This window comes from Eulemur rufifrons, chromosome 24 (genome assembly GCF_041146395.1).
Source record: "Eulemur rufifrons isolate Redbay chromosome 24, OSU_ERuf_1, whole genome shotgun sequence".
Taxonomy (NCBI): Eukaryota; Metazoa; Chordata; class Mammalia; order Primates; family Lemuridae; genus Eulemur; species Eulemur rufifrons.
The window spans coordinates 10,738,700-10,809,562 of NC_091006.1; the positions used below are offsets into that span (position 1 = coordinate 10,738,700).

The window sequence follows — 70,863 nt, forward strand, 5'->3', positions numbered from 1 at the left end:
TAAAATTTGTGTGTTGGTGGGCCGGTTACCTATGAGTTTAATTGCAAGGTCCCAAATGGGCATTTCAAAATGGTGTCTAAAGTGATGTTGGGTCTTATGGGGTGAAGATGTAGGCCAAGGTCAGCTTGTTGCTCTTTACCTTTAGAGCAAAAGGGAGCCACTGAAGGGTTTAAGCAGGGGAGGGACATAATGGGAACCGAGTTTTAGGAAGGTTCTCTGGCTGCTGTTGATGGAATGGGGACACTGGGTCTGTCCCCCCAACTCACACTGTCACTGTTTGGTCAGGGAGCAAACTGTTGAGAACTCCCTGATGGCAAAGGCCATGTCCTGCTTCCAGAAAGGGCTTGATAAATGCTCACTGGGTGAATGCATTTGTCCATGAGGATAGGCTCATGGTTGTGAGGTGACAAAAGGAGGAATTTGTAAACGTCCCTGGAAGGATCTCCTTGTGATGTGACTTCTCAGCTTTCCGTAATTTCCTTGTGCATTAGTGATTTGGATAATAACTTGTTTGATGTCTGCCTTCCCTGCTGATCTGTGAGCCCCCAGAGGTCAGGGCCAGGGCTGTCTTGGTCACTGATGTGTCCCCAGCATTGCCCAGCATAGGGGTGGGCACAGAGTAGGGGACGTTAGCAGAACGAGTGAATGGAGAGGAGTAAGTTGACTCTCAAATGTGAAATCTCCTTGTTCTAAATGCCCACAAGCCAATAACACATCTCTCACATGGGTGATTTCTGTGTCTTGAATGCTTACGATGTCCTTCACTGCTCAGCTCTAATGTCTCCTCCTCCAGGAAGCCCTCCCTGACTCCCAGGCTGGGCCAGCTGACTTCTCTGTGATTCTATCCCAGCCTTGCTCACTCTGACTCATCACTGACTCAGGACAGGTCTGTTTCATGTGAGCCTGTGAGGGCAGGGCCTGGGCTGTTCTCACAAGGCCCTTTGTGTGCCTCGTGTCATTTGTCCCTCCCTGCTTCCTCGAGTTAAGTACAGTCGGTCCTCTGTCTCCTCGGGTTCCACATCCACAGATTCAAGCAACCACGGATTGAAGGTGTAGTTAGGCCTAGGATGGTTGTGTCTGTACTGGACATACATAGACTTTTCTTTTTCTTGTCATCATTCCCTAAATAATACAGTATAGCAGCTATTTACATAGCATTGACACTGTATTCGGTATCACGAGTAATCGAGAGGTGACTTAAAGTTTATAGGAGGATGTGCATAGGTTATATGCAAATACTACACCATTTTTAAAATTTATTTTATTTTTTAGAGATAGTCTCTCTCTGTCACCCAGGCTGGAGTGCAGTGGCATGTAATCATAGCTCACTGCAGCCTCAAACTCCTGTGCTCAAGCCATCCTCCTGCCTCAGCCTCCTGAGTCTTGGGACTACAGGTGCATGCCACCAAGCCTGGCTAACATTTTGTTTTTAGAGAAGGGGGTCTCGCTATGCTGCCCAGGCTAGTCTAGAACTGGCCTCAAGAGATCCTACTTTAGCCTCTGGAGTAGCTGGGATTATAGGCACAAGCCACTGTGCCCCGCTAAGAGTCCCATTTTACAGATGACCAAAGGGACACTCAGAGAGGTTCAGGGCCTTGTCCAGTGACATGGACAGGAAGCGGGAGTCTGGAGCTCAAACCCAGGGCTGTCTGACCCAGACTCAGGACATCCTCCCACCCCCTGTGAGCCAAGAGCCTGCCTAAGTGGTCAACAGAAAACAGCAGCGTGTGGGAGGACTTGCTAGATATAGGGACAAACTGAGGTGGGAAACCAGGGAGGAAGTGGGTATCTGAGTCACATAGCTTTTCACGGAGGGAACAGATGACACCTATTGGCCCACGAGGACATACTTGGAGGCAGAAGATGGTGGTGGTAAGTGCTTTCTACGAAGTCACAGATGTGACCTCAGCGTGGGCAGTGTGCACCCCCGGTGCGCAGCAGGGCCTGGGCCTGGTGACCTAGTGGCTGCAGCTGTGGCGCCTGCGGGATGTCTGAGAGTGATGTAAGGGACAGGCGGGGTTTCCAGGTTCCATGACTCCTCTTAATTGCACCTACTGTTTGGAGAATCCCAGATTCTGTCCCTTGTGAGTCTGTTTTTTCTCTTTATCATTTATTTTTACCCCTAATTGTTTTCTTCTAAGACTCTTGTTATTTGGGCCATGGGGCTCTTCCTCCCCCCTCAGCCTCTAGTGGATGAGTCAGTTGCAGGACACTCCTCTTCCAATGAGCCCCCTTTCTGGGCTGTGGTTGCTGCTATAGGAAAGGCGAGGAAGATACTGACAAGAAATTCATCAGCCCTGGTGTTTACTCCACCATAACTTCCACCCCCACCCCAAGGCAGGGACCCGGGTCTGCTAAAGAGATTCCAAGGTGCCCTATTTACTTGTGAGTTTCCCTCTCGGACCAATGGCAGCCAGAAAACAGCTCGTGGTGGGGTCCAGAGAGGGGTGGGGAGGGGTATGGGTTAGAAACCCTTGGAAGATGGGGGAGAGACCTGTAGACAGGCAATGATGACTTCCAGAGAGACAGAGGGATCCATTCGTGCAGACGCCAAGACTGGGGAGATGAAGACCAGGGGAGAGAGAGACCCCCAGGGCCAGCAAGGTCATGGTCATTGCCCTTGTGGTGTCCATTTGCGTGCTCGCCTATGCAATCTCATTACATTTTCATGACAACCTTGTCAAGTATCTTGTAATAGCCCCAGTTTACAGAGCAGGAAACTGAGGCCCAGAGAGGTGACATCTCTCACTGATGTGCAGTTGGCCTGGACTCAAACCCAGGTCTGCAGAGAGAACAGGGACAAGCTTACATTCATAGCTACCTAAGGAGACAGAGGCTGCGGGAGAGAGAAAACAAGAATATGGTGACATGTGGTATGGAGCTTGGGGGTGTGGCCACTGCAGCCACAGGGCTTGGTTCAAATCCTTGCTCTGCCACTTCCAGCTGTGTGGCTTTGAGCATGTGAGGTCACCTCTCTGGGCCTCTCTTCCCCCTATTTCACAAAAAGGGAGATCATTTCAGACCCTCCTTTTGAGGACGTTTTGATGACTCTTTTGAGGATGACAGCTGATAATACAGGTGGAGCTATTTAAGAATAGGTACACAGCGAGCATCGGCCATTATTTTTAATTTTATTCCTTGGAGATTTCCTGAAAAGCGCTAGGCAGAGAGATGGCAACTGTGGGGCACACAGAGATGGAAAAAAATTTGCTCATTTGTTCAACAAGTATTTCCCGAACGCCTGGGGTGCCTGGCTCTGTTCTAGGTGCTGAAAACACAGAGACGAACAAAACATACAAAAATCCCCACCCTCGTGGAGCTGACATTTTAGACATATAGCAAATAAGATGGACAGGTGAAGTGCAGTATGTCACATTGGGTTACATGCTATCAAGAAAAAATAAAGGGGGATAGGGAGATAGAGTGGTCTGGAGAGGCCTTTTGGAAGAGGTCACATTTGAGAAGAATCTGAAAGGATGTGCACAAGAGGGAGGCTTGTAGGGATGTGGGGAACAGCAACCCAGACAGAGGGAACAGCCAGTGCAAAGACCCTGAGGTCAGAATGTGACTGGTGTGTTCAGGGAACATTGAGGAGGCCAGAGAGGCTCTGGTGGATTGAGAGGGTGAATGGGAGGAGGTGAGAGACATTGCAGGACCCTGTGGGCCACTGGAAGGGATTTGGGCTGTGCTGTGAGTAAGTGGGAGCCATAGCGGGCTTTGAGCAGAGGAGGGGAATGATTTGACACAAGATCTGACAAGGTCCCTCTGTCTGCCATGTGGGGGAACAGAGAGTGGGAGCTGAGGGCAGAAGCTGGGAGCCCAAAGAGGTCAATGCAAGAGGTGATGGTGGCTCAGCCAGGGAGGCACAGATAGGACGTGTCGAGAAGTGGCTGGATGTTGACTGTTCCAGAGCAGCAGGATGAGATTTCTAAAATATCTGTCAGATCATGTCACTCCTCTTCTTAAAACTTGCTCTGATTCTCTGATTTCTCTGACCTCAGAATAAATCCCAAACCTTTACCATAGCCTGCAGTTCCCTAGGGAATGTCTGTCCCCCACCCTATTTCCCTGTGATCTCGGATCTCATCTGTCACTCCCCCCACACCCAACTGCTCACTCATCTCCAGCCATCCAAGTGTCCTTTCTGACCTTCAGATGTGCCTCAGGGCCTTTGCACTTGCTGTCTCCTTTCCCTGAACTTCTCTTCTCTCCTTGTTTTTTTTTTTAATTTTATTGTGTATACTTGAGGTTTACCACATGATGTTATGGGATACATATAGATAGTAAAATGGTTACCATAGTGAAGCAGATTAACATTATCATCCCACAAAGTTATTTTTTTGTGACAAGAGCCGCTAAAATCTACTTATTTAATGAAAATCCCTAATACAATTTTTATTAACTTTAGTTAATTGTAATGTTGTACATTGGATCTCCAGATTTGTTCATCCTACACATCTGCTACTCTGTATCCTCTGCACTACGTCTCCCCATCTTCTCCCCTCCCTTGGTAACCACTGTGTCACTCTCTATTTCTGTGTATTTGACCACTTTTAAAAAACACACTCCACATATAACTGAGATCATGCAGCATTTTTCTTCTGTGTCTTATTTCACTTAGCATAATGTCCTTCAGGTCCACCCATGGTGTGGCAGATGGCAGGATCTCCTGTTTTATAAAGGCTGAATAATATTCCATTGTGTGTGTGGACACATACCCCCCCCCCCAGTTTCTTTATCCGTTTGTCCACTGATGGACAGCTTGGTTGTTTCCATATCTTGGCTATTGTGAATGATGCTGCAATGAACATAGGAGTGTGGATATCTTTATGAGATGGTGATTTCATCTCCTTTGGGTAGATATCCAGAGTGGGGTTGCTGGGTCCTATGGTAGTTCTATTTGGGTTTTTTTTTTTTTTTTTTGAGACAGAGTCTCACTCTGTTGTTGCCTGGGCTAGGGTGCCATGGCATCAGCCTAGCTCACAGCAACCTCAAACTCCTGGGCTCAAGCGATCCTCCTGCCTCAGCCTCTTGAGTAGCTGGGACTACAGGCATGTGCCACCATGCCCGGCTAATTTTTTCTATTATTAGTTGTTTGGCTAATTTATTTCTATTTATAGTAGAGACAGGGTCTTGCTCTTGCTCAGGCTGGTCTCAAACTCCTGAGCTCAAACGATCCACCCTCCTCGGCCTCCCAGAGTGCTAGGATTACAGGCGTGAGCCACCGCGCCCGGACAGCATTAATTCTTGGGACGTTCATCCAACTTGCTGTACCTACCAACACTTCATCCCTTCTTATTGCTGAGTAGTAGTCCATGCCAGGCACACAGTTTGTTTAACCAGTCACCTGTTGACCTGTTGAAAGACATCTGGTTTGTTTTCAGTGTCTTGGCTATTTGAATAAAGCTGCTGTGAATATTCACGTGTCACCTTTTCTCCCTCCCCTCCCCCCTCCCCTCTCCCCTCCCCTCTCCTCTTCTTTCTTTTCTTTTCTGTTAGAGGGTCTTACTATATTGCCCAACCTGGTTTCGAACTCTTGGGCTCAAGTGATCCTCCCATCTCGGCCTCCTGAGTAGCTGGGACTACAGGTGTGCACCGCCGTGCCCCACTCATGTACCACTTCTGTGTGTATATTTTTGTTTCTCTGGGAAGGTGCCTGAATGCAATTGCTGAATCGTATGATAATTGCCTGTTTAGCGTTATAAGAAACTGTCAAATTGTTTTCTCCTCAGTGCTTCTGACATTAAAAAAAACTATCCGGCATCCTCGTTGTGTTCAGTGGGGGTCATTGTTCAGAATAACTCAGCCTGCCGTTACTCGAAGCCTGAAATGCTGAATGACACTTTCCAATTGCCCAAATATATCCTATTTGAGAAGATGCCCAGGCCTTAACTTCTGTAGGTTAAAAGCTTCTCCTAGGCATCCAGCCGAGGTTTTCATTCACATTTCCCAGGTTATCTGAGGTGACAGCGTTTCTCATGTTAATTAGTCATTTGAACTCTGCAGTGTGACCTCTTGGCTACTTTTTTTGGTTAGTCATTTGAAGAGTCTAGCGTGGCTTCTAGGTTACTTCCAGGAATGCCTGAGGGAAGCTTTTCAGAAAGTCAGCAACGGTGATAAAGAGAAAAACCAGAGGAAGAGCTGGGAGGGGATCCGCAGGTTGAAAGGGGAGTGGTTCCCAGGAAGCAATTCCCCATCCTTGCCACCAGCCTAACTTAGGGGTCTCCCTATTTAATGACACAGGTAAATATGACATCCAGAGAGCTTCCTGACCCTAGCGTCCCGGCTTGGGAGCTCCTGTTTGCCCCTTAAGATTGTGAACAAAACTTATGTGAAAAGGAATTTGGAGGAAAGACACTTTATTCCAGTGACCAGTGTGTTCCAGAGAACAAAGAGAGGGTTCTGGTTTTTGTTTGTTTTGAGACAGGGTCTCTCTCCGTCCCCTGGAGAGTGGTGTCATCAGAACTCACTGCAACCTCAAACTCCCGGCCTCAAGGAATCCTTCCTGCACTAAGAGTGCTACGATTAGAGTTGAGCCACCAAACCACCTGTGCTACCCCCATGTTCCACTTTTATAGCAAAAGTTTCCCTCCCCAGGTTCCCAATCAGGTCCATTTATGGAAATGAAGGCTTGGAATTTGCTTAGTTCTGATTGGTTGATGTAGCTGAGTTCTGATTGGTCAATACAGGTGAGTCCTGATTGGTTGATTCAGCTCTGAACGTCCCCCAAGTTAAAACAGAAGTGAGTGTTTTCAGGAAACTCAGAGAGGACTTGAGTGTGACCTCTAGTCAGCAAACGGTTGCTTGACTCTATTTTAAATTTAAATTTAGGCTCACTTAGACGCCCTGGATCCATCTCGAAGGATTGACTCTCTCAGGTTCACATTTGTTCACAGGTTTCATTTTTGCCTTTTTCTGTGCTGGATGCTGAGCTGTAGAGATTGCATCAACAGGGTCCGGCTTGCTGTGGGCTTCAGCCAGTGCCCCCTTGCCCCCCACAACTCCTGGAGGTCAAGGGATTGGTGTATTTTATTTTATTTTTTGAGACAGAGTTTTGGTCTTATGCCTGAGCTAGAGTGCCATGCCATCAGCCTCAAACTCCTGGGCTCAAGCGATCCCTGTGCCTCAGCCTCCCCAGTAGCTGGGACTACAGGCATGTGTCACCATGCCCAGCTAATTTTTTCTATATATTTTTAGTTGTCCAGCTAATTTCTTTCTATTTTTTAGTAGAGATGGGGTCTCGCTCTTGCTCAGGCTGGTCTCGAACTCCTGAGCTCAAAGGATCCACCTGCCTGGGCCTCCCAGAATGCTGGGATTACAGGCGTGAGCCACCTCGCCTGGTCCCCAGTTCTAGTCTTAACTCTACCTTTGGCCTAACCTGACTCTGACCTTAGCTATATCCCTAACTGGATCTCTGTTATAAACCTAACTCTCTGACTTTGTCCTTAACCCCAACACTGCCCCTAGCTTTAACCCTGTGGCCGATTCTTTACCCATGATTCCAATCTTGAGCTAATTCTATCTCTAATGACCCTGACCCTGATGCTGCCCTTGACAGTAAGTCTGATGATAATAACCTAGTTATACTCCAAGCCTAAACTTTAATTCTGGCCCTGATCATAGATTCACCCTGACCTTGATCCCCCCCAGCTATAATTCCAATTCAGTCCTGAGTCCAAACCTAGCCTTGATTTTAGCCATAATGCTAGCCTTGGTTTTGATTCTGGCTATAACCAGAGTCTTAACTCTATGCCTAATCTTTGCCGTGATCTCACAATTGACCCTAACCTTAACCATGACCAAAACCCAAACACCAAGGCTAGTTGTCATCTTTACCGGAATCTTAACCCTGTCCTCAACCCAGTGCCAAAGTCTGTATCAATACTGATTGCTACTGATCCTTAACTTTAGCCCTAGGCTTATTTTTAATTTCTAATCCTAATTGGAACCAAAATCCAGTGTTAAGAGTTCCATCTTTGATTGTCCTCCTCTCACTCCCCACATCCAGTCTGCCAGTGAACTGTCAGCGCCACCTTCAAACTCTATCAGAATCTGGTCTTTCCACTCTCTCCACAGCCCCCTCTCTGGTCCAGCCACTATCATCTTCTGCCTGGAACGCTGCCTTCACCATCTCACTGGGCTCACCCTGTCCCCTACAGACCATTCCCCACACCGTGGTCAGAGGAATCCTGTTACAACTTGAGTCAGCTCATGTCCCTCTGCTCAGAATCTTCCCACGGCTTCTGCCTCGGAGTACAGTTCAAAGTCCTGCGTTGGCCCCCAGGTCCTAAATAATCTGGCCCCCTTTGTCCCCTCTCTGACCTCATTTTCCCTCACCTCCTCTTTGTCCTTCTGCTCCAACCTCTTTTGCCTCCTTGATGTCGCACACATGCTTTGGGCACATCCTACCTCAGGGTCTTCGTACTTGCTGTTCCCTCTACCTAGACTGCTCTTTCCCCAGAGCCACGTTATCACGCCCACCCTTTCTTCAGGGCTTTACTCACATGTCACATTTTCAGTGAAGCCTTTCCTGTCCACTTTATTGAAAATTGCAATGCCCCTCTCTTCCAGCACTCTCTATTTCCCTTCTCTGCCGCATTTTCCTTCATAACATGTATTTTCATCTAGTGTACTATATACCTGATTCATTTATTTTTTTTTATGGTTTATTTCCCGCAGGAGAGTGTAAGCTCTCCGGGATCGGGAAATTCGTTGTCTCTTTTATTCCCTGATGCTCCCTCAGCGTCTAGAATAGTGCCTGGCACATAGTAAGTGCCTAATAAATATTTTTGAACGACTAGGTACTTCCTGAGAAGGATGCACCTCCAAACCCAAACCATAATCCACCCCTGCAGCCACTCCGGCTCTAGCCAGGAACTCACCAGGCTCTCCTGTGTATGTTGCCTACCTGCAGGTGCGGGATCTTCCCAACCTGGCTGTGAAAGGCCAAGGCTTGGTCCTCTTCCTGGCTTGGCTGCGGAACCAGGGGCACCCACACCTTCCCCCTCCCTCCTCTCCTCCCCTGTGGCTCTGAGCCTCCCGTTCAGCTGAGAATGGGATGAGGGTCGAGAGGGAGACTCACCTCAATAGTGGAGCTGGAACTGAGGATGGGTAAAGGTGAGGCAGGGGACTATGAGGGCTGGCGTTGGGCATACAGCCAGTGACCAAGAAAAAGGACAGAGAAGGCCATAGAGAGGGAAGAACTGAAATAAAATTGGAGAGTGAAAAAGAGGTTAAAAAAAAAAAAAAGCAACCAAGGAGACAGACACACAGACACACAGAGAGAGAAAGACCAAAAGTGAGCAATGAAATAGGGATGGTCAGAGGGAGAGAGCGTGCAACAGTGGGGAGGACGCGGGACCCCTCAAGATCTGTTCCACTCTCCTAGAGCACCTTCCTGTGCCTGTAGAAGCTGGAAGGCTAAAAACTACATTTCCCAGAATGCCTTGTAGCCAGGGTTCTGGACAGAGGCTAGGTCCCACCAATCAGATGTCTCCGCGGGAAGCTTGAATTTCTAACCAAAGTAAGCGGGGAGAGAGGCAGCCCCGAGACGGCCCACCTGCCCGTGCTGTCCCCACGGCGGCGCGGTGCGGTCGTGGAGCCGGCGGCCGCCTTCCTGATCGCGCAGGGGGAGCAGCAGTTCTTTCTGGGAGCTGGATGTGGGAGTGCCCTGGATGCTTAACCTAGGGACTGTTTCTTCTGAGAGGCTCTGTGTCCCTTAATAAGTCCCTTTCGGCTCACACTGTCCTGAGCGGATTCCGTTCGCTGCCATTGGGCGATGGTGGGTGCACAGACAGGGAGAAAGAAATGCAGACATGGGCCGAGACAGGGAAAATGATTCAGGGAGGCACGCAGAGACCCCATCCCCAGGAGAGACAAAACCTTGCAGAGATACAATGGGATGGACGTGCAGGGAAAAATCAAGTGATGCGTGGAGGAAGACGTGGTAAGGCAGACACCCAGAGAAACACAGAAGGCAAACCGAGGCAGAGAGGAGTGAGAGGCAAGGGCAGGGGCCAGAAACTGACACAGAAACCTCAGAATGCTGGCATGGGGGTGTTGGTAGAGAGGACCCTTTAGAGACTATAAACTTCTCCGGAAAGCATAGCAGTTGAAGTTAGGAGAATGCAGGGGACTTTGGAGAAGTCCCTGATTTGCCAAAGTCACCATGATGGAGCATTCTTGCGGCATAATGTCTCTTTTTCCCAGTGCCTACTGCCAGCCCCAAGCTTCAGCAGCTCTGACTGAGGAGGGGGTAGTGTCCCCCCATGCACTTCCTACTGTCCATTCACTTGCCCCTCAGGCCTTGCCGCCCCCCAACCAGCCCCCCCTTGATGACTCAGGAGGGGTGAGAACAGTGACTGCTCAACCCCTCTTGATGTCTGAGGCAGATTCCAGGGGCAGCGGAAGATTGAGGAAGAGGAGTGAGGGGGACAGAGGGATTGCCAAGAGGGCAAAAGAGGGGGACCTTAGGGACAGAGAGAGAGGAGAGGGTGAGGCAGAGAGGGGAGACCGAGGGACATGGAGAAAGGAGGAGCAGAGAGAGGGGGAGACGGCGGCTGGGGGAGAGAGAGGGACAGAGAGGAGCTTTGGAAGGGCAGAGTCGGGGCTGTGAGCCAGGCTTGCCTGAGTTAGGGCTCCAGATGGTGGCCTCGATGTCCTGGCTCGTCTGACCGGTTCTCCCGGCTATATTGTCGCCCTCAGATTTCTTTTTGTTCTCCCCAGTCTAGGGTTCCAGATAAAGTACAGGACACCCAGTGGCATTTGAGTTTTAGATAAGCAACGACTATTGCATGGGACATGCTTATTTATACTTTAAAAACATTCCTTTTTTAATCTGAAATTCACATTTTACTGGGCATACAATATTTTAATTTGCTAAATCTTGGCAACCTTGTCTCCATCACTTTCCTGTTTCTGCCTCTTTTCCATTTCCTGTTTGTGCTTGTTTTTCCCTCTTTTCTGGTCCATTTCTTTTTTTTTTTTTTTTTTGAGACAAGAGTCTCACTCTGTTGCCCTGGTTAGAGTGCAGAGGTGCTCACTGCAGCCTCCAGCTCCCGGGCTCAAGCGATCCTCCAGCCTCAGCCTCCAGAGGAGCTGGGACTACAGGCACACACCAGGATGCCCAGCTAATATTTCTATTTTTTTGTAGAGATCTCGCTGTTGCTCAGGCTGGTCTCGAACTCCTGAGCTCAAGCGATCCTCCCGCCTTGGCCTCCCAGAGTGCTAGGATTACAGGCGTGAGCCACTGCGCCCGCCCGGCCTGGTGCATCTCTTCCTTCCCAATTCTCCTCCCTCTCTTAATGACCTGGCTCCAATGTGCAGAGAGACTCTGGGACCCCCAGGTCCCCACCTCCCTTCTTCCCCCTTCCTCGTGCTGTTTCTAGGTTTTTTTCTCTCTTCCAGGCAACTTCTCTGTCTCCTTTCTTCATCTCTTTTCTCACGGAGGCCCGCACCCTTGCAAGGCTCTTCACATCCCACCCCCTGCCCAAGGGCAAGGTTTGGGGGCTTCCAGGGAGCCACCAATCTCCCACTACTCACCTTCATCCTGACCTCATCTCCTTTGCTTTCCATCTCCTGGGCCAGAGAGGTCATGAAAGTTTCCCAAAGTCACACAGCGGAACAGAAACTAACTCCACCCTCACCCCCAAATCCCTTACAGGTCCCCAGTTTACCAGTGGAAAATTCCTCCACTCTTTGTGAAAATGGCCTGGCTTGTCCATATTTCTGAGTCCCGGGCAATACACAGGCCGGGACCGGTGCTCCCTGTGGTTCACAGGATGTTAGACTTCGGAGCACCTGCTGTGTACTGAGAGTGGGGGATATGGCTTGGGGACTGTAAATATGAGAACAGTGACTTGGCGTGGTTGTCACCATATCCCTAGGCCCCAGAACACAGCAGGTGCTCAATAGATGTCTGTCGAATGAGGGAATAAATGAATAAACACACCCCACGCAGTTGGGGACTCATCTCCATGTTGGCCCTTCTCTTCATCCCCCTGCTGTCTCTTTGTCACTTTCTCCTGGCTTCAGTCCCTTTTCTCCTCCCATGTCCCTCTCTTTGTTTCTGTCCTCCTTTAGGGTCGTGTCATTGTTCTGTTCAGCTGGCCGGGTCTCTGGTGACCACCATGTGCTGAGCATTCCCTCTATAGCAGGTACTGATGGGGCGATTTGAATATTCCAGAAGTTTTGTAGGGTGTTTTCCAGATGTGGAGACGGAGACCCTGAGAGAGGAAGCCAGGTGCCCTGGGTCACACCAGAATCAGAGCGTCTGGCCCCACCCCACCCAGCTTTTGTCTCTTCCTCTGGACCATCCTCTCTTCTACTTGGTTTCTACTCCATCCACCCAGCCGCATCTCTGACACTTCCAAGTTATGAGGCCATTAGTTTTAAACATTTACTCAGGGGCTGCCAACTCGAACATGCCCAGGGGCAGGCACGGACCACCAGTGAGCACTGCAGGGTGGGAAGGGGCTGAGGCTGCCTGGCCGGGGTGAGGGTCGGTGGCTGCCTCATGCCAGCCCATTGTGGCCAGGAGGCAACTGCAACCAAAGATGTCACACGGCACTTCTCAAGAGGGTCTCAAAACCCCTGTTTTCAGAAGTCTCCCAATGTTTAAATACCGGTGACAAATTCACACAAAACACTGTTTGGTTCAGATGAAATTCTATGTGTTAGACTCATCTGCTGGCCTATGGTGTGCCACCTCTGAATTGTTTTTAGTCACATGTGGAAGGCTCTGGGCCAAGAAGAATTTCCAGATTCCAGTAGCATGTGTGCTCCATAAACCAGAGATACCTGGGTCTATTTTTTTTCATTGCTTTTATCTTTAGCACCTAGAATAGAGCCTTACACAGAGTAGGTGCTCAATACTCTTTTTTTTTTAAAAGTGAATAGTGTATTGAATCTAAGCATAAACCATGAGATGGAGAAATACCATTTTTAAAAACTCCCCATTTTACAGATGGGGAGATGGAGGCTCAGAAAGGCAAAGTCTCAGGGTAACATAGCAGCTCCGGGATCTAAACCCGGGTCTCACCTGACTCAAAAACCTTAACTCTGGGCCATCCCGACTCTACCTGGGGTTGCGAATTTGCAGTGCTGCGTGAGGCTGTGTCCAGGAGCCTGTCTGTGGGACTGCGCCTCCACATGTGTGTGGTGGTGGTCGTGGTGGTTCTCTTGGTTGGACACTGAGGCCCTGGGAGGGAAACCTGGAGCACTTGCTCCCCTCTGCCATGTTTCCTGTGGGTGCTCACCCAATCCAGAGAGAACAGTCCACCTCTGCCCTCCTCCCCGATCCAGGACCATCCTCGGGGTCCCCCCACCCTCCTCCCCTAAGTCCCCAGAACCCTGGGGGAAAAGGAGAAAGAATTTAGGATGAGGGTGGAGGTGCAGGGAGGAGGGAGAGGGAAGGGGATGGGTTAAGAAGGAGTGTGTGATGTCAAGCAAAAAAGACAACATTAGACACAGATGCTGAGATGGCGTTTATCGCGGCAAAAAAAGGTGAAGTCGCCGAGGGAGAAGGGGTGGGGGAAGGGGGTGTGGTGGGGGCTGGAGTGGGGGCCATGGAAGCTAATACATGGTGCACTAGGTCACACAACGGACACTGGGGGTGGGTGAGTGGGTGGGGTGGGCACGGCCCAGGCATGGCAATGGGGGGAGGGGGGAGGAGACGGCAGTGGCCCCAGCCAGGAGCTTCTGGAGGTGGTGGGAGGTGGGCGGCGTCTCTGGTCGCAGAGGATGGAAGGAATCAGTTAGAGGGGGTTGAATGGAGGCACTGGAGGCATGGCCACATTCCAAGACATGGAATGCTGGAGTGTCCTAGGACAGGCAGGAGCCAGCCTGGGGCTTGGGTCTTTTAATCTAAGAAATAGGGAGAACCAAGGTACCTTAGAGGGCCTCCAAGTCTCCCCATTTTCCAAGAGAAACAAGCCTGGGGAGAGGCCAGCTTAAGGTCCTAAGGACTTAGCAATCAGTTCTCCACAGACAGCCCTACAGCCTCCCCCACACCCTTTCTTCTCCTACCCTGCCTGTCTCCAGCAGAGAAGGGGGGAGGAGGGATTCTAATTCCTTTGACTTCACCATTATCTCACTGAGGCTCCTCAGGGAACCTGGAGGATTAACCCATTTCACAGATGGGGATAACTGAGGCATTCTGTCAGACTACACCTTACCACGCCTCTCCCACCTCCCTGCCAGGGGATCTATGCACCCTGTCCCTCTAGGAGTAATACTGATATCTTGAAATCCTTAGCACTGGGGGCAGGTGAGGGGACACACTTTGGGACTCTCCCAAAGCGAACCAGGGTGTGGGCCATGCCTCCAGTGGCCTGAGATGCCAACACAAAGAAAAAAAAAATGACTCCCCACGTCCCCTGGCTCAAATCCAGTAGAAAAGTGACTATTTACAATGAAGGCGTGGGGAGTGTGTGGGGGGCACAGGAAAGAGTGGGGCCAGAGTGGGCGGCTCCACTTGAGGGAGGCCACGCCCCTGGACCCGCCTTTTAAAGGGACCAAGCCAAACAGCATAGATATTTATAGAGGATCTCTACCCCCAGGGCTGGGCAGCCCCTATGGGGGAGGTAGGGGGGTGGGGCATGGGATGGGGTGCGGGTAGGGAGGCATGGGCGGTGGGAGGAGATGGAGGAAAGGCAGCAACTGCCCCTAGCCTCCCCCCTCCCCCCTGCCGGACACACAGTTTTCCGTGGGATGAACACAGAAAGGGTTAATCAAAAAGAGTTCGATGAGCGAGTCTGACGGTCGAGTGGGGCGGGCTGGAGCAATGAGGCCGCAGGTCCTGGTGGCCGGTGGTGATGGAGTCACTTAGAAGATGAGAGGTTGGTGGTTTTGGGGGGGGTAGGGTGGGTAAGAGGGGTGGGGGAGGGGGGTTAGGCAGTCCCCCCCAATTATCTCTGGGAGACAAGAGTGTCCTGGACTGGCTGAGAAGGGATTGAAAACCAGCAACCTTCACCACCACTACCCCCAACAGATTCTTTTCCCATTTCCCACCCTGCCACCCAGCAGTCCCCAACACAACTGGACCGGCGAGGGGGAGGGAGCACCGAGACGGACCATACACACCAGCAGCGGCGCCAAGGACAGAAGCCCCCTCCCCCATGGCCTCCAGACCGCTGACTGCGGTGGAATCGGATCGTGATAGCAGGCCTGGGTGTTGCGACTCCAGTAAACCAGTGTCTCCAGCCTGCCGTGCCCCAACTTGGGCATCACGGCCCCATTCGCACCACGGCGACATCCAGTTTTCAGGCTTTCACGACAGCCAGCCTCGGTTCTGGATGGCCGGGCACGTGCGTGGCAAACAGTGAAGGCCCACCTGGCTGCCAGGACAGGTGTGCACCCAGTCAGCAGCCTGGACACCCAGATTGCCATCCTCATCGCCACCCTCGTTAATATTTTTGCCACATCTCAGTCTATCACAACCTCTAATCCTGGTCTTGAAACAGCAATGATCAACACAGGGGACTCCTTCTCATTTTCCAAATGGGTGGCCACCAACCAAAAACAAAGTAAGGAGGAGGGTGTGGGACGGAGGAATAGGCAGGAGAAACAGAACAGGGGATATTGAGGGGTTTGGTGGTCAAGAGGAGAGAAGAAATACCACTGGGAGATAAGTGGTACCGTATTGTTCCAAGCGTAGGTCCCCAACCATCTACAAGTCAGCTCTTACAAAGCTCCGTTTGGGAAGCCCAGAATTCCCACGCATAAGTCCAGGGCAGGCGTTAGGGCAGATATAAAGATGGCAAACTTGTTGCCTTCTGATCCCCGCCCCTCCTAATTATTGCAGTGAAGCCGCCTGGCCCATGTTCAGATGGCTGGGACAGGGCAGAAAAAGGTGGCTGGGCAGACTGGCTCAGAGCCCCCTGGGATGGGGGATGAAGGAGGTGAATTTGGCACATTGAACCCCTTCTTCTCATAAGTGCTTTTGAGGTCCTCTCGCATCCAGTTAGTACTACCCCTTGGCCCAGCAGTGGGGGGGTTGAGCTCGTCTCCCCCTCACCAATTTCCATAGATTTGCCTGAAAGAAAGCAAGTGGGGTTCTTTCCGGCTGGTGGAATTTGGGGGAGTTCCAAAAGGGTAGGAGTTAGCTGAAAAGGAGAGGTTTTTTTTTTTCTGTCTTTTTTTTTTTTCTTACAAAGATTCTAAGAAAAACTCAGGGCTGGAGGGTTGAGGAAGGGGGACCCAATTTAGCTCAGTGTCCACAGACTTTTTTCAATGCCTCTAGCGGCCTCCTCAAGGAGAGATGGTCCCGGTTCCTCCCCTCTGTCCAAGGTCCTCTCTCCCCAGAGCGGCTCAGTTCCAAGGAAGTTTGGCACTTTTTTTTTTAAATGGGGAAATTGGGGAGAGAGCGTTGAGAGAGCTGAGGAGAGGAGGAAGACAGACATAGACAAAGATTGAGACAGGACAGGTAACAGCGGGCACCACGGAGAAAAAAAATAGAAAGCCATTGGGAACCAGAAAAAGTGGAAAACACATGGGGAAGGTATGGAAGCTGGAGGGCAAATGGGAAGGAACAGGGAGACAACTGAATGCAGCAAACACTTATTAAGCACCTACTGGGTGCTGAAAAGCAGGGTGCAAGGAGGCCACTCAGAGTCTCTGAGATCTGACTGGCTAACAGGGAGAGAGGGGGAAAAAAAAAAAGAGGCGATGGGTTTTTCAATAAACCCCATCCCTGGCCTCACATCTATGTCCCTTCTGGACAAACTGCAGCACAAAAGATTGAGGTCAGATTGCAGAAGGGACTTCCAAGGTATGTCGAAGGTGATGGAGTGAGTTTCCCAGGGGTAAATGGGGAAAGGTGTGTGACTCTTCACTCACCAACATGGTGAGTGAACTTTTTCAGATAGCCCTGGCTGGCGGGGTAGGGGGTCCCCGAGAAATGCGAATAGGGAAGGGTTGTCACACAGACACCCCAAGGGAACACTTTTCAGGAGGCCCAGCCTCCAGAGAGGTGTCTGTGTGAGAGGAGTCCTGGACCCGGCTGATTGGGACCCAGACTCCAGGAAGGCGCCTACAGAAAGCTGGACAGCGCTGCAAGCCGAGGATGCAAATGATATGTAAATGACATCTCTCATACCCCGCCTCCCCGCTCCCAGACCTTACCGCACCTCTCCCTGGCTCCTTCCCCGCCTCATGGGGGCCTGGGGGGTGGCAGGGGGGATATTCCAGCTAGATACTGTAATACCCACTTGCAGGCAGAGGTACTGGGAAATACTGTAAGATCTTTTGAGAGGTGGAGGGGAGCAAGGCTCACACAGCCGCTCCCACCTCCAACCCCCAGAGCCCCCAACTGTGGAAGATATGTACAAAGTTACATCAAGAATTGTTTTGGCACTCAAATCTCCATCTGGGTTCAGTCTGGAGATTAGGGGTGGGGGCAGCAGCGATGGGAGGTGGGGAATGGGAGAGGGGAAAATGGGGCCTGCCCCGCACCCTGGAGGTGGCGATGGCATGGAAAAAGTCACCCCAGTGCCCAAGCTACAGGCTCCCACTGGGTGGAAGGGCCGGGGTGGGAAATTCAGTGCAAGGTACCTCGAAGGCTATTGCTTTCTAGGGATTTTCACATTTTGATTTGGGGGTGTCTCTCTAGCAAGGGGTAGGGGTCTCCTAGGCTTTAGGGGTAGGAATTGTCTCTGTGGCTTTTCTTCCCTCCTTATTTAGGAGAGAGACAAGGGGACTGGATTCCCCAAAGCCACGGAGAAGAGAAGGGTCTGGAAGACCTAGGAGGGGGGCAAGTGGGGGAGAGGGTGGGCATGGGGTGCCCCTCCCCCAGAGATGCTGATGATGGAACCAGGGCACCGGGGGCCCTGCTTTGGGTTGGAGAGAGGAGAGGTGGTCTCCAACGGGGAGGGGGCGATGGATGGGGCAGAGGTGCGTCTCAGCTATCCTAGTCTACAGGGTTGTCAGGCCCTGAATCTCAGTCTGTCATCAGGTCCTTACAGTTAACCACAGTCACAGTGCTCAGGGAGCCACTCCCAAACCAACTCTCAGGGCTGCCTGACTTGTCAGACTTCATCAGAACATTCTAGTTCTTCAGAGCCCACAGTGAGTGCACCAAACCATTCTGATCCATCAGACACCACCGAAGTATGCCAGCTTGCCGGATGCCACCAAGCCAATCTAATCTATCAGAGCACACGAAGCATTCCAGCCCAAGGGACCCAACCATGGCTCACTGAACTCTACACCGGGCCACACTGGCCTGACAGAGCCACCACACATCTGGCTCACTGATTCAATGGAACAAAGCCACGCAGACACAGGCATGCACACAAAAGGTAGGGGTGGGTATGAGGGGGGTCTTAACTTAAACAGTATTTTTCACTAACTCCGTTTTTGCCCCCTCCCTGCCAGGGCAAGTGCACAGCCTCGGTGTGTTTGGATGGAGATGACCCTGCCAGCACTGGGTTCTTCCCCGTAGAGTCCTCCACATTGGATCCAAGTCCTGACCTTTATCCTTTTCCTGGGAAGACCCCCACCAAAGAGGGGAGGGGGTGGAGAAGGAGGGTCAAGGGGCTGGGCATGTCCAATACAGGAAGTACATGCTTCATCCTAATGACATCACAGGAAGTGACTTCGAGGCACCTCAGGAAGTACGTGTCCCCATGATATCACCAAAGTGACCTTCAAGGAAAGGCTCACTGAGACATCATAGGAAGTACCTGTTTGTCTTATAATCACAGGAAGTCACTTCTGGGGAACCGCTTCCTGTGACATCATAAGGAGTGCCCAGAAGCACCCCAGAAAGTCTTGACTCAGTGATATCACAGCAGGGACCCTCATTCCCATTACTCTAGGAAAAGCCACAGGCGATGCCACAGCAAGTTGCTCCAATCTCTCACAAGAGTCTTGCCCATGGGACTGGCCCAATCCCAGAGCTGGCCTCACTCCCAGCAGAACCAGCCCTGCCCCCATACAACCTGACAACAAAAGAGCAAAACTTCCCACCTAGGAGGGACAAGGCCGGTGGGGGGAGAGTAGCTGAGAAAATCTGGGCACTGTGGGGTCCCTGCTCGCAATGCCCCATTTCAGCTCAGACTCCTCTGCTGACCTCTACTCCCACCGCTTCCCTTGGATCTCGAACTGAAAGCAGAGAGGTGGGGTGTTGTGTTTTGGGGAGGCCCCTCTTTCCGGGTGACCCTGAGGCTCCCTCCCCTCCTCCCATATGGAAATAAAAACTTATAAAGGGGGGAAAAAATCCTTACCCAAAAAAAAAAAGGAGGGAAAGAAAGAGAAAATAACGCTTTGTTTTCTATTAAAATCAACAAAATGCAATATATACAGATATCACACAGACCCGGGCCCTGGGAGAGGAGGGTCAGGCCCAGCCAAGCACAGGGAGGGAGGAAGGAGGGGTCGGTTCAGGGCTGGGGAGGGGGCTTCTGAGCCCCGTCCCCAACCATCACTCAATCCTGCCTATGACTACCAAGAGGGGAGGGTGCAGTCAGGCCTACCCCAGCCCCATCCCAAGAGCAGCAGGACTACACCAAGCTGAGGTCAGGAGTTGGGGGCAGGAGGAGGAGGAGGAGGAGGAGGAGGAGGAGGAGGAGGAGGGAGGAGGAAGAGGGAGAGGGGTGGGAGCACACACCACAGGCCTCATCCCACTTTCTGGGGGTTTGAGGCCCTCACTCCCTGCTCGTAGGTGACCCGCTGGCTGATGAGGTATTGAGCGGCTTGCGTGGCCGCGGGGCTGCCCGTGATGGTGACCCGCCGGTTCCGCGTGCCTGGCAGGAACTCGCCCTTCTTGGAGATCTGGATGCGGGCGCCTGTCAGCTCCTGGTACTCCACCAACGTCTTGCCCCCCTTGCCCAGGATGGCTCCCACCAGGTTCTCAGGCACCGCAATCTCCACCAGCTCCTTGGCACTCTCAGCTGCCAACTTCTCCGCCGTCAAGAAGCCCCCAGCCGCCCCCGCCGCGGCTGCAGCGGCCACCAGAGGGCCACCCCCTCCGCCAGCCCCGCCCCCGGCCCCTGCCCCGAGGTAGCCGTTGGCGGCTGCAGCCAATGCAAAGGAGCCCAGGGCTCCGGGTGGCGGCGGTGGCGGCGGGGCGGCCCCTCCGGCTGGCCCGGCCCCCGCGTCCCCCGCGTAGGAGGCCAGGAGGTTGGCCGCGGCGGCGGCGGCAGGGTTGGCCCCGGCGGCCACGGCGGCCAGGACGCCGGAGGCTGCGGCCGAGTTGAGGCCCAGGCCCAGGGAGTTGGTGTTGTAGCCGTAACTGGCCAGCGTGTTAAGCGCCGTGCTGATGGCCAGCAGGTCGGTGCCCGAGAAGGCAGGCAGGGCGGCGGGGAAGGCTCCCACGCCCGCCAACCCGGCGGGGCCCAGCAGGCCCGAGGCGGCGGCGGCCGAGGCGGCGGCCGCGGCGGGCAGCACGTCGGCTGGGCTGGCGTACGGCGAGCCGGTGGGGTTGGAGTTGGCCACGGGGCCAGCCACGTTGGCGTAGCTGATGTTGAGGCAGCTGCTGCTCTGGGGGTCTTCCTGTACCTTCTGCACGATGGCGCTCACGGCCTTGTGCACCTGCTCGGGCTCCCCGCTGACCGTCACCACGCGCTCCTGCAGGTTGATGCCCTCTGGCTTCTGGGACAGCTGCACCCACGCGCCTGACTGTTCCATCACGGCTTTCACCGTTGCGCCCCCCTTGCCGATGATCAAGCCCGCTGTGCTGTTGGGCACGATCAGCTTGGCCTGCGTGGGGAGCGAGAGGGAGGGTCTTTAGGGTGGTTGGAGACCGCGCAGGCCCAAGTCATTCCCCGCCCCTCCTCTCCAGCGTCCTATATCGAGCCCAGCATGCCCCCTTGGTATGCGCCTGCGTGGTCCCATTGGTTGTTAAAAATATTGAAATATTTCCTCAATGGAAAATGAATAGCCACTGTTCCAGGTCCCCTCAGGAGCTCCTCAGCCCCCTCTCCCATGTCCCTGGGACTGCCAGTACCTCCCCTGCAGCCAGCACCTAAAGGCTTAATGGCTGATCAGTGGGGGCCGCCAGGATCCTGCTCCAAGCTTGCACTGGTGCCCATGCACACCTGCCAGCACTAGATGCTCTGACTTCAGCCCCAGAAAAGGCTTCATGAATCTCACTTTACAGATACGCTGCTTGGGGCCTAAGAGGTGAAGGGACTTGCCCCAAGGTCCCTCCCAGAGTGAAGGAGCTGAAATCTAGGCTCCAACCTGATCCATTACGCTCCCCACTCTATGACATTGTCTTTTTTTTTTTTTTTTTTAATTGAGAAAGGGTCTCGCTTTGTCACCTGGGCCAGAGTGCAGTGGCATCATCAAAGCTCACAGCAACCTGAAACTCCTGGGCTCAAGCGATCCTCCTGTCTCAGCCTCCAGAGTAGCTGGGACCACGGGGACGAGCCACGACACCCAGTTGATTTTTCTATTTTTAGTAGAGACCAGGTCTTGCTATGTTGTCTAGGCTGGTCTCGAACTCCTGAGCTCAAGTGATCCTCCCGCCTCGGCCTCCCAGAGTGCTAGGATCACAGGCATGAGCCACCGCACCCGGCCTGTCTCCTCCTTTAACCTCTTTGTCGTTATGGGCTACATTGTGTCCCCCTCAAATTCGTGTGTTGAAATCCTAACCCCCAGCACCTCAGAATATGACTGTATTTGGAGACAGGGTCTTTAAAGAGGTAATAAGGTAAAGTGAGGTCATTAGTGTTGGCTCTGATTTACTATGACTGGTGTCCTTATAAGAAGAGGAGATGAGGTCACAGACACACACAGAGAGAAGACCACGTGAAGACACAGAGAGAAGATGGCTGCCTACAAGCCAAGGAGAGACGTCTTCAGAAGAAAGCAGTCCTAAGCTGGACACAGTGGCGCGCCTGTAGTCCCAGCTACTCAAGAGGCTGAAGTGGGAGGGTCACTTGAGCCCAGGATTTTAAGGCTGCAGTGTGATATGGTCGTGTCTGTGAATAGCCACTACACTCCAGCCTAGGCAACATAGTGAGACCCCATAGCTAAAAAAAAGAAGGAAAAAGGAAAGAAAAGAAAAAGGAAGGAAGGAAGGAAGGAAAGAAAAGAAAAGAAAAAAAGACACCTTGATCTTGGATTTCTGGCCTGCAAATTGCAAGAAAATAAATATCTATTGTTTGTTGTGGCAGCCCTAGCAGCCTAATTCAGTTGTCTTATCTGCAAAATGAGGATAATAAGAAGCCTATGTCTGAGAAGGCAGGGAGTTAGAAGAGACCTCTCCAGGATGAGGAAATTGGTCATTTGAATGTGGCGGTCCCCTTCTCGGTTGCAATCTCCCACCTGTCTAAGCATCCGCAAGTCTGATCCATCTTAATTCCAGTGGAGAGATTTCAAAACCAATCCTTTCGCATCTCCAAGAGCATTTCTGCACATAAATCCCTCCTCAAAAATCCTTCCCACATCCCCTTGGACCTGTAGATTCTACGCTCTGGAGCTTGAACCTCTGCCTCTCCTATCCATCCTTTCCATGTTTGGGAAATTTGTGGGGGTGGTTTTGGTTGTTGTAAGGACTGGGGGCAGATGTGGACATTCAGTGGGCAGGGCCATGGGTGTCTGCGTGCCACAACTGTGTTCCTTACAAAGAAGAACTGTCCCAACTCCTATATGACTTTCGAATGTCCCACTGGACATTCATGCTGATGAAAAGCCTATTTATAAGTCTCTGAGCCCAGAACCCAACCCTGTGATACATGTAAGTACCAAGGTTTTATTTATTTATTTTTTTTGGAGGGGGGGATGATTTCAAGAGCTACTGAAATTTCCAGGAATGCAGCTACCAGTAAATCAAGAGAAGATTGTACTTCATTTTGTTTTGAAATTTACCAAGAGTTCTGCACCATTTTAGAAAACCTGGCACCAGTAGTAACACCATTCACATCACTTAAGTCTCCAGTACTACACTCTGGATCACTTTGCATTCGTAGCTGTCTCACTTAGGTACGTTCAGGTGTGAGCAGCTGACTAATTCATTATTTCTTCTACTGTGGTTCGGGCTGAATATTTACATATTGAAATTCATCTTTTTCTAACAAATCACCTTCCTTTTATTTCTCCTTTATTTAAAAAAGTCTCATGGGATAAAGAAAATATGGTATATCCATACATGGAATATTATTTGGCAATAAATTTAAACGAACAAAGTATCGATACATTCTACAGCATGCATGACGCTAGAGAATATTATGCTAAGTGAAAGAAGCCAACCACAAAAGTCTACATATGATTCCATTTACATGAATGTCCAGAATATGCAAATCCACAGAGGAAAACAATAGATTAGTGGTTGCCAGGGGATGGAAGGAAGGGGATTGGGGGTGACTGCTAACAGGTATGGGGGTTCTTTGGGGGATGATGGAAATATTCTGGAATCAGATGGTGGTGATGGTTGACCACATCTTGTATGGTTCCATTGATATGAATGTCTAGAATAGGAAAATTAATATAGAAAGCAGATTTGTGATGGCTTAGGGCCAGGGAGGGGGTGAGCTGGGGTGGGAGACTGAGGGGTGATAGCTAAATGGATCAAGATGTATTTTGGAGATAATGCAAATGTCCTAAAATTGATGGTGGTGATGGGTGCATTGAGCCATTGAGCTGTATATTTTAAATGGGCCAATTGTATGTATGTGAATTATATCTCAATAAAACTGTTAAAAAGTCTTATGGATATAGGTATGTTTGTGTGTGTATATATATATATATATATATATGATATGAATGGGATTTTTCAGAATTAAGTGGTCATGGCAAAATATTTGTAGGGGAAAAGGGGCATTGGTGTGGCAGGGCTGGGAGGGGCCGCTCTCCATGCTGTGTTCTTTGTTGGTCTCCCTGACTTCAACTCTTCCCTCCCTACCCCTTGCTCACTCCACTGCTGACACACTGGACTCCTTGCTGTTCCTCCAACTTGCCAAAGTGGGTCCAGACCCAAGGCCTTTGCACCCTCACCCGGAGCACTCTTTCCCAGTAGAGGAGGCTCATGTTCCCCCACCGAGCCCCACCTCCATGCAGAGGCCCTCCCTGACCACACAAATACACAGCCTGTTTACTGGCCTATTTTATGTCCCCGGCACGGATACCTCTAGATTCACATCCAACTGCTAACCTCACATCAACATCCTATGACACCAAATGGACACCTAAAACTTGAAGTCCAAAACAGCCTTCTCAAATATGTTTCCGTATCCTTCTAGTACTCAGACCCAAGAATTAGGAGTCTTCTTTTTCCCTCACGCTCAAAATCTAATCAGAAATTCTGTTGGCTCTGTCTTCAAAATATATCCTAGATCATTCTAGAGTAAAAGAGACTAATTGAGGTATAACAACCAACTGCAATGCATGAATGTTGACTGAATCTTGGATAGAAAAATCTTCTATAGCTACAAAAGATATTTTAAGGCAATTCGAATATGGACTTTTTATTAAATAATATGTAGAAGACTTGCGAGATATATATGTTAAGGAATATAGGGGTATCCTGACAGTCACAGTTGAATAACAATAATAAAAAAGTATGTAGGGGTAAAAGAGCCATGAGGTCTATGATTTATTTTGAAATGGATCATCAAAATAAAACAAGACAAAAACTGTGTGTGTGTGTGTGTGTGTGTGTGTTGTGTGTGTGTGTTTGTGTGTAAGGAGATAAAGCAAATGTTAACAACTGATGAATCTAAGTGCAGTGTATAGAGACTATTTAAGCATTTTCAAAATAAAAAGGAGAAAAAAAACCTATGCTCCAACATTCCTTTCCCTTCTTCTCTGCCTTATTTTTTCTTCGTAGTACTTTTTACTATGAAATCCTATATATTTTACTTATTTACTTGTTTATTTTCTATTTCTCTGTGAAAGAATTTAAAATCCATGTGGGTAGGGCTTTTGTCTGTATCGTTCCTACTGGGTTCTCAGTGTCTAGAGAAGTGCCTGGTACACAGTAGGTGCTCAGCAAAGGGTGGGTAAGCAAATGGCTGAATGAAAGAATGAGGGATGACATGCCCGCGGGACAAAGCAGGAATGGGACTGGCTGGAGGCAGCAGGTGTATCTCACCTGGAGAAGGGTGTGTGTGGTAGAGCGCTGTGCATTTGGGTAGCCAAACTCAGCCAAATTCAGCCTGATCAGAGTTTTCTAGATTAATTGTAAATGCTGATTTGTAAAATGCGAAGGATCCTAGTTTTAAATGTTGGCAACCTCTTCACAATGTCTAAGAACCACTGTGTGGTATAAACAATGCAATGTGCTAGCCAGACTACCCATTTGCAGTCTGTGCATAGAAATCCCTGAAAAGCTGCCTTGGACTCTGGAGTCACCTGCTTAGGTTTAAATCCTGACTCCACCACTGATGCTGGGCAGGGGACCTAGCCTCTTTGAGACTCAGTTTTCTCATCTGTAAAATGGGGATAGTCACACCTTCTCCACAGGATTCTTAGGAGGCTTAATTGAGATCAAGCACGCTTGAAATCCAGGTTTGGTCACAAGTAGCTGGAACTGAGTGTGACTGCCCATCAGTTGACTCGCAGCTCCCACCACTGGCAAGTTACACCTCAGTCCCCTCAGTCATATTTCTGCTTGACCCCTGCAGGCATGTCATTGTCCATTCATTTAAACAAGCAACATGTGCTGAGCACCTACTATGTGCCAAATATAGAGTACCATGTAAGTATGCAATTAATATGTGCCCACTGAGGGGCTAAAACAAGAAATTATTGTCATTGTTGCCTGTAATCTTAGCACTCTGGGAGGCCAAGGCGGGAGGATCGCTCGAGGTCAGGAGTTCGAGACCAGCCTGAGCAAGAGTGAGACCCCATCTCTACTAAAAATAGAAAGAAATTATATGGACTACTAAAAATATACATAGAAAAAATTAGCCGGGCATGGTGGTGCATGCCTGTAGTCCCAGCTACTCGGAGGCTGAGGCAGGAGGATTGCTTAAGCCCAGGAATTTGAGGTTGCTGTGAGCTAGGATGATGCCATGGCACTCTAGCCTGGGCAACAGAGCAAGACTCTGTCTCCAAAAAAATAAAAAAATAAAAATAAAAAAAGAAAAAGAAATTATTGTCATTGTTATCCCCACGGACAGACATGGACTTAAATCCCACATCTGTGGTGCAGCTATTTTGGAAAACAGTCTGGAAGTTCTTCAAAAAGTGGAACATAGATCTATCGTATGTTCCAGCCATTCCACCCTGGGTATCTATCCAAGAGAACTGAAAACATATGTCCACACAAAAACTTGTACATGAATGTTCATAGCAGCATTATTCATAATAGCTAAAAAGTAGAAAGAACCCAAATGTCCATTGACTGGTGAACAGACAAACATAATGTGGTATATCCATACAATGAAATATTATTTGGCCATAAAAAGGAATAAAGTTTGCACACATGTTACATGGATAAACTTTGGAAGCATCATGTTAAACGAAAAAAGCCAGACACAAAAGGCCACATACTATAGGATTCCATTTATATAAAACATCAAGAATAGGCAAACTCACAGAGACCAAAAGCAGGTTAGTGGCTGGCAGGGGGGCAGGGGGAATGAGGAGTGACTGCTAATGTACACAGAGTTCCTTTCTGGCATGATGAAAATGTTCTGGATTTAGATGGTAATTGATGCATAACTCTGTGACTATACAAAAAAAAAAAAAATCCTGAATCCTATACTTCTAAACAGTGAGGTTTACAGTATGGGAATTATGTCTCAACACAACTGTTATTTATAGAAAGAATCACCAGGAAAAACAAACAGCCTGACAAGTCAAGGGAATGGAACAGCATGTACACAACCAGACCTAGGAGTAAAGAAATACCTAGTCTGTGATACAGAATTTCAGAATAGTGAGGGAAGGATGGATCAGCCAAAAAAGTCTGAGGTTTGAAGACAAGTGGCTAATCATATGGGAAAAATTAAATTAGGTTAAAAAATTCCCACCTCTGCCACCTCCTAGCTGGTGGCCTAGGAAAGTCCCTTTACTTCTCAGAGCCTCTTTTTCCACATCTGTTAAGATGGGTGTATCATTCCTGAGCCATACAGTTTGGGCAAGGATTCAGTGAGACACTGGTGACCTCTTCCACAGTAATCACTCAGCCAATGTTAGCTGTGATCAGAACTACTGCTGGCAGCAGGGTTTCTGTTTTCACAACAGAGCAAGTTCCAAATCTTAGTTTGCTGTTTAGTAACTGTGTGACCTTAGGCAAATGCCTTTACCTCTCTGTCCCTCAGTTTCCTCATCTCCAGTATTAGCATAACCACATCTACCCTATATAATTATTGGGAAGATTCAATGACTGATGTGACTGCTCAGTGCCTGGCACATAGGAAGCCCGAAGAAAATGGCAGTAGCTTTCAAAATGCATCCAGAACTGCAGAAGCACAACATCCTAAGAGAGATCCTCAGGTGCAGCCCCATAGAATCTTGGAGTCCCAGAATATTAGAACGGTAGAATCTTAGATAAGATATGCCTAGAATCTTGGAATCACAGAGCCATAGAATTTTAGAAGTTTTAGAGCCAGAAAGACCTCAGAGACCATCCTCCCCAGTGATTTGCAAGCCCATGGAAATTTTCAAATACTACTACTACTGACAACAACAACAACAAAAACAGCAGCAGCAGCAACAGCTAACACAGGGCTTATCATTTTCCAGGTACTTTTCTGGACAGTTTCCAATAGTAACTTATTTAGGCTTCACAATAACCCTATATGATGGGTGCCACTATGATCACATTTTCTAGATTGGGAAAAGGAGGCCCAGAGAAAGAACTTGCGCAAGGTCACACACATAGTGAGTAGTAGAGTCAGGATCTGATCCCAGGCCAGAGTCCATGCTCAGATTCCCAGTCGTTACCCGAAATTCTGACTCAGTGGTTCTGAAGAGGGACCCAGGCATCTGCACTTTAGGCTACTCAGATGACTCCTGCCAGGGCTCAGAGCCACAGGTCTAGGTCAGAGGTGGCAAACTGGTGATCCTCAGGCCACACCCAGCCTACACCCTTATTTTCTTTGACCTTCATAGTGTTTTAAAAACAGAGCCAACTGGCCGGGCGCGGTGGCTCACGCCTGTAATCCTAGCACTCTGGGAGGCCGAGGTGGGCGGATCGTTTGAGCTCAGGAGTTCGAGACCAGCCTGAGCAAGAGCGAGACCCCATCTCTACTAAAAATACAAAGAAATTATATGGACAGCTAAAAATATATATAGAAAAAATTAGCCGGGCATGGTGGCGCATGCCTGTAGTCCCAGCTACTCGGGAGGCTGAGACAGTAGGATCACTTGAGCTCAGGAGTTTGAGGTTGCTGTGAGCTAGGCTGACGCCACGGCACTCACTCTAGCCTGGGCAACAGAGTGAGACTCTGTCTCAAAAAAAAAAAAAAACAGAGCCAACCTTTTAAATCAGTTGATTTAAAAAATGTATGGCTTCTTTTGAAAAACCGGGAAGAGGTGGCAACACTATGTCTATGCTCCCAAAGGACAACTGGGTGGAATTGAGTAGCAGCTGCCTCCTTTACGGATGGCATGTTGTCTCCGGAGGGCCACAGTCCTCAACTCTTTATGTTCCCTTTCTGAATCCTGGAGTCATTTTAATTTGTTATCCCTGGTTTGGCCCAGGGATTTCAGAGTAGTGAGGGAAGGATGGATTAGCCAAAAAAAAGTTTGAGGTTTGAAGACAAGTGGTTAATTGTATCAGAAACATTAAATTAGATTTTAAAAAATTCCCACCTCTGCCACCTCCTAGTTCGCGGCCTAGGAAAGTCTCTTTACTTCTCAGAGTCTCTTTTTCCACATCTGTAAGATGGGTGTATCATTCCTCAGCCATACAGTTTGGGCAAGTATTGGCCAAACAATACTTTACAGTGTCACATTGTAAAGAAAGAGAAACTGAGGCCTACAGAAAAGAAGGGGCCCTGAGTAACACAGCAAATCTAAGGCACAAAAGCAAGTAGAGCTGTCTCCTGACTAAAAAATCCCATAAGGACAATAACAGCAGCTAACATTTTTTGAGAACTTTCTATGCATTATGCACACAAGCTAAGTGATTTTCAAACATCAATGAACACTGACCATCACCCTTAAGTAGGCACTATAATGAATCTCATTTGACAGATGAGTAAAATAAGGCGTGGAGAAAGCAAATCACTCGCCCAAGGTCACACAGGTAGGAAGTAAGCACAGAGTGTTCATCTCAACATCTGACCCCAGAGCCTAGGCCTTCAGCCATTAGAGCTCTGAGTAATAAGGCAGAAGATAAATCTTGGTTTTATAACCTTTCGGTTGCACTGTCTCGGAGTTCCTGCGGATTAGAAGGAGGCGGTGGAAGGCTCAGGCACAGATGGTGCTGACCCCATTTCCCCTGCAACGTTCATAAACTCCTGATGAACCCTGAGTCCCCTGTGGCCACAACCAAGGCGGAGCGAAGAGGCTGCCCTCGCTTCTCTGTAAACTGTGGCTAAGCTGTGTTCTGCTGGTGGGAAGGAATTCGCGAGAGGCCTGGCGGGGCGCGAAGAGCTGAGTCGCTTCAGCACCAAGGACAGCAGCCACGCTCCACGCCCCAAGCCCGCGCGGTCTTTTTTGGGGAGCGATCCACTCTCCACCCGGCAGCGCTCCTCCAGGGCTCTTAGCCCACCACTTCCCCACGAACTTGGAGGAACTCAGACCCACGGTCTGCCCCATCTCAAGGCAACGACAGGATCCAAGAATTCCAGATTCCTTTTACCGAGGCCCTCCGTCCTGTCTTCGCCTCTAGGCAGACGTTAAGGAGCCCTCGCAAGTGGCCAACCCGCCAGCCCAGGTTTTCTCGCCCCTTTGGTATCGAGTACGCATGTATATGGGAGTGGGGGAGCGGAGGAAAAACGGGGTGCACGCGCAGCCAGTCCCGCGTTCCCACCCCTTTTACTCCCTCCCAGGTCCCGACCACGCCGCCGGGGGTTTTGCTGCAAGCCCACCTGCCCAGTGCACACCATCGTCATGGCAACCGGAAAGGCTCGGGAAGCGATTGGTCCACTCCTTGCCACGCCCCTACGCCACCGCTTCCCCGTAACTGAGGCAACGGAGGAGCGCCGCCCTCCCCCTCCCCTCCCTTCCTAGGGAGGGCTGTGTAGGAGAGAGACACACCCCCTCTCCGCTAATGAAACATCATCTCTACCCCCCATACGGTAATCACCGGGGGAGGCAGAATGAGCCTCCATTTCTAAACTATTCTGGATGTGGCTGGGTTGTCACTGAGGTCACTTCCTGTCAGAACAGGAAGTGGGAGGCAGGTTACTCAGGAGACAATGGGATGAAGTGGAAGGGAGAAGAAGATGCAGAGGATCCCAGGAAGGACGCTTAAGTGGAGTGTCAGGCCACATTCGCCCAGACCTTCACTCCCTTTCTGAATCAAGCCCACTCCAAAGGGTCTGGAGTCCTTTCTATACTACGAGGGCTGACTCCCTAGTGACAATACTGACCACTACCATGTGGTATTTGACTGATAAACTTTTTATGAGCTCTGTCCCACTGAACCTCCACAGTAATGCACTGATGTCGGAGTGTCCTTTTATGAACATCACCAGCTTTACAGCAACCCAGTCTCTGCCCCTGCTGACCTGCTTGGCTCTGTCGGGGTTCATCGTGGTTTGGGGTTGAAGGATGTTGACCACCTCAGGCTTGGTCATCGCTTGTGGGATTTCTCGGACCTTCTCGGCAATAAAGCTGTGCACAGCATTCAAGGCCTCTGCTGTGCCCTGTACTAGGCATACCCGCTCTGTGGTTCCTGTTGAGCAATGGAGAGAGAGGGCACACTCATCAGAGAGGAATGGGGACATTCCTGAGAGACAGGTCTCATTTAATGGAAGGGGAAAACTGATGTCCAAAGAGTGGACCTGGCTGACCTGGGCCACACGGTGAGCCTGGGCAATCTCGCATGGGCTCTCAGGCCATAATGGGTAGCTGGGAGAATGGAATTCTTGTTTTATAATCTGCACTCTCTTAAAACAACCTCTGGCGATGGAAGAATGATGCTTAAGTGCTTTGTGATGCCCACAGCAGCCCTGGCCAGGAGAGACAGGGCTCAGCTGCCTCTTCCCAGTTCTTGTGGGCTCCCGGGTTGCTTTGGCAACCATTCACTCACACACCCCCCGCTTCTAGAAGCGGAGAGCTCAGGCCTGCGACGGTTGCCACAGTAACTGGAACCCCCTTATCGGTCTAGCTGGCCGGGTCCTCGGCCCACCCCCAGGGGGACGAGGGATGAGGCCCCGTTGCCATGGCAACCCCTGAAAGCCTGCAGCGTCGGCCTCTGGGCTTTTGGAGAGGATGGGGAAGGGCTGGGGGATGGGGGAGGCAGAAACGAGGCCTGAGTGCCTGCCTGGACCCACCACATGGAGGGCTGAGGGGTGGGGGAGGGCAGGGGTGTGGATAGGGGAAAGCAGAGTGGGTCAAAGACAACTCACGGAGGAGTGGGGACCGAGGGACTGGGAACGAAGGGTGGGGTGGGTGTCTTTGCTGTACATTCTCCAGATATTGACTGCAGATCTGACCTGGGCATCCTTCTCACTTCTGTATGTGTGTGCCGGGGGGGCGGGGAAGAGAGAAACCGGGTAGTGTTGGGATATACGTGTGTGAGACTCTGGGTGACACTGTGACCAGTGTGTGTATTTGTGAGGCTGTTTGGATGAGTGGGCTCTGTGTGTGTGTGTGTGTACTGGGGCAGGACTGGCTAGATTATCTTCATCTGCGTTTGTGTGTATAAGAGAAAGAGCACAAAGACTGTGATGTAAACAGACTGCGTGACCTAGTGATTCCGGCAAAGATATCTGTGTGTGCCCTTGCGTGTGGCGAAGACTTCGGTGTCGCTGTGACGATCGAGGTTATGTGTACTATTTGCGAGACTGAGCCGAGGGTGCGTGAGAGTTTGAGAGAAGGAAACAAAGAATCTCAGGAAGTGGCACGGAGGCTGTGCGATCAAAGTCTACCACTCTGAGACTGTGGCAGTGTGTCTGCATGTGTGTAAGTGAAGGACACAGGTCTCTGCGTGTTCCTAAGACTGTGTGGTATGTATACATATTGACAGGAGACAGGCAAGACCCTATGACTGGTGTCTGAGCGTGAGAAGGAGAGGGAGAAAAAGACAGGCAGACTCAGGTGACAGTATGTAAGACTGGATGACTGATGTGTTTGTGTGTGTGTGTCTGTGTGTGTGTGTGGATAGTGAGACAAAGAAGACTCGACCATGGCTGGTTTGTGTGAGAATGTCTGTACCTGGGTTAGCCTGGGCGTGTGTGATGTGTGGAGTGTGAGTATGTTTCTCTCCCTGGGTGGGACTCTGTCCCTGGGAACATGAAAGACTTGAGTGTGTGCCAGGCTCAGTGTGACTGTGTGTTTGGGACACCCGGGGGTGAGTGTCAGTGTCCTGTGAGCATTTCAGCTCGCTGGAGCGACGGCCCTGACCCTTTGCTTGCCATCGCTCAGCCTGGGATGCCAGCCTCGCCATGTGTCTGGGTGTCCCTGTCTGTGGGTCACTTGTGTAGTGGACGTCCCTCACTCTTACTACCCCCCAGCCCAGAACAATGGCTTGGTCTGAGCCAAGGGTGAGTCAGCGTACAGGCTGCCTCCGTCTGGGTGTAAATAGGAAAGGGTGTGGGTCGGGGTGGGGGAGGGGGAAGCCCCTGGGAGAGCCTGGGTGGGTGGTCAGGTTCTCTGTCTCTGGCGGGCTCTGTCTCTGAGGGCTCCGTCCAGCTCAGGAAGTCTTTGACCTCCCGCCCCCTTGCAATTCTTAACCCGGGGTCTGCAGGGGCTTTTCGGGGGACTCAGCTAAACCCTGAAAAAGTGTCCAATAATAACTGATGCTTATATAACACTAAGTGCCAGGCACCATTCTGAGCACTTTTTATATTTTTGTTCACTTAATATATGAGGTAGGCAATATTATTATCCCTGATTTCCTGCTAAGGACAGTGAGACACAGAGAGGGCTGGGGATTTGTTCAAGTTCACTTATTACAGACAGTAGTACATGATCAAGGCTTTGATGTCAGCTATCTAACTTCAGACTCTGCATTTTTTTTATATATATAATTTTAGAAATGGGATCTTGCTATGCTGCCCAAGCTGGCCTTGAACTCCTAGGCTCAAGCGATCCTCTTGCCTCAGCCTCCTGAGTAGCTGGGACGACAGGTGCGTACTACCGCACCTGGCTCAGTCTGTGCTCTTAACTGCTATACCACCTTGTGCTGAATTTGGGGCACGTGGGGTTGAATAGCTCTATGTGTATGTGTTGGAGGGAGTCACAACATGGCTGCAATTTTGTTTCTGTATTTTTGATATTAAAAAAGAATATGAATGTATTAAGTAGTCACTTAAGAGTTTGCACTTTGGTACAAGTATGTTATAAATCTCTAATTTTTTTTTCAAAGCGTGTGTGCCTGTGCTTGTCTTCTGGAGGGAGGGTCCAGAGCTTCACACAGAAGCTCAAAATCAGGAGTTTTAGAATCACCAGGGTGATCCGGGCTGGTGCACAGGAGCCTGTGTGGCCTTGGGCAGGGACCTGCCTTTTTCGGGGTCTCAGTTTCTCCATGTGTGACCCGGAAGGAGTGAATCTAGGACATTGGGACCATCCCCAAGGAGGAGATGCCCTTTGTGTGTTCTTCCCCTCCCTGGGGTTAAGGGCCAGATGCTTTTTTATTTCAGGTGGTAGACACACAAGTGCAGTGTGTCTGTGTTGTCTGTGTGTGGTCTTCCCGCCCGACTTATTAGCATTATACACGTCTGTGTGTTTGTGTGTGAACCTACTAGGCCCAGAGGACCCTTTCATTTCTCCCCTGTCATTTCTCACCTGTTCTCTCTGCTTCAGCCACATTGAACAAACTACTCTACGGCCCTTGACAATGTGGTTTTGTCTTCCTGGCGTACCTGCCCTGTTCTGTACCTAGCTCATTCTTACTTGTTCTGGGCTTCTCCTCCAGGAAGCACTTCCTGACCTCTCTAGGCTGGGTCATGTGCCCCCTCCGGGCTCCCACCATCCTCTGGACTTCCCTGTCCCAGCCCTGACTGTTCTGGGTCGTCACTGGTGTGGGCTTTGTCTCCCTGACTGGGCTGTGAGACCCAAGGGAGCACGGCTGGGACATTTCAGTCACTGCCACACACCCGTCTCCGTCCAGCACAGGGCTGGCATAGAGGAGGCACTCAGAGAATCTGTGTTGAATAAATGAACGAAACGGTGTCACCGAGGAGCAGAGGGAAATGTTCTTTGTCTCTTGCAGTGGCATCTCCATTTCTTGTGTTCCTGCGGGTCCTAGGAAGTCCTAGGGACAGGAATAGGATGCGGGGGGCTGTGTCCTGCATCTCTGAGCCAGGAGCTGCTCCTTCTGTGTGACCTGGAAGGTCTGTGTCAGGAGTCGGGGGGCTGGCTGCCTGTCTAGGGGCTGCGGAGAGACACTAGCTCATGTTGTTTATCTGAGCAGTGTTTGACTAGGAGAACCAACGACTGTGCCACCTTCTGGGTTTCTCAGCTGCCTGGCCTGTGAGGTGTGTCATTGAGTTGGGAGGGGATGACATGTCTCCTGGCACAGAATGTGATCCAGTGGCAAGGAACCAAGTGTCCTCGAATGAATGTCCCAAACAGAGATCTCATCCATATCTTGTGGGCTAGAGGGGTGCGGGGAAAACTGGGCCAGGGTGGAAGAGAAAAGGAGGAGGAGGTGCGCCTGGTTCACTAGATTTTTCTCTAAACCCCCTGGCAAAGCTGCTTAGTGGGATGGGATGCCAGGGTTGGAGGGGGCAGGGGAGAGAGAGAGAGAAAGAGGGGAGAGAGAGAGAGAGAAATGAATGTGTCCTGACCCTGGGCTCTAGCTCTGGTGTTTGACCTAAAAAAATCAAGAGGATTAAGGATGAACTAGAACCAGTGCTGGACCAAAGATACGATTCAAGCGGCCTTCCCTGGATCCCTAGATGTCGAAGCTCAGGCCTTGTTCTTGGGAGGGAGATAAGGAGGGTGAGAGATATTGAGGGGGTACAGAGAGAGTGGAGGGGCCTTGGAAATTTTATGGCTGGAGGAGAGAGATGGAGCCAGAGGAGGGGCGGGAAAGGGGCTGGATTTGGAGGGAGGAAAACAAAAAAACAGGAGGGAGCTGAGATTTAGGAGAAAGAGAGATGCACTCAAGGAGAGCCAGGCAAGCAGAAGCAGAAAGCATTGGGGGGCAACACGGCAGAGAGGACCCCACGGAGGGGCCACTGCACACTGGCTGAATGGGTGGGTGATTGAATTGAGTTCAGAGAGGGAGAGAAAGAAAAAGGTGAGACTATGAGAGGTGGAGGGAAAGGTAAGATAGGGAGAGAGGGCAAGACAGAAAGGGAGGGAAAGTAGAGGGGAGGGAGAGGGAAGCAGACAGAGGACAGACAGACAACAGGGAAAGAGATGAAGGCATCCAAACAGAACCAGAGAGATAGAGGGAGAGAGAGGGGCAGGAGGGGAGAGAGGGAGGCCAAGGGGAATGGAGACTGAGGGTACAAGAGACAGTAAAGTCAGAAACAGAAGGAGAGAGAGAGACACACATAAAGAATGACACCAAGACAGAGAAAACCAGTGAGACTGAGCAAGATGGGGTGACGGAAATCCAAAAAGAAAAGGGGGGCATGTGTGTGTAACATGGATGGCTGGCCCCTGACCCCCGAGGGACACCCTGACACCTGCCTCCCTCCCCACCCTCACTCCTCCAACTGACCAGAGGGGCAGGTGTGTGGGAAGAGACACATCTGCTAGCACATCATGCAAATAAGCTCATGAATATGCAGTAGGCCCATTGTCTTTCCCTGCCCCCACCCCCATCTGCTCGGCCAGACCAGCCAGGCCCCTGGGTTGGGGGCAGCTCTGTCCCCTTAGGGGGAGAGGAAGCCGTCTCCAACTATCACTGCCCCTGGGGCAGCCCTTCCCACTCATCTGGGGCCCAGGTGGGAGGGAAGGAGGAAGGGGAGGGTTACGGCAGAGACCTGGGTCTGGGCTCACCGGGATAGAAGTCTTTGGACTTGGAGAGCTTGATGGTGGCTCCAGTCTCCTTCTGCAGCTGCACGATGGTCTGCCCACCCTTGCCAATGATGGAGCCCGCTGCGTAGCTGGGGATCAGCACCTTCAGGAAGTATTCGCCTTCCTCTGCAGGGGCACACAGGGCGGAGGGGAATCAGAGCGGGGAGGGGTCTTCACCTTTGGAAGGCACCTCCAGGGAGGCACCCGGAGGGGGCGGGCAGAGGAAACCATAGGGATCACAGTAGCACATAGGAGCGATGACCAGGAACATAGCAGTAAGGACAATACTACAAATAATGACCATCGTTCACTCATTCATTCATCAACCAATAGTTGCTGAGCACCTGCTACGTGCCTGGCACTGGTCTAGGGAAACAACCAAGAGGAAAATAGACAATGTTCCCTGATTTCACGGACAAATCGGGCAAACGAGGCCAACAGAGTTTTAGTGATTCAGCCAAGAGCTCATAGCTACATTCTTCTAGAGTGGGGAGACAGACAAGATAGTTCATGTCAGATGGCGGTAAGTACTATGAACACAAAAGGAGGCTGGAAGAGGGGATGAGGCTGTGTAGAGGGCTGCAGTGTCTGTCATAGGGGAGGCCAGGGAAGCTCTTCCCAACAATGTGGCGTTCTTTGTCCATGACACACTTCTACAGCACCCCACGTGCGCTGGACTCTGTTCCAGGTACTCTACAAATACCAGTCGTTTTCATTTTCACACTGGTTCTACGATGAAGGCACTGTTCAAAAACCCATTCTGCAGGTGAGGAAACAGAGGTGAAGGAATCACCCAAGTTCACACAACTAGTAGGTGGCAGAGCTGAGACTCTAGAGGGCAGGCTCTGGACCGTGATGCTAACCAGGCTGTGGAGGAAGGAAAGGAAGATGTGGCTCTGCGAGGGATAAGTGAGTGCAAAGGCCCTGGGGTGGGACTGTGCCTGGCTGTTCCAGGGAGAGTCGGGAGGCCAGTGTGTCTGGGAGGAGACGAGGGCAGAGGAGGGTGCTTGCTGGTGGGGGCTGCGGAGAGCCCTGGCCTTTACTCCGGGTGAGATGGGAGCCATGGGATGGATGTGGCCTGACCCAGGTTTTAAGAAGACTCCTGTGATGCCCATGAGGGGAGCAGACTGCGAGAAGCAAAGGTGGAAGAGCTGGGGGGCCCAGTGAGGAGGTGACCGCGATGAGGATGGCGTTCTGACCGGTGGAAGCGGTGAGGGCGGAGGCAGAAGAGGGCTGGACACTGGAGATGTTGTGGACACTCACTTTTGACCAGGCGCTGTGCTGAGTGCTTTGCAAGCTTGATCTCGTCCATTCCTCACAACCTCCCGGTGAGGCGGGTAGAATGAGCTCCATTTTTACACAAGAGGAAACTGAGGCACAGAGGGGCACAGAGAAGTGAAGGCACCAGCCCATGGTCACCAGCCCAAGGGCACTAAGACAGTCGCTGGGTTGAGAATCAAATCCAATTCTGAGCAGTCTCCTCCCCAATCCTTGCTCAACACTCTCCACTGCTGGTGGCTAGAGACCAGCATGCTGAGGGACAGCCTCAGGGACCTGGGGACAGCGTCAAGGGAGGTTTGTGGGGCTTCGGCCATTCTTTGTAATACACCAGTTTTCTGGGCCATGCATAAAGCGCTTTGTTAATGCAGCCTCAAGGCAGGTCCCTAACCTCTCTTACCTAATCTCTTCTAAACAAACTGTTGCCCCTAAGTGCTCCCAGGGTAGAAATTCTTGACCCTTCTCAGTCTAAGACCCTTTGTGATTTGGCTCCACCCACCTTTCTGGCTTCACTTTCTCATCTTCTAGCGGCACCAGACTCACCGTCCTTTCTTTCCCTCAAACATCCCCTGCTCCCTCCCACCCCAGGGCCTTTGCACAGTCTCCCTGCCCAACACTTCCCTCCCCCCAGTAGTTCCTCTTGTCCTTTAAGTCCCCCGCTCAAATGTTGCTGCTTCTTGGAAGCTTTCCTCGAACCTGAGGATGGGATGGTTGCCCCCGTTTCATGGCTTCAGAGCAACTGATCACAGGAGTCCACAGTGGACCACATCCACAGAGCTCACCCCTGCGTCCCAGGGACTTGCGCAGTGGACACGCACACAGCAGGTATGCAATGAACACTGGGAAAGGGAAGGGGGTGGTCAGGCCGTTCTGCTTCCCAAACCTAAGGTCTTCCACCATCCCCCAATGGCGTTTCAACTTTTTCTTTTAAGCAAAGAAAGCGTATTTTCAATGTCTCCCATGAAACCCCAACACACAGAGCAGATGAAAGAGAAAGTGCTCCAGTGAAAGTGGGGGCAGGGCGGGGGGCTGGGAGTCCTGCCCATCTCTGCTTGGTCTCTTAAGATGGAAGGTTCTGGGTTGCCTGATGTATTTAAGATGGGGGTGTGAGAAAGAGGGGCTGGATGTTGCCTTGCAGGCGTGGGGAGGGGTCCAGAACTGAGGGGTTTCCCTGAGCCCAAGGCAATCCTCTTAAACTGGCCTAATCAGACCATTAAGCCTATTAGGTAATTAACCCCCCTAGGGTGCCTTGCCATCAATCATCCTGACCCTCCTGAAGTCGCTTTCTTCCTGGGCTCACAGGAAGGAGGGCTCCCAGACTCTCCCTCCCACTTTCATCCCTAAACCTGTCACAGGGATGGAGTTCTTTATCTCCAGAAGGCTCAGAAAGATGGGGAGGGAATTCTCACTAATCCTTGGGACTCCATCCACTCTCTCCTTCAATGTCACTGTCCATCCTCCCCCCAGAAAGGGCTTCGTCCCAGCTCCCCTCTTGAGGGTAGAAGGTACTCATCTTCTCTAAAGAAAACTGGGGTCGCCCCCCTCCCCACTTTATGCCCCCTCTCTCTTACAAAACAGCAGAAACAACCCTAGATGAAGCGTGAATGTTGTCACCAACAAGCCGTAGGGCCTTGAGCAAGTTGCCTTATCCCTTTGGGCCTCAGTTTCCCCATCTATAAAATGGGGGTCATGATACCATCACCTCACAGGGTTATTGTGAGTAACGAAAGGACAACATGTCAAGTACTTAGGATGGTCCTGGGCACATAGGGCACTTGAGAAATGTTAGATACCATTGTCACGACTAGTATTACCTGCATCATGAACACAAGTGAAGCGCTTATTGCAGCATCTGGCACACGGTAAATGCTCTATAAATGGGGTTTGCAGTTTTGGCTGGGAGGGAGGAGAAGGAGGGTAGACCCCACTGCCTTCATCCATGGCCCTGGGGGCTGCCCCAAGCTTTCCCCCAATTCTTGGAGCAGGAATGTCATCTCACGGGTACAAATGAGACCCTGGCCCCATTCTGTCACTTCAGCATCTCTCTAACTCTTTTCTTTTTCATAACACCTTCTAGAATCATGCCTGCTTATGTCCCTCTATACAGGTGCTCTTTCTTCTCTTCTTCTGTCCCGCTTCCCCTGCTTCCTCCAAACCAATCCTTCCTGAGCACCACTATGTGCTGGTCCTTGTCTTAGGTGCTGAGGATATGGCAAGAGACTTGACAGACAAGGTCCACCTGCTTTAAATTCTTTTTAAAATTTAAATGCATTTATTTAAAGAAGAAATTTACAAATTGTTTCTGGGCTGGGCACAGTGGCTTACACCTATAATCCCAGCATTTTGGGAGGCCAAGGCGGGAGGATCGCTTGAGGCCAGGTGCCTGAGACCAGTCTGGGCAACATAGTGAGATCCTGTTTCTAAAGAAACTAAAAAAGTTAGCCGAGAGTGGTGGCGTGCACCTGTACTCTCAGCTACTCACTCAGGAGGCTGAGGCAGGAGGATCACTTGAGCCCAGGAGTTCAGAGCTGCACTAAGCTATGACTGTGTCACTGAACTCCAGCCTGGGCAACAGAGTGAGACCCTGTCTCTTAAAAAAAAATAATTGGGGCCGGGCGCGGTGGCTCACGCCTGTAATCCTAGCACTCTGGGAGGCCGAGGCAGGAGGATTGCCTGAGCTCAGGAGTTCGAGACCAGCCTGAGCAAGAGTGAGACCCCCGTCTCTACTAAAAATAGAAAGAAATTAGCCGGACAACTAAAAATATATAGAAAAAATTAGCCGGGCATGGTGGCACATGCCTGTAGTCCCAGCTACTCGGGAGGCTGAGGCAAGAGGTTGCTTGAGTCCAGGAGTTTGAGGTTGCTGTGAGCTAGGCTGATGCCACAGCACTCTAGCTCAGGCAAGAAAGTGAGACTCTGTCTCAAAAAAAGAAAAAAAAAAAAGAAAAGAAAAAGAAAGAAAAAGAAAAAAAAATAATTGGAGTTTAAAGGGCTAGTTATGTGCCCCCACCAAAGTACATTAATATAAACATATAATGGTCAAAAAAGAAAAAAAGTGTGTCCTTGGACCACCCTAAACCACCTTGTGGTGGCTTGGTGGTCCCTGTATCAGACTAGTGGCCATCTGGCTCCTGGGGTCCCCGCCTCATATGAGTCTCCTATGGGGAGTGACAGGCTATAGAACCTCAAAACTCTAAGTCCCAGGATCCCCACCCTGGCCATCAGTCTGCTCTGGTCCTTTCCAGAATCTTTCCCACCGTGTGAGTCCCACCTCCCCCCAGAAAGACGCCAGGCCTGTATTTCCCAGCCTCCCTTGCGGCAGGGGCAGACACCTGCCCTCAGCTGAACAGGAGCCCTCAGACACATCACGCTCTCCCACCCTGCTTCAACTACCAAGGCTCTGCCTGTGAGAAACTTCTTCCTTCCACTGAAGCGGAACCTACATGCCAGAACTCTGCACCCACCCACTCCCACCCGCCTTTTAGCTCTTCCCTTGGAGGTCCAGGCAGCGCCCTCTACCCAATGACGGAGTCTGAAGAACTGAAGGCGACAACTTCAGCTCTCCTGATTAACCTGTCTCCCTCTTGCTGCAATTTCGAGCATTTCCACCTTGGGAAGGAGCTGCCTTTCCTTTTCTAGTCACTGAGTCTCTGTTCCTTCCTCTTTTTGTACCCACTCCCTTCAGGGATGCTTCTGGAGGCTCCCAGAAATCAATGAATCCTCCCTTTCCCCTTCCTTAAATAATGTTTGCCTTATCCAAGCAATTTAGGGTGCTGCAGTAAGAGTGGCCCATTTTAGTGTCAAGAGAGTTGGCTCTGTAAGGTGGCTTTGACAAAGCAAAGGCTAAGGGGTGTATGCTGTAGAGGTTGCTGTTTTGGGTGACAGTGTGTCTGCAGAAAACCAATGTTGCGGTGCTGTCCTCACAGCACCTGTTCTTGTTTGGAGTCTGGGGACGGGAGAGTTGGCATGTTCTATGGAGGCAGGAGGAGGCTGGGCTGTGACAACGGTACTGTCATTGGGAGTGTGTGGCGATGCTGCTGGTAAAAGATGGAGGGTGTGGTGTGGGAACGGTTCCGCCCGAAGAGGGCTGGGACATCGGAAGTGTGATGTCTTTCTGTGAATGATGGCGTTGTCTGTTTGGGTGAGAAATGAAATACAACCGGAGTGTGCTTCTGTAGGGATGAGAGGCTGAAAGGTGTGATGCTGTCTTTGAGTTGTGACTGTCTCTGAGTGAGAGAAAGGCGGATGGGGTATGACTTCCTCGGGGTGAATCACCATTGGATGGTGGAAAAGGAAAAAGGAAGATGACATTCTCAGTGGCACCGATAATAATAATAACCACAGTTATTGTTTACTGAGCGCTTACCATCTCCCAGGCCTTACTCGATGTGCTTTACATAGGCAACCTCATCTAACGCACGCACCAACCCAGAGAGGTAGATTTTACTGTGCCCATTTTCCAGACAAGGAGACTGAGGCTCAGAGCAGTGAAATAACTTGCCTGAAGATTCCAGGCCAAGCCCATGACGTGATGAGATATGAATCCTGAAAGGTCTCATTCTAGAGCTCTTAACTCTGGTGACATTGTCTTTGATCAAGGGCTGTTAGGAGCAAGACCTGGTGAGCAGAAGCTATGTTTGGAGTGTGAGATGTGTGTGGGTCTGTATATATATTTTTTGCTTCCTCTATATTTTGGGGGGTGACAGAGGTGGGAATACAGTCAGGAGTATGGGGGCCATTATAGTCGCAGCTTAAGAGTTACAATCTATACCCAGGGAGGATATACTCTTTGTCATTGTCCCACCAGACTGGGGTCATTTATTTCTCTAATGAGTCTTTGACTGGGATTTCCACCCAACCTCTTCACCCAAGGCCTCCTGCCCTTAGTGCCTCATCTCCCTCCCAATGGCATCTGCCAGCCAGTCACGGTGCCCAGAAGCCAGTGTGAACAGCCACCACCTCTTCTATTGCTCCCATCTGCTCCCAGGAACAAGCAGGGGGGGCAGACTGGCGCTGAGGGCAAGAGCCTGGTCTGTCCAGTCTGCCACAACTTGCTGTGACACCCTGGAAAAAGCCCTTCACCCTTGTGAGCCCCAGTTTTCTCCCCTGAAAATGGGGTTCACTACAATGTCTACCCACACAATTGGGGCCAGCCTCCTGAGGTCAAATCATGGCTCTGCCTCTTATTAGCTGATTGACCTTGGGCAAGTTACTCAACCCCTCTGTGCCTCAATTTTTCATTTGTAACATGGGTGACATAATAGAATTGTTATAAGGATTAAGTGACTGATCAATGCCAAGCACTTTCCATAATACTTCCTGACATATTGTAATACCATAAGTGTTAGCCATTATTATAATTTATTATTATTATTATCACATCATAGAGTGTTGGGAATGTTATATGAAATTGCATGTCAGGCATTAAACAATAATATCGGTGGATATTATTGCTATGATCATTGTGGTTATTGTTATGTCGCATTTGGCAGATGGGGTCACTGAGGCTCAGAAGAGGGGAGGAGTTGACCCAGCGTCCTACAGCCATGGGGGCATAGTAGCGAAAGGAACGCTCAGTTTTGAGATCAAAGTCCTGGACCGTTGCTCAGCCCTGCCCCTGAGTGTTTCTGTCAACGGAGGCCTTTGCATTTCCTGGCCTCAGTTTCCCCAGGGATAAACAGGAGAGGGGGTGGGGAAAAGTCTGGAGGAGATGGTCCCTAAAGGCTCGTCCTAGTTTCCCCATGGCTGAGGGGGGCAGGATAGCACAGTGGTTAAGCACATGAGCTCTGGAACCAGGCAGCCCGGACTGGATAAATTCTAGCTCTACCACTTAGGAACTAGTGACCTTGGGCAAGTGGTTTTATTTTGCTGAGCCTCAGTTTTCCTCGTCTGTAAGAAGCAGCTCAAATCATCTCCCCCAAGGGTTGTACTGGGAAGTTAACCCACATCTCAGAACCAAACTCATAGTAGGTGCCAAGCAGGTGACTGGTATCAGCGGCTGCAACATCATGACTGTTATGTTGTGTGGCTGAGTGATCAGATTTTGAGCATCTCAGCCCCTTTAAGAGAAGGGTGGGAACACCTCCCACCAGGGGTCGGGGCAGTGGAGGGCTGGACAGCCAGGCTGGGCTCAGGGACCTCCTGGGTCCCCGACCCTCTCCAGGACTGGGAATGGCAGTGGGGCAGGAAGGAGGGAAGGAAGTCAGGGACATATTCATGTGTGTGCTCAGGGTGGGGGAGCAGGAAGAAGGACAGGAAACTCCCTCCCACCCCTCCTCCAACTTCCCTTTCCTCCAATTTCTGCTGAACACCCTCTAGGCATCCTGGGGGTCCCTGATTCCTGACCCACCTGGATGGGGGGTGCTGGGACGGGAGGAAGAAACTCAGCTTCTATTCATCTGGGGGGAGGAGGTGGGAGGCCCCCACCCACCCACCACTGTGCCTGGCGGAGAGGGAAGGGTGCACTCTACACGAGGCCATCATTCTCCCATCCGGAGGAAAAGGCCAGAGGAAGTGGAGGTTTTGGCAAGGTGACCGTGGGGAGGAGCATGTCTGCTCTGGGGTCTTCCTCCTTCTAGGGAGCTAGTGGGCTGCACTATGAGGACACCAGCAAACCCTGCCTCTTCCCTGATTCCCCCTACCACGGCAGGGCAGAAACCTAGAGTCCCCAGCTTGGCTTTTCTTCTCTGGTACGCACACCTCTTCGGGTCACACACACAGGGAGGGCCCTTCTTGACTCACACACACACACCTTCTATGGTGTCAACCATTCAGCAATCTCACACACACACACGTGCACACACACAGGCACACTCACACTCTCCCTTGTCACACACACGCAGAATCACCCCCACATCTCTGGTGCCACACACTCAGCCATTTCACACACATACCTCTCCTTGTTACACATATACACACACTTGGGTGTCATACGCACACGTTCCCTGTCACACGGGGACCCGTCCTGCCTTTTCCTTATTACACACCCTCAGGCATTTCACCCACAAGCTCCAGCCTCTCCCTCGTCATACACCCCGCGTCCCCTGTTGCACACACCCCCTCTGATGTCACCGTTGCACACCTCCATGTGTCACACCCAGCCCCAGCCTCTCTGGAGTCACACCCACACCCTTTTCTTGTCACAGCCCCTCACCAGCTTCTCCTGATCCCAGCCTGCCCAGCCACGCCTGTGTCACACACGCTGAACCCCTTTCCTCTGATCCACACAGTCTCTTCTGGCCCACACCCAGGGCCAGCCCATTCGGCATCCCCCACACACCCCCTTGCATGTCACACACACCCTCTTGCTTGTGTATCACACTCTGCCACAGCCCCCTCTGGGGTGACAAGCACACACCTTCCCTCGTCACACATACCCCCTTGAGGGTCTCAAACATGGAGCCCAGCCCCTCTCCTCTCACCTTGTCTCCCTCACACACACCCCCTCTGTGCTGTCACATTCATGATCCCTAATGTCACACATCCAGGCCTTACAGGGCACACACACACACACACCTGTCCTGGCCTCACAGTCTCCCATCTAGCTTTACACACCCACCCACCCTTTCCTCCATGTCACCCAACACACCCACCCGGCCTGTCCCCACGCACGATCCCGCCCATGGCCCACACAAGCCTCCCTCTGGGACAACCCTTGCTCAGGACATCCCCAGGGAGGGAGGCTGGGAAGCTCCAGGTCCACAGGCCTCTACTCCCTCCCCTCCCCCCTGCCAGGGCAGGCAAGCCCGGGGGAACACCCCTGTCCCGAAAGGGTCACATCACACACCCCTCAAGGACACACAGACACTCGCCCAGAGGGACCCACGCCCCCATCCTCAAAGGCCCCCCCCCAAGGACACTTATCACCCCCTCCCCCCAACCCCTCTCAGACAAAGCTCCCAGCCTCAGGCCTCCGCAAGAGGAGGAGGGGGTCCGGCCCCCTCCCCAACTTCCCCTTCTGTCCCCCGCCTCGGGGAGGGCTGCCCCTCCCCTCTCCAGATCCCTTGCACCTGCCATGGGAGGGGGGGAGGATGGAGAAAGGCGAGGCCCCCTGCCTGTTCCCCCACACCGAGCCGCAGCCCTTTCTCACCTCCCGTGTTGCTGCGCTTGGTGCAGACCACCTCGGGGGGCGTTTCGAGGGGCCTCTTGCGGGAATCCGGGGCCTCGGGCTCCATGGGGGGGGCCTGGGGCGGCGGCTGCTGCTGCTGCGGCGGCTGCGGCGGCGGCGGCGGCGGCTGCTGTGGCGGCGGCGACGGCTGCTGGGGAGGCTGGGGTTGCGGCGGCGGCGGCGGCGGGGGCGGCGGCGGCTGCGGGGCCGCGGAGGCCGTGAAGAGGCCGTGCACCGCGCCGGCGGCCATCATCCTCATGGTGGGGGGGGGCGGGGGGCGGGGGAGGGGGAGGGAAGGGGATGTGGGAGGGGGAGGGGGCGGCGGAGGGATGGGGGAGGGGGAACCCCCGGAGAGGGAAGGAGGGAGGGAGCCGGTTCTGGGGGGCTGACAGAGCCTGGAGAGCGGATGTGAGCAGGAGGGCAGAGGGGGTCTCCGATTCGGCCTGGAGAGAACTGAGGGGTGGGGTCTCTTTCAGGATCACAGAGGCCGGGGACTGGCCGCGCCACTGGGGGGACGGGATCCCCTTTCTTTGCTCCCCGGAGCAGAGGGCCGAGCCCCCCTGACCCTGCTCGGGGCGGGGGGCCGGAGGAGCGTGGCTGGAGGTGGAAGGCGGAGGCGGCCGCTAGTGGGGGCCAGGGGGGTGGCAGGCGCGGGCGGCAGCGGCTACAGGGCTGGCGGTGGCTGCTGGCCCGAGCATCTTCTTCCCGGAGGCTCCCACAGCGGCCTGGCCCCTCCCACTCGCGCAAGGTCACGCCCATGCCGGTCAGAACCACGCCCCTCTGCGCCCCCATTGGTCCACCCTTGAAGCCGGGCCCGTGTCCCTGCGGGTTGGCCACGCCCCTCCCAGCCACAGAGAGAAGGACCGCACTCACCCAGGCTACGAGGAGGACCCTGGGCTCCTCCAAGTCTTCCTCACTTCTCACCTTTAAGAAACGTTTATTTAGTACTTACTTTGTGCCAGGGTCTGTTCTAACCAAGCCCTTCACAGACCTTACCGCACTTAAAGCCCTAGAGTGACCAAGTCTTTCTTATTACCCTCACTTTACAGATGAGGAAACGGCCTCAGGGACCTGACATCACTTGGCCGAGATAAGAAATCTCACTTTAAGTGTCTTCCAACCCTGACAGTTGGGAAGTTCCCCTTCAAATCTTTCATCTATCCTTTGAAGGATCACACAGGGTTGCTGCAAGGGCTCCAGGGATTGAATTCAATGAGCACCTGAGTTGAAGCATGTAGCACCGAGCCTGGCACACACGGGCTCTCCATTCAATCAGCAGGACTTACAGCCCACCTACTAAATGCCAAGTACTGCCCAGACGCTGGGATACACCAGGGGACAAAACAGTCTTGGCCTTTGTGAGGGATTACTATTCATGTCATTAAGAAAACCTGATTTTCAGATGTCAAAGCAGAGGCCTGGGAATGTAATGTGGGTTGTCCAAGGGCACACAGCTTGAGAGAGGGAAGCTGGAATTTGAACACAGGACAAGTCTAATTGCAGAGCCTGAAGTCACTGGAAGTAGGGGGCCCTTTCTTGGAGTGGCTTATTCCTAAGATTCTGTGTTCTCTGATACATGAATTTTCTTCTCCCTGGATTCCTGGTCTCCAAGGATTCTTTCCTTCCTAGGTCAGCTGGAGGCAAGATTCGGTCAGGAGGGGGTCTGGAGGGGGGTAATTGTGGTCACTGGGGGATCTGTTGCTGTGGGACCTGCTCCACCCTCCTCCCAGCCCCTCCTTTGCCATGCTCTCAGGTCCCCAGGATGGGGGGTAGCAGATGGCCTGGGGTGGATGGGGTGGCTGCCCATCTGTCCCCTCCCCCCCATTGTCCCCAGAGCCAAGGGGGACTGGAGGGGGTTGTGGTCCACTGCAGTCTGGATCCTCCCCCTCCATCTTCCTGGAGGGAGCTGAGGAGCTAGTTGCCATGGAGACAGGGAAGAGGCAGAGGGATGCAGGGAGAAGCTGGGGTCAGGATGAGATCCATACCTTCTTAGACCCTTTGAGTCACACAGACTCACACCGCACAGGTATATATCCCAATATCCATCAAGTTGGGTGTGAAATTTCTCCCTTGCACACAGACACAGCCATACAAGTCCTGCTGCAGCTAAACAGGTGCATGGACTCAACACAGTTTCACATAGGCACACTCACAGGGGCTAGGCATGCGTGCATGCCACACACACACACACACACACACACTCACCCATAATGCACATTCAGTCGTGTGGACTCAAAGCCACAACACAGGCTCTCACACACCAATAGACACACATATAATATCCAGGTAATCACATCTAATATCCAAGTATGTCCCAGGTGCACATATTCAGAGCCACGACAACTCCACACTTGGACCCACACACTCTGAGAAGTTACAAAGATATGATCAAAGCCACAGGACATACATGGTTTATGTTATATAAGACATACTTATCAGTGACATATGATATATAGATTGAAGAACAGACTCAGTCATGCCTTGCTCACAAATTGAGTAAACACACATATTTAGATATACAGCCCACATAGTCTAACATACACAATGACGGGACCTCCTGGGCCACTCAGTGACACATGCAACACACATGGAATGCCGTGTGCTGCTCAGCCCCCACCCCCGAGTCATGTCTGCAGCCCTAACTCCACACTCCCCCCACAACCCTCCCGTTTGGACACACACAACAGCACGGTCGGTCACGCACTCACACTCACACACAAACACAAACCTCCTGCTAGATATTTTTAAACTCAGGCTAGTTCTGCTGCCATGGCAACCGCCCCAAACCCATCGCCATAGCAACCCAACGTCAGCTTTCCAAGCAACAAATCCTGGGGGATTGCAGGGCCCCAATCAGAGGCTGGTGGAGGGGGCTGCTATACCCTCTGCCATCATCCGTGCCACCCTTGTGCCCCCACTCCAGAGCTTTCAAGGGAGTGGCTATCCTAGGCTGGGCAGGGGCCAGAGTCAGGGACACCAGAGACCCAGACCAAGCTGGGGCAGTCCCAAACCTGCTCTTTCCTTCCACCCTGGTAGAGCTGTATGGAGGGCTCATTGGAGTGAAGGTCAACCCACACCTGGACACATACAGCCTGGGTTTGAATTCTGGTTCTGCCATCTACGTGCTGTGTGACTTGGGTGTGTCCTTACCTTCTCTGAGTCTCACATTGCTTAATTTGGAAAACGTTGCTGCTGTTGCTATTGATACCATATCCCTTTAAAGGACTGTTGTGACTTGGTGGTTATAAGTCCAGGCAGATCTGGATCCAAATTCTGACTTTCCCACTTCCCAGCTGTGTGAACTCAGGCAAGGGCCTTTCCCTCTCTGTGACAAAGCTGGGGGACAAATAGTAGTCCAGTTACATAGGGTTGTTGGGAAGATTCCCTAACCAAGAGGTGCGGCAAGTGTTCTAAGAACTTTGCATGTATTCTCACTTATTTGTCTTAAGCACGGCCTTATGGGTAGGTTACTATTATTATCCCCATTTTGCAGAAAAAGAAAACTGAGGCCCAGAGAGCTTGCCTGGGGGGTCACATAGCTACAAAGTTTTGAAGGATGGGATTTGAACCCAGGTGGTCAAGGTCATGTCATTAGCCATTTCTCTCTCCTACCTCTCAAAGAGGGGAGTTCGGAGAAGGGTGATAGAATGGTAGATTCTTTGGAATGCTTTCTAGCTTTTGTTTTCTGGGATGAAAGACCTCAGATTTCTAGCCTGCAGAATTGAGTTGAAACGCTACTGCTGGCCGAGGTGTCGGGAGGGTCGATGAGGCAGCTTGTACCTGTGGGGCTTTGAGGCGGGGCTGGCACACCTGCGTGCTCTGCGCAGGTGGAGAGCAGATTGGGAAGGGCAGGGCAAGTGGGCAAGGGAGCAGGCTTTCCAGGTGCAGGAGGGAGGCTGGCTGGGGCTCAAGCCTCAGCCTTCCCAGCCTGCTGACCTCAGGCACCAGCTTTCTCTAGTGTAAGTCTCAGTCTCACCATATATCAAATGGGAATCAGGACCATACTCAAGGTGTAGTGAGAAGTCCATGAACAAAAGCAGGTAAAACCACTTGGCCTGGGTCTTGGCAAAGAGATGAGTCTGAGCTGCTATTAATATCATCCATCCACTCGGTACATGGGATTTGGGAGAGGCAGGACGGTGCAGTACAGTGTTTTGCAAACTTTTTGGACTCACAGTAAGAAATACACTTACATCATGATGTGAGGCATATAAAACTGAAACAGAAGTTTCCTGAAACTGTACTTCACCTATACCTTAGTCTATGTTATGTCTATGCTATGTGCACAGAGTCTGATCTATTCTATTCTATTCAAACATGCTGGTTGATGTCACAGCCCACTAACCAGTTGTGACTGACAGTATGGAAAACCGTGGTGTGGCGGTTACGAGGTGGAGTCCTTGAGTCACTGGGGGATTTTAAGCAGGGAAGTGACATGAGCATCAAAGGGGCGATGGAGGGGGCTGGCCAGACTGGGGCCTGGGATGGAGCCAGAACAGACTCCAGCGGGGAGGGCTTCCTTGCTTGGACCCCGGGGCAGGGGCGGGAGGGATGGAGAGATGGGATTGGACATCAACACATAAAGCAGTTATCTCAGTGCGCTGCACAAAAAAGACACTGAGGCAGATACTCATCTATTCAGCAAGGACTTACTGAGCACTCAGCACATGCTGGGCACCGTTCTAGGCAACGGGGATACAGCAGTGGACAAAATAGACACGAGATCCTGACTTCATGAGCTCATGTTGGGAGGCAGACAAGACACAAGCAAAAGAAGTAAGACATATACCATGTTAGGTGACAGTCAGCACTGGGGAGGAAAATATAGCAGGGAAGGAGGAGGAGGGGCAGGGTACAGGGTGGGAGCGGCTGCAGTTTTAAATAGGGTGGACAGAGGAGGCTTCCCTGAGGAGGTGACATATGAGTAGAGACCTGAAGGAGGCTGGGAGTGGGCCACATGGGTCTGTGGGGGAAGAGCTTTCAGGCAGAGGGAACAGCAGAGGCAAAGGCCCTGAAGTGGGAGCGCACCTGGCTCATTGGAACAAGAGGAAGGAGCCCAGGGAATCTGGAGGAGAGCAGTGTGGGAGGGGAGAGTGGGCACGAGGAGGCCACAGCGTTAGGCAGGGAGCAGACAATGCAGGATTTCGAGGACCACTATAAAGACGCCAATTTGACTCTGGCTAACGTGGGAGCCATGGGAGGGTTCGGAGCAGAGGAAGAATGTGAGCTGACTTAGCTTTTATCACAAGATCCTTCTGACTGCACGTGAAGAACACAGTGTCAGAAGCAGAGCTAGAAGTAAGGAGCCCAGTGAGGAGGTGACTTGGACCATCCAGGTCCGAGGTGCCAGAGGTTGGACCAGGATGACAGATAGCTGTGCACCTGGGGAGACATCTTGGAGTCCCAGTCCCCCGCTGTGACTTTGAGGAAGTCATTTCAGTTCTCCACTGCAGCCTCCAACAGTCCAGAGACTGTTTACCTATCTGCAAATGAGGATGATCATCAGGGATCCACCTCTCAGGGCTCTTGTGTGGTCTTAGTGTCACTGAGCGTGGATAACTCTTGGCACAGAATGACAGTACAAATACTGCCTGCCATTGTCACTGATACGATCCTCCAGGTTCTCAAACCAGGGCACTTGTGTGTGCTGTCCAGGGGTGGCAGGGAGAGTTTGGGGAGGGGGATGAGGAAAGGAGGTTTAATCTTGCGTGCTGATTGTGTGTTTATCCCATCCTGGGGATAGCTGAGTCAGAGTCTTTTATTCCTAACGGTGTCTTTGTAGGATGGCAAAATTAAGGTCCACGAGGGGCTTTCGCTTGTCCGAGAGCCCACCATGAGTTGGGGGCTGAGCCAGGGCTAGAATCCATCCCTGTCTCTTGATCTCAGGCCCGAGTTCCTGGTCCTGGCTGCCACCTTGGTGATTTGGGCATCTGACCAAGTCCCCTCCCCTCCTCCAGCCTCAACATCTTCCTCTGACTCCCTGCTGCCGCTGGGATAAATTCCAAACTTTTCTGGTTGCTCAGGCCAAAAACCTTGCAGTTGCCCTTGACACCTCTTTTTCCCTCACACCAACATCCACTCCATCAGCAAATCCTTTCTGCTGTAACTTTAGGTTCCAAATCCGACCCCATCTCCCCCACTCCATTGCCACCAATGGGGCCCCCCATCCACCTCCCACCTGGACTCTCCAAGGAGCCTCCTCCCTCGGCTCCCCCGACTTCCGACCTTGCCCAGCCTCTCCCACCAGCAGCCAGAGTCATCCTTTTCAAAGGTGAGTCAGATCATACCCTGAGTCGTATCCAAAAGAAATAAAAATGGGATTTCTGTAGGAACATTGAGGAGCAATCTATATTGCTGTATTTCTTGCCTTAGGTTGCGGAAGAAGAAGGAGCTTTCTGTGCATCTCTCCACAGGGTGTGACTTTACAAATAGCATGGATGGGAAAACCAAGGCTCAGCGTCGCTAAATCTCTTGTTAACAAGTGGGACTGTCACAGAGCTGGGCTCTGAACCCTGGTGGCCTTGCAGCCTGGCTACAGGGGCTTCCCCACGCTGCCTGCCTTTCTCATGGGCCCCTCTCCCTCAGCCCCGGCACCTCCCCAGCCCGTGGTCTTCTCCTTCCCTAGGGATCTAGATGCTTTCCTGGCTTAGAACCACAAGTGCGTAGACTTGTGCTGATTCTATGCAATCATCTTTGGTTGAATTTAATTTTAGTAATTCCACCCCTTCATCTGCCCCCCACAGGCACCCACTCTTGTGTGCTTAATTTTTGGCCTTCCAATTCTTTTTCTATTCTTTTATCAAGATCCATGTGTATCCTTAAAGTCGGTGTTGCTGTATGTATGTTTTAAATTTGTAAAACTGCTCTTGAGCGACAAACCTCATTATCTTTCTTTCTTTGTTGTTTTTGAGAGCTCTCTAGGTGGCTACGCTTATTTCTAGCTCAAGATGAGCGCGGTTTATAGACCCCGGAAAGGCTGCCTGGGTTCAAGTGCCATCCTCACTGCTCACTAGCTGAACAACCTTGGCCAAGTTACTTAACCTCTCTGGGCTTCAGTTTTTCCATGTGTAAAACAGGAGCTGTTAAGGAATGGTACTATTCTCATAGGATTGCTGCAAACTGGCAGCTTAAAGCATTTAGCGGTGGACATTTACTAAGCACTGCACTGACATTAGCTTCTCCCTCGTTTACCTTGCTGTGTAGTACTCCACTGTGTGTTCCTATTCCACTTCTCCAGCTCTAATGATGGACATCTAGTTCCTTCCAACTCCTTGCTACCTAAACCGAATTTCTATGCGTATTCTCGCACATACCTCATTTACATGCCTGGCAGAGAGTGGGCTCATTGGACCATCAGACATCCTCATATTTAATTTCTTAAAGTATTGTTATATTGTTCTCCAGAAAGGATGTACCTATTTGGCCTCCCGCCATCAACTCCGAATGACCCACCCTTCCATATACTCCTCCAGAACGTGGTGTTCTTAAACTGTCTAATTGTTGCCAATCTGATACATGTGTATGAATGTAGGAATGTATTGCTTTATGTACTTTCTTGTGTGGATCAGTTTAGCTTCTCTGGGCTTCTTTAGTCTTCATGCTCACCCAGAGCTACCACAAACTAACACATGTGCGTGTGTATGTGTGTCTCTGTGTGTGAGGCTTTGGATACTGACACTTTAATATTTTAATCCTTGTCACAGTAGAAAGGGGATCGTAACAGTACCGTGCTCCCGGACTGTTATGAGGATTCAACGAGACATTAACAGCCAGCAGTTATTATGTGTTTGCTACATGCACGGCAGGTGCTGTGCTAAGCACTGGACATGTTTACTCATTTATTCCTCACCAAAACCCTAGTAGGCACCTGCTGCCGCCACCACCCTTATGTTACAGCTGAGAAAACTGACACACATACAAGTTGATTATAAGAAGCAGAGCTGGGATTCGAACCCAGGCAGAGAGGCTCATTAACCGTCTCACTGTCTCACAATGAGATGATGCAAGAGAGCACCTAGGGCTTCATGAATGTTTTGTATTATCACAGCTGCAATAATCAGACAGGGCAATCCAGAGTGGTTTGGGGAATGTTTGCTGATTGCCTCAGCAAATTTCAAAATGACTTGAGCTATGGGGACATTTTATATGCATATTAATAACAGCACCTTACATTTGAAAAAAAAAATCATGTTAGAGCATATAAAACCTGGAAGGGACCTCACCTGGGCCATCTCCCTATCTGGGAAGGGAGAGGGTTGCATAAGACCCATGCACTCTCTCTTTTCCGGAGTCCCTCTGTTCCCCAGATCAAAGCGTTCATAACTGTCACAGCAACCCTCTTTGTAGCAGTCACCGGGTACCATGTCTTGTTTCCAGGTTTTCATGTGGATCCCAGACAGCAGCTCTTCTGTGGGGCACATAGTTCTCATCCAACTCTTGCCTACTCTGCGCCTGCACCCACTGAACATGGCTGGAGAAAAACACACAAGACAGAGACTGGGCTCGCCACAATTTCACAATGGGTCGCCTGGGTGGGAGCACTGCCGGGCAACCTTTGTCCGTTCACTCTCCCCTCTCCTCTTGAAAGTCTGTTTCACACCTGTGCCTCCTTCCTCCAATCTCTTCCACCTCCTCTCCAACTTCACTCTCACTCTTGACCCTGCTCCTAGTTCCTGGGTAGAAGTGAAGCCATCAGAAGAGATCTCTCCCGGGTTCCCAACACATCCACCCACCTACCTGTGATCCATTGCTTGCCTTCCTCCTGTTTGCTACGGAAACACCGTCAGCCAAGGCCAACTGCTACATGTGTGCCCTAGACCCCATCCTCTCTCGCCTACGCAGGGACTTCAGTCAAGCAAGTCTCCCCTCTCTCTCCTGGACCATTCCCATGGGCAACAAAACACATTCCAATGCAAACATGCCCCTCTAGTGCTTCTCGTTCCAACGTTCCAGCTCCAGCGTTCTGTTGCCCTTTACAACAAAACCCAAAGAAAGAGGTATCTGTACTCAGGTCTCTGATTCTGCTCCTCCCAATCCTTCTTGAACCACTGCAGTCAGGCTGTGGCTCTGCCACACGGCCAAGTCAGCTCTTAGCAAGGTTACTAGTGACCTCCATGGGATGCAGTCGGATGATCCAGTGACCTGTCCTTACGTTACTTGAGCAATCCTGTCTCACTGATAGTCACACCCTGCTCCATGGTGTATTTTTTTCCCTTGGCTTCTAGGACAGCCCTCTATCCTGATTTCCCTCTAGCTCAGTGGTACGCCTCTGCTGTTTTCTCCTCGTCCCTGGGCTCTTTAAATATTGGAGGGTCTTGGGGCTCAGTCCTGGGTCCTCTTCTCTTTTCTCTCTTTACTCCTCTGGTGATGGACTCACAAGTATCTATCTATTAATATCTGTCTATCTCTCTATATCTATCACTCAAGGTTGGACCTCATCCCTGATTCTGACTCATGTATTCACCTATCCTCTAAGCATCTCCACTTGGGAGTCTATTAGGTACGTCAACATGTCCAAAAACAAATTCCTAATCCTCATTCTCCCCATCTCCCCATACCTGCAATTCATCTAATCTCAGTAAATGGAAACTTCGTCTTGGCGTCTTTCTCAGATTAAAAACCTTGCAATCATTTCTGACTCCTTTCTCTCCCTCCCAACACTCAATCTGACAGCAGATTCTGTCAGCTCTACCTTTAGAATATCTGCAGATTCTAACCACCTCTCACCACCTCCACTGCTACCACCCTCGGAAAAGCCACCATCACCTCTCACTTGAATTACTTTTTAATCGTTTGCTTAAAATTTCTTTTGATTGAGGTGAAATTCACATGAACATAAAATTAACCATTTTCAAGTTGAACAATTCAGTGGCATTCAGCACATTCACAGTGTTGTATAATTATCACCTTTCCTCGCCTCCAAAGGAGACCCCACACCCATTAAACAGTGACTCCCCATTCCCTCCTCCCCCCAATCCCTGACATCATGAGGCCATTTTCTGTCTCTACGGACTTGCCTATTCTGGACTCATATAAATGGAATCATACAACGTGTGACCTTTTGTGTCTGGCTTCTTTCACATAGCATGATGCCTTCAAGGTTCATCCATGTCATAACATGTATGAGTACATCATTCCTTTTTCTGGCAGAATATTATTCCATTGTACAGATATGCCATGTTTGGTTTAACTGTTCATTGATTTATGGACATTTGAGTAGTTTCTACGTTTTGGCTATTGTGAACAAAGCTGCTATGAACATTCATATACAAGTATTTGTTCGAACACCAGTTCTCAATTCTCTTGGGGACTGGAATTGCTGGGTCACGTGGTAATTCTATGTTTAACTTTTTAAGGAACCAGTAAACTGTTTCTCATACCAAAATTATTTTAACAGCCTATTCTTAACGCAGCCACCATCATGATCATTTAAGACATGGGTAAAATTATGTCTCCTGTGCCTAACACCTTCAGTGGCTCCCATCTCACTCAGAGTGAAAGCAAAAGACCTCACAATGGCCTATAAGACCCCATACTACCTGTTTTTTGGCTCCCTCCCAGACGTCATCTTCCAACGCACTCTACTCACTCACTACTGACTTTTTTGCTGTTTCTTAAGCTCATCAGGCATGTTCCCACCACAGGGCTTTTGTACTCACTGTTTCCTCTTTTTCTTTTTGAGACAGGGTCTCACTCTGTCACCCAGGGTAGAGTGCAGTGACGTCATCATAGCTGATTGCAACCTCAAACTCCTGGGCTCAAGCGATCCTCCTGCCTCAGCCTCCTGAGTAGCTGGGACTACAGGTGCAGGCCACCACGCTTGGCTAATTCTTTCATTTTGTGTAGAGACAGTGTCTTGATGTGTTGCCCAGGCTGGTCTCGAACTCCTTGGCTTCAAGCGATGCTCCTGCCTTGGCCTTCCAAAGTGCTGGGATTACAGGTGTAAGCCACCATGCCTGGCCACTGAGTGAATGTGTCCTTTAGTGGCTCACTTTACAGGCATCTGTGTGATGCAGGTATCAGGTATTGAAAGGACTGAGTTAGAAGTTAGTCCATGGAAACATTTTCCAAATCATATAGTTAACATATGAATGAAACTTCATGAAAGTTTTCCCAAATTTCCAGAAGATTTAGATAATATCACCAATACTGACTTGTGAAGCCAAAACTTGTTCTAAATTATAATGAATAAAAAAAATTTCATCAAACATGCTAGAGGAAAAATAATTTACTTTTCTCTTTTCTCTTTAAATAAGGATGTTATGAAATGTGTACGCAGCCCAAAAAGTAGGAAACATATCAGAGAGGTGTGTCAGCCAGTAAATTAATAAAAACATTACGTTACCTTTTGGGATTTTGAAATGTTTGTGGTAAATGTCAGCTCTTTTAAATATGTAATTTGTTATTATTTCATACGCTAAGTGAATTTTCATGTTCATATCCAAATTTGTTTGCTTTTTTGCTTTTTCTTTGCTTAAAGAGGGCACGCCCATTCAATTCCTTAAGCTGGATCCGCCCTGTTGATGACTCATTGGCTCAAAGTAGGGGTTGTTCATAGCTGTGTGATCCCAGCCTAGTGGCTACACCTCTCTGAGCCTGTTTCCTTAGTGGCAAAGTGGAGATCATAATATCGTCTACTTTGCAAGGTTGTCATGAGCTTTAAATAAGCCAAAGCCTGCAAAGTGCTTCATGTAGTCTCGGAATGCATTGACCGATGATAAATCTCAACCTGTCTTTATGTTTGGAACATTCCCGCAGCTTCCGGACCCGCCGCCAAGACTTTCCTGTGCGCATGCACGCCCAACTCTCTCCTCCAGCCCCTCCCCTCCACGTGGGTGCGGCCTACCCTACAGCAGGGGGTGGTGGGCGGGGTCAATGGGCTACTTCCGAGATTATCTCCCTCCCACTCCGGGGAACAACCCTCTTGTATGACTGGCAGCATTATTGGCCAGTAGCGATTGGAGAAGAGACCAACGATAGGGTCCTTCCCAACACTTTTTGGAACGCCTCTCCCAAATTGGCCAATTGCAAGCTTTGGAGGGCGGGTTCTCCTCTGGGGCGGGACAGAGTGACGGGCGTCTGCTTTGACTAATGAAAACTTGGTTGCTGGTTTGCCTGGACCGATCAGGAGCGAGAAGGCCGGATCCTGGGGCGGGGCTGGAGCTTCGGCAGTTGAACGGCTCGCGACTGGGACTGTCCGTGGAGAAGGTGAGAGGCGGCGGGAGCGGCGGGTGCGCGGGCCTGGGCGGCGGGCCTGGGGGGAGGGGTCGTCTCGGGGAGATGGGCTGCGGCGAGCAGCTGACCCAGCAGGGTGGGTATCGGGGGGGAGGGTGCCCTTTAACACGGGTGGGCGCCTGAGTGAGTGTTGTGAGGCAGAGAGAGGTTTGTGAGTCGGGGATGTTCTGCATTCGTGGGAGGGTCTTTAATGGGGAAAGTTGTAAGGCAGGAGACAGCAGATGGCAAAATAAAGAGATGCCCTTGTATGGCGTTGCGATTTAATAGGAGGTTTTAAGGCCGAGGTTATTACAGCGCAGTACCGAGGAGCAGAGGTTCCTGCGATGAGCTATAAGCTCTGACTTAGAAGAAAGGCAAGTGAGGAAGCGATAGTGAGGAGGGAGGCAGAGAGACCTCCAGGAATGAGGCTGTGTTTTCCTGAGATGCGAGGGCCTATCATACATGTAGCGTTTACTACGTGCCAGGCACCTCCCAGTGTTTTTCGTGGATTAACTCTTAAACTTATCCAACCGGGGGTTAAGAGCGTGGGCTCCGGGGTCGAGTTGCCTGAGTTTGAATCCTGGCTCTGCCACTGGCCCTACCGCTGAACATTACTGTGGCTTTGGGCGAGTTGATTAACCCTTCTGTGCCTCAGTTTTGTCATCAACAGAATGACCCCATCTCTATATCACTTACTAGCTTCACTATCTTTATATGATGATAACTCCCAGGTGTCTGTTTCCAGCTTGGATCTCTGCCCTGAACTCCATACTCATATAGCCAATGGCCAACTCTTCTCTGCTTGGAATTTCAGCTGACATCCAGACTTAAACTCGTCCCAAACCAAACTTGTGGTTTCCCTCCTTGAACCTCCAAACCTAGTTGACGGCAGGTCCATCCTTCCAGATACTCGGGACAAACACCTTGGAGCACCCACATAGGGTCTGTCCATCAGCTAATCCCATTAGTTCTGCTTTTAAAACATCTGAAATCCAACCATGTCTCATGACCTCCCTTGCTGCCACTCTGGTTCAAGTCATCTCCTCTTATCTGGTGTTTTGCAGTGGCCTCCTTACTGGGCCCTCTGCCTCTGCCCTTGACCCCCACAGTCAGAAGCCTGTTAAAGCAAAAGTCAGATCATGTTGCTCCTTTGTTCAAACTCTCTCCTGGCCTTGCATCTCACTCAGCAAGTTGTTACCATGCCCACAAGGCCCCATCCAGTCCAGCTTGCTCTTGCACCCTCCACTCACCTCTCCCCAGTTCCCCTTGCTCATACTGCTGCAGCCACCCTGGCCTCCTTGCTGTCCATGGAACATAGCAAGTACATTGCCACCTCAGGGTCTTTGTACTCGCTGTCCCCTCCTTCTGGATCTGGTTCCCCCAGTGTCTACATGGCTTCTCCCTCACCTCTTTCAGGTTTTGTTGAGATGTCAACTTCACAAACCCTTGCTGCCCACCCAAGCTAAAATAGCTCCTGTCACTGCCTGGCCCCTTACCTGGCTTTATTTTTCGTCATAACACTTACTGCTGTTTGACGTAGATTATTGTTTGTTTATACCCACTAACCTTCTCAGACCTCCCCACCAGAGTGTTTGCCTCCATGTGTGTATGGAAGTCAGCACCTAGAGGAGCACATAGGTGTTTGAAACGTGTTACTTCTTCTATACCATGCTCACCACCCTTCAGGGTCTCCCTGTGGTGTGGGGTAGGGTTGCTGAGCTGGGAGGGTCTTGGGTGGTGAGGTTAGGTGGGGTAATAACCTGGGAAGATTGTGGTGCCCAAGGACAGAGGGTCTCAACTTTAGTGTCTGAAGGAGCTTGTAGGAAATGCAGATTCCTGGGCCCACCTGCAGAGATTCTTTTTGTGTACGTTTGGGACCAGGGCTAGGAAGCTGCATTTTCACAAGGACCATGGTGATGCTGATGTTCCTTGGCCCTCACTTTGAGAAACACTGTTGGGCAGGTTGAGAGCTTGGGCTGGAAGGAAACAAATGTTATCATCAAGCTCCTCCCCTGTGGCCTCCCCTGTGGCCAATCCTCTGCTGGGTAGTGCTGGGGTCACTGTGGTGATTGAGACCTAGCCAGGGAATCAGGGAGGGCTTCCTGCAGGAGGTGGCATCCTCCAGCTGAGACCTGGAGGATGATAAGGAGTGAGCTGAAGGGAAAAGACCTTGGCTGAATCCCTCGTGCCTGGAACCCCGTAACCTGGCATCCCCCATTAAATTCACAAGTGGTCCTTGATCTGTGCCAGGCCAGGGAACTGAGGATACAAGAATGATGAAAAGGTCTCTGCCCTCATGGGCTCCTCTAATCATCAACGAATCACACAGATGGTAACAGCGAGTGTCAGGCACTGTTCAAAGCACCTTATATGCATTAACTAATCCACACAACAATCCCATGAGGTAGCTGTTTTATAAAAATTTTTAAAAAATTAATTTTATGGCTGGGCACGGTGGCTCACGCCTGTAATCCTAGCACTCTGGGAGGCCGAGGCGGATGGATTGTTTGAGCTCAGGAGTTCGAGACCAGCCTGAGCAAGAGCGAGACCCCGTCTCTACTAAAAATAGAAAGAAATTAGATGGACAGCTAAAAAATATATATATAGAAAAATTAGCTGGGCATGGTGGCGCATGCCTGTAGTCCCAGCTAATCGAGAGGCTGAGGCAGGAGGATTGCTTGAGCCCAGGAGTTTGAGGTTGCTGTGAGCTAGGCTGACGCCACGGCACTCTAGCCTGGGCAACAAAGTGAGACTCTGTCTCAAAAAAAAAAAATTAATTTTATTTTTCTTTCCTAGCATCAGAATAAGCTTTAGGGTAGGAGCTCCTATTGTCCCATTTTACTCATGGGGAAAGTGATTTGCCCAAGGTCGCACCATGGGTAAGTGGTGGAGCTGAGATCTGAACCCTGGAGTCCCCAGCCTGCAGATGTGCCATGCTTAAGGTGTAAGGCCACATTTGGGTTAGTGCTGGGAGGAAGCGGAAGGTGGTCAGGGAAGGGCAGCTGGCTAATGAGTAGGGGGATGAATGTTCCTGTCCCCTGTGGGATCCTACACAAGCCTCAGTTTCATCCTCTGTAAAACGGGATGGTTGTACCTTCCAGAGAGCAGACTTCAGGGTGAGTCATAGGGTTGATAAGTGTGCATGGTCCTTATCTAAGGCAAAAAGCATTTGTGTGTTAGTGGGAGGGTGACGGGGATCTGGACACTGGAGGTTTGCATTGTGTGGTGTCCTAAAAGGCTTTGGTGTCTGTACATTCCATGGGGACAATGTTAAAGGCTTTGATTTGTATTCCAGGGAATCCTGTCTAGCTCAAATTCCCCTACATGGTGGGGAGGTGAGCTTAGAACGAGGACAGGAGAGTCATCCAGGCCAGGCACGTGTGTGTGTGTGTGTGTGTGTGTGTGTGTGATGGGGGTTCCTGCATTGGAGAGCCCAGCTAGGTCATAGCCGGGCTGGAGTATGTGGTGGTGGCGGTGGGGGCTGCAGAGTGAGAAAACAGCCATCAGGTGGGGGCTGGCAGGGGTGGTGATTTGCCCATGTTGGGTGTGGGAGGTGGTGATGTGGATTTGTCTTTGGGGAGCCGAGTGAGCGTGGAGCGTTTGCAGCTCTAGCCTTGGGGTGTGAAATCTGAGCTATCCGGGAGAGCAATTTTGGAGGAGGAGGAGCCAGGGGCGGTGATGTAACAGTGGAAAGGAGAAGGGGTCACCGTGGTGAACGATGAGAGGGACACAACTGGGGGCTGGAAAATTGGGAGTTCGTGTGCTGGAGCTATGGTGTCGTGAAGCCCGAGAACTGGGGTCAGGTGTGTGGGCCAGAATGGGGCGCTGGGGTGTCCACACAGCGCGTGCAGGGCTGGGGTGGTGACGTCACGGGTTGTCGGGGGCGGGGCCTTGAAGGCACCGCTGGGATGCGGGGTCAGGAGGCTGAGGCCGAGAAGAGGAGCTAGGAGAGACTTGGCACTGGAATGAAATCAGCGACCAGGATGGGCCACTGGTCACAAAGCGAGGAGGGAGGCTGCAGGTAGAGGGACGGGGTTGGCGGTGAGAGGGGAGGGGGGAAGCTCAGGGCCCGGGAATCCCAGAAGTGGTGAAGGGGGTTGTTCAGGGAGGGCTCTCCAAAGGAAAGAGAGGTGGAAAATGTGTGTGCAGGTCGGGTGGGGGGGGGGGTTACATACAATTTGGGAGGGAACGGAATCCAGGTAAAGTGTAGGGGTGATGGAATACAGGCTGAAAGTGGGGTGTGTGGAGTAGAATCTTGAGCAGATTCGTGGGCAGAATGCAGGTGGATTAGGGGGGCACAGAATTGAGGTTGAACATGGAACCCGAGGAGAACATGGGTGGCTGGTGTAGGTCGGAGGAGAGTGTAGCTTCCCCCTTCCCAATCTGGGGGAGCTGAATGGAATTTAGGGACTTTGAGGAGGGGAGGGGACTGGTTTCTGGGGAAGGGCTGGATTATGGAGGGAAGGAGGTTCTGCAGAGAGGAGGGGAAGGGGAGCCCAGAATCCCTTGGCGGTCTGGGGAGATGAGTGTTGGGAGCTGGGTTCAGGGGTGTGGGATTTATTCCATCAGCAATTACTGAGCCTTACACATGCCTAGAAGAGGGGATGGGGGAGGGGAGCAGGTGAAGTGTGTGGAGGTAAGAGAGGGTGTGTGTGTGTGTGTGTGTGTGCGCGCGCGTGCGTGCACGCGTGTGTGTTTTCAAGGGGAGGGTTGAGTTCAGGCAGAATATTCAGAGGTTTAATTTCTGGGCCTGAAGGCCGGGTAGGGGCCAAGGACTGGACAGTTGAATGCCGGAAGGTGCTATTCGTGGGGTGAGATTAGGGCCGGTTGGCGGCGGGGATGGGGTGTGGCAGGCCCCCTTCCTCTCCTCGGTCTCCTCCCGGGAGTTGGGTACCACGAGTGGGGGCGGTGGTGCTGCGCGGCTCCTCCGATGTTCAGTCCGTGGGTGCCTCCAACGCCTTGGTAACCGGGGCGGTGCGGCCGCTGATTGGCTCGCGGAATCTGCGGGTGGGACGGTGGGCGGGGCCAGGGGATGAGGGGTAAATTGAAACGTGCAGCGATTTGTTTGCAGCAAGATCAGGGATTATTGGTGGCCTGTCGTGGTGGCTCACTCCTGTAATCCTAGCACTCTGGGAGGCCGAGGCGGGGGGATTGCTCGAGGTCAGGAGTTCAAGACCAGCCTGAGCAAGAGTGAGCCCGCGGCCCCCCCCCCCCCCCCCCCCCCCCGTCTCTACTAAAAAAAATAGAAAGAAATGATCTGGATAGCTAAAAATATATATAGAAAAAAAATTAGCCGGGCATGGTGGCGCATGCCTGTAGTCTCAGCTGCTCGGGAGGCTGAGGCAGGAGGATCGCTTGAACCCAGGAGTTTGAGGTTGCTGTGAGCTAGGCTGACGCCACGGCACTCTAGCCTGGACAACAGAGCGAGACTGTCTGGGGGAAAAAAAGAAAAAAGAAAAAGATCAGGGAATATTAACCTTGACCTCCAATCCTCGGAGAATAAAAGGGCAGTTTCAAGAGTGTGAATTCTAGGGAAAGAGCCCACGGATTTCATCAGAACCTGCAAAGCACCCTTCCCCCAAATAAAGTTAAGAGCTCCGATCTCGAGAGAGGTGCCTGTCGGGATGTCTAGGGTTCGGGCTGTTTTTGGACCTCTGAGAAAAGAGATCTGTGGATGGGCCTGGGGAGTGATAATTTGGGAGCCCTTGAAATTACTTGCAAAAGGTTGTGGCACTATTTATTTATCTGAGAAAGGTTCAGAGATTTCATTAGATTCTCAAAGGCTCAAGGACTCTAAAAAGGTTAAAAAAAATCGCTGACCTGTATGTAGTTTCAGGACTCATCTTTTTCTGCCTCACAACATATTCTCCAGTGTTAGACTTTAAAAGGACTTCCTGGGGGAAGTGTGAGGACTAGTGTGAGGAGGTGGTAGGGGGAGAAGGAGATCAGGCATTGGAGGAGGCCCCCATGGTCTGATTTGGTGGCTCTGACTTTGGAACAGCTGTGGGACCCTGAACAGGGCCCCCTTTCCTGCTGAGCCTCAGTTTCTGCTTCTGTCCACTGGGGAGAGCATGGAATTCTTTGTAGTTCCTTTCAAGCTCAGAAACAACAACAAAGTAATAGAAGCGATAGTAATGATGATAATCCCAGTATGTATTGAGTGCTTGCTACGGGTCAGGCATTGCTCAGTTTCTCCAAGGAGTTTAACACGCTTAACTCATTTAATCCTTATACCAATTCAAGGAAGTGAATGCTGTTATCCTCTCAGGGGCTTTCAGAGGCCTTTATGATAATGATCTGGTCCTTGTTACATCTCTGATCTCATCACTTAGCCCTCTGTGCCTCATTCAGTCTCTTCCAGTCACACTGATCTCTTTGCTGTTCTTAGAACAAATCAGGAACATCCCACCTTCAAACCTTTGCCTGGCTCTGCCTACTGCCTGGACACTCTTCCCTTGGGTGTTCATGTGTGCCCTCTCTCCTCCCTACCCCCAGCACATCCCCTTTTCCCACTACTTGGCATTTTTATATATCTGTTGTCACCTCCTGAAAGTAGGGTCATAATCTGGTTTCTCATATCCTCAGCACTCAGGGTGGCATACACTTTATAGATAAGGAATCTGGCTCACAGAGAGGTTAAGTAACTTGCCCGTGTACGCACAGAAAAACCTGGATCGGGACCCAGGCAGCCCTGAGCCCCCATTCTGAACCACCCCCTGGAATCCTGGGCTGAGGGTGGAGGCCTGATTGTCTTCTCCAGCTCCTTAAAGAACTGACAGTGAGTAGTATCTCTGTTGGCTAAGAGAACGTACTTATACTTATAACAGACTAATAAAAGTAATTATTAATTCAGTGTAAATGATTTAAGTAAGTCATATATAATATATAGCACTGGCTATTCCCTCGACTTGGAGCACTTAACCCTGATGGCCACATGGGTTGCTCTCTGACCTCCTTCAGTTCTCTGCTCAAATGTCACCTCAGAGAGGCCTGCTGTGATCCCCTATTTAAAAGCTATGTCCCAGTCGGGCGCCATGGCTCATGCTTGTAATCTTAGCACTCTGGGAGGCCAAGGCGGGAGGATCGCTCCAGGTCAGGAGTTCAAGACCAGCCTGAGCAAGAGCAAGACCTTGTCTCTACTAAAAAATAGAAATTATCTGGACAACTAAAAAAAATATATAGAAAAAATTAGCCGGGCATGGTGGCACATGCCTGTAGTCCCAGCTACTGGGAGGCTGAGGCAGGAGGATCGCTTAAGCCCAGGAGTTTGAGGTTGCTGTGAGCTAGGCTGACGCCATGGCACTCTAGCCCCAGGCAACAAAGCAAGACTCTGTCTCAAAAAAAAAAAAAAAAAAAAAAAGAGCTATGTCCCGCCCTACTCCAATACTCCATCTCCCTTTCCAGCTTGATTTTTCTCCACAAATATTTGCTGAATGAATGAATGAATAATAAATATAAAATGAGAATAAGGATTAATACATTTATAATATTAATCATGATCCTTTTGTTGGTCATCATATATTTCTGCTAGCCAGCATGTGTTGGGCAGAGCAATGTGCAGGACACAGTTTTAATGCTTTTATGTATGTTGCCCAGTGTAATTCTCACAACTCTATGAGGTAGGTACCATCATTATACCCATTTTCCAGATAAGGAAGCTGAGGCACAGAGAGGTGAAGTTGCTTTCCCAAAGTGCCTTAGCTGGTAAATGATGGAGCCAGAATATGAATCCTGGCCTTCCAGCTCATGAGCCCGGGCTTTCAGCCCCTCTGGGTCTCTGTCTCATCCCTCTCTCCAGCAACCTTGGCCATGGACCAGCCGGCTGGCCTGCAGGTCGACTACGTCTTCCGGGGTGTGGAGCATGCCGTGCGGGTGGTGGTTTCCGGGCAGGTGCTGGAGCTGGAGGTGGAGGACCGGATGACGGCTGACCAGTGGCGGGGCGAGTTCGATGCCAGCTGTGAGTGTGCCTGCCTGGGGTGGGCTCGCCACTCCTCCCCTGGGATCAGCTTCTCCCTGAAGATGAGGCCACCAGAATCTTTTCCACCTGCCTCTTCTGTGTGACTGGAAGCTCTCCAAATGTGGGGAGGGGTGTAGGCCTCGTTCCTCAAGCCAGAGGCACGAAGTTGGGGAGAGTTGGAGAGTATAGATGCATTGGCCTTGGGCCGGGCAAGTGGTCAGACTTCAGGAGGGACTTTTCTCCCCACCCAGTCATCGAAGATTTGACTCACAAGACAGGGAACTTCAAACAGTTCAACATCTTCTGTAACATGCTGGAGTCAGCCCTCACACAGGTAGGGGCCAGGGTTTTGGGGTGGGCTCTGTCGTCTGGATTCCTTGGGGGTAGATGCTCATCTGATGTATGCAAAACCATCTGTCTTTTCTGTCATTGCAGGAACAGGGCTATTTTTTTCTTCTTTCCCAAGGGTCCTAAATGGTTTATTCTGATTCTAATGATAGTTATGCTCAGGTAGAAAATTCAGGTCACAGAGAAATGTAAAGAGAAAGTAAAAATCACTCCCCCCCAATATTCATTCCTATTAATATTTTGGTAAAAATCACTCCAGCCATTTCTCCATTTCTCCATTCATTTCTGAATGTGTGTGTGTATGTATTTTGAGAACTATAATTATATATAGTTGATATATTTTCCAAGGTATTCTGCAACCCATCTTTAAAAGATTCAACAATATTTCATAAAAATGTAGTCACATCAGTGAATATAGCCATTCATTTCTTTTATTTTGGGAGCATCCACAGTGTGCCAGGCACTGTTGTGGGCACTGGGGATACAGCAGTGAACACAGACAAAAATCTCTGTCTTCATGAAGCTGACATTCCAGTGGGAGAGACCAGAAAAATGGAAAAATGCATAATGTCAAGTAAACGTACTAATTGGAAAAAAAGCAGGTTAGAGCTTAGAGTGACTGGGATGGTATTTAGATATCATTTTTAAACTGTGAACTATATTATTTCTCTGACTACACATAAAACATGCACTCATTACATTGTGTTTTAGAGATGGGGACTCACCTTGTTGCCTAGGCTGGGGTGCAATAGTGTCATCATAGCTCACCGCAACCTCAAACTCCTGGACTCAAGCGATCCTCCTGCCTCAGCCTCCTGAGTCCTGGGACTACAGGCATGCGCCATTGTGCCTGGCTAATTGTCTGGGCACAGTGACTCACGGCTGTAATCCTAGCACTCTGGGAGGCCGAGGTGGGAGGATCGCTTGAGCTCAGGAGTTTGAGACCAGCCTGAGCAAGAGTAAGACCCCAGCTCTCAAAAAAAAAAAAAAAAAAAAAAAAAAAATTCATGCCTGATTAATTTTTTATTTTTAGAGATGGGGTTTCTCTTTGTTGCCCGGGCAGGTCTTGAACTCCTGGCCTCAAGCAATTCCCCCACCTCAGCTTCTCGAGCTGCTGGGATTACAGGAATGAGCCACTGCACTTGGTTCCATACATAGACTATTAACATTTTAATATCTATAGGCAGTATGGGGTAGTGGCTAAGAGGATGGATTCTGAGTTCAGACTCATCACTGCCCCTCAGTGCCTTAGTTTCCCTATCTGTAAAGTGGGAGTAATAGTAGTTCTCATTCCATAGTATTGTGAAGATTAGATGGGTTATTATATGTAAAAAAGCTCGGGAGGCTGGGGCGGGAGGATCCCTTGAGCCCAGGACTTGGAGGCTGCAGTGAGCTATGATTACAGCACTGCACCCCCAGCCTGGGTGGCAGAGTGAGACCCCGTCGAGACAAAAATAAAATAAAATATGTAAAAAAGCTTAGAATAATGTCTAACTTACAGTAAGTGCTATATAGGTATTATCTATTTTTACATCAGCTACTGAGTTTATCCTTGTCGTTAGTGGTTGCTCAGTATTCCATTGTACCTGTATATCGTGATTTATCTGCTACCCCTGTGGTACTCAAATTATTTGTCTCATGACCCTTTATACTTTTCACAATTACTGAGGACACCAAAGAGCTTTTGTTTATGCAAGTTATATTTCTCAATAGATAGAAATTAAAACAGAAAAATTTGAAAATATGAATTCCCTTAACATAGCAATAATAAGCCTGTTATGTGTTAACCTAAATAACATTTTTATGAAAAATATATTTTCCAAAACAAAAAATTAGAAAGACGTATGGCATTGTTTTATATTTTTTGCAAATCCCTTGAATGTCTGGCTTAATAGAAAATTGATAGATTCTCATATGTACTTCTGTATTGACCCTGTCACGATATGTTTTGGTTGAAGTATATGCAGAAAAATCAGGCCGGGCGCAGTGGCTGACACCTGTAATCCTAGCACTCTGGGAGGCCGAGGCAGGTGGATCATTTGAGCTCAGGAGTTCGAGACCAGCCTGACCAAGAGCGAGACCCCATCTCTACTAAAAATGGAAAGAAATTAACTCGATAACTAAAAAAATATATGGAAAAAATTAGCCGGGCATGGTGGCACATGCCTGTAGTCCCAGCTTCTGAGGACGCTGAGGCAGGATTGTTTGAGCCCAGGAGTTTGAGGTTGCTGTGAGCTAGGCTGACGCCATGGTACTCTAGCCTGGGCAACAGAGTGAGACTCTGTCTTGGGGGGAAAAAAAAAGAAAAATCCTGCCTCACACAGATATGGATGAAAAAGAGAATACCAGAATAGCTTTTTCAGATAATTATGGATATCATTTTTTGCTAACACATGAAGACTGGACAAGGGGTGGTTTCTTAAAGGTTAGTTGGATTCTAGAATCTGAAGCTTCATCAATGAACTTTTCGTATTGTTACGTAAGTTCCGTTGACATATCCTGGCATTGCATGGATCTTTTAAACCTGTGCATGATTTTCTGTTTTTTTTTTTTTTTTTTTTTGAGACAGAGTCTCACTCTGTTGCCCGGGCTAGAGTGAGTGCCGTGGCGTCAGCCTAGCTCACAGCAACCTCAAACTCCTGAGCTCAAGCGATCCTCCTGCCTCAGCCTCCCGAGTAGCTGGGACTACAGGCATGCGCCACCATGCCCGGCTAATTTTTTGTATATATATTTTAGTTGTCCATATAATTTCTTTCTATTTTTAGTAGAGATGGGGTCTCGCTCTTGCTCAGGCTGGTCTCGAACTCCTGACCTCGAGCGATCCACCCGCCTCGGCCTCCCAGAGTGCTAGGATTACAGGCGTGAGCCACCGCGCCCGGTATGATTTTCTAACATCATGCATTAATCACTTGGAAAATATTGGTTCTCTGAGCTGTACAGATCTTCCAAATGTTGGCACCTTTCCTTATATAATACCAGGAAGTCACGTTTATTAATATCCTCTCTGATCTCACCAGGAAAGTCTTTGAACCTTGAGAAGCTGTCAGACACATAGTAGAAGATACAAGTTTTCCAAAAGTCTAATTCTAATTTAAGTGCAAAGCTTGAATTTTATCATTGGCGACAAATCCCGTTAGCTGTTTTTCTTGAAGTGACAGGCTCACTTTGTTTATTTTTGAGAACATGCCTGCCAAATATCCAAGTCTGAATAACCCGAGTTTTGTCTGTCAGTCGTTCTTTCAAGTAAAAATAGCATTCCATGAAAAAGTGGCTAATTTAGTTCAAAGCGCAGTTGCACAAGAGCTTTTCCTGAGACCACTGTCATGCCTTGGTATGCAGCAGAAGGACTTTGTGTGCACTTCCCATTTTGTTGCACAGAATGGTAAAGAGATGTGTACTCACAGGTCAAGACCCAATACAATTAATAATTTTTACTGCTTTATCAAGAACATTCCTAAGTTTCATTTGCTGTGTTTTATTTATTTACTTGTTTATTTATTTCTGCCTCCTCCCCAACCTCCCACTGAGACTGCATGGCAGTGAGCAATGCAATGACTACTAGTACCAGTTGGTGCCAGGGGCTTGATTTCTGCTAAGGCGACAGCAGTTTTTCCCACCATTACTTTTGCACCATTAGTGCAAAGGCAAACAATGTCTTTGTATTATTATGAAAATAGTTTTGACCTCATGGACTCCCTGGAAAGATATCTGGGATTCCCCCATGGATCTGTAGACAACCTTGGAGAGTCACGGGTCTCAGCTGTCGCCCGTGGTTGAGCATTTAGGTTCTTTCCAGTATCTCCCTCTGATGAAATCCTTGTGCCAGCCCCTGGGACAGGGCCATCTTGATCATCAGCCTTGGTGGAGGAAAGCCCAGCCAGCCCAGAGAACGGGAAGGGGTGTGGCCATGTTGGGTCCTGTGGCACTTCTCCCCTCCTCTCCCAACAGAGCAGTGAGTCAGTCACCCTAGACCTGCTGACCTACACAGACCTGGAGTCCCTGCGAAACCGCAAGATGGGGGGCCGCCCGGGCTCCTTGGGCCCCAGGTCGGCTCAGCTCAACTCCAAGCGCTACCTAATCCTCATCTACTCTGTGGAGTTTGACAGGTGGGGAAAAGGGGCTGGCTCTGGGCCCTGGCTGGTGGGCAGGGTGGGAGAGGATGTGGCTAGACCTCAGGAATCCCTGGCACCCAGGCAATGTGGGATGTCGGTTAAGCCTTGCCTTTGGGATCTTTTGTGCTGGGGTTTGTGTCATTTACTGTTGTGTTTGACTACAAGTGGCAGAACAACCATTACTGGTGCCTTAGGGAAATAATAGTTTATCACATAAGATGTCTAGGTAGGTGGCTGCTACTCAGCAGCTCCATTAGGGACTCAGGCTCTGTCTGTTTTTTTTTTTTTTTTTCCCTTTATCATCTTTAACGTGTTGGCTTTTTGACTTCATCTGCATCTCTTCATGGTCACAAAATAGCTGCTGGGCCGCTGAGCATTGCATCTGTATCAAGGCAGGAAGAAAAGGGACAGGGCTATGTTTGCTAATTGCATCTGCTGTTTTTATCTGGAAAACAAAAGTGTTCCCAGAAGACTCTCAACAGGTTTCCCATAATATATGACCAGAAGCAGTCCCATGCAAAGGATGCTGGGAAAATGAATATCTAGCCTTTCATCCTTTATAGTAGGGGGCAGCAAGGGAGTTGGGAATGGCTGTTGGGTAGCTGGATGACAGTGTGTGCCCCATGTGTTAATGGCTTCTGGATTTTCTAGGGGGAAGTTACCGATCCAAGGGGTGACCCAGGTTAGGCCAACCAGAATCTCCCACTATGGAATCTGAATTAGGATTGTGTTTAGCTGCAAGTAACATGATACCAGTGTCCCCTCACCAGCAGTGTGACAAGGAAGTTAATTCAGACTGCACCAGGGCTGTCAATCCCTGTGGTCACAAAATTGCTATATAAGAGGCTCTTAGGCATGGTGGCTGGTGC

The 70,863-nt window shown here is 50.5% G+C and overlaps 2 protein-coding genes across 2 annotated transcripts in view; one reads left to right on the plus strand and one right to left on the minus strand.

Moving 5' to 3' along the window:
• Window positions 1-13,471: 13,471 nt before the first annotated feature.
• On the minus strand, window positions 13,472-45,920 carry NOVA2 (NOVA alternative splicing regulator 2). The gene is made up of 4 exons (XM_069457737.1): window positions 45,347-45,920; window positions 35,962-36,105; window positions 30,570-30,736; window positions 13,472-20,697 (listed from the first exon to the last, which is right to left on the minus strand). Exons 1-4 carry the CDS (start codon window positions 45,621-45,623, stop codon window positions 19,615-19,617), a joined length of 1,671 nt encoding a protein of 556 aa, XP_069313838.1. The 5' UTR covers window positions 45,624-45,920; the 3' UTR covers window positions 13,472-19,614.
• Window positions 45,921-57,551: 11,631 nt separating this feature from the next.
• CCDC61 (coiled-coil domain containing 61) overlaps window positions 57,552-70,863 on the plus strand; it is a 21,638-nt gene continuing 8,326 nt past the window's right edge. The window contains exons 1-4 of the mRNA XM_069457447.1: window positions 57,552-57,571; window positions 65,376-65,534; window positions 65,786-65,868; window positions 69,831-69,988. Of these exons, the coding sequence (XP_069313548.1) occupies window positions 65,387-65,534; window positions 65,786-65,868; window positions 69,831-69,988 (389 nt within the window). The 5' untranslated portion in view covers window positions 57,552-57,571; window positions 65,376-65,386. The remainder of the gene's footprint in view (window positions 57,572-65,375; window positions 65,535-65,785; window positions 65,869-69,830; window positions 69,989-70,863) is intronic.

Coding starts and splice junctions, on each gene's coding strand:
- NOVA2 (XM_069457737.1), bottom strand. CDS start 45,623: ATGAGGATGATGGCCGCCGGCGCGGTGCACGGCCTCTTCACGGCCTCC. Junction 36,106..45,346: donor CAAGCGCAGCAACACGGGAG/GTGAGAAAGGGC, acceptor GTGCCCCTGCAG/AGGAAGGCGAATACTTCCTG. Junction 20,698..30,569: donor ACCCCGACAGAGCCAAGCAG/GTCAGCAGGGGC, acceptor CTCCCCACGCAG/GCCAAGCTGATCGTGCCCAA.